General features: G+C 38.8%; 2 protein-coding genes across 2 annotated transcripts in view; one reads left to right on the forward strand and one right to left on the reverse strand.

Moving 5' to 3' along the window:
* Window positions 1-2,076: 2,076 nt before the first annotated feature.
* On the forward strand, window positions 2,077-56,213 carry LOC126480833 (uncharacterized). Its single transcript, XM_050104177.1, has 7 exons — window positions 2,077-2,360; window positions 21,855-23,028; window positions 31,084-31,244; window positions 34,466-34,694; window positions 35,536-35,691; window positions 35,779-35,974; window positions 55,662-56,213. The coding sequence occupies exons 1-7, from the start codon at window positions 2,303-2,305 to the stop codon at window positions 56,037-56,039; spliced, it is 2,352 nt and encodes a 783-aa protein (XP_049960134.1). The 5' UTR covers window positions 2,077-2,302; the 3' UTR covers window positions 56,040-56,213.
* A 7,409-nt stretch (window positions 56,214-63,622) lies between these two features.
* LOC126480671 (LETM1 domain-containing protein 1) overlaps window positions 63,623-72,089 on the reverse strand; it is a 15,758-nt gene continuing 7,291 nt past the window's right edge. Inside the window, exons 4-5 of the mRNA XM_050103894.1 lie at window positions 64,123-64,269; window positions 63,623-64,048 (exon numbers count right to left, since the gene is read on the reverse strand). Of these exons, the coding sequence (XP_049959851.1) occupies window positions 63,872-64,048; window positions 64,123-64,269 (324 nt within the window). The 3' untranslated portion in view covers window positions 63,623-63,871. The remainder of the gene's footprint in view (window positions 64,049-64,122; window positions 64,270-72,089) is intronic.

The following is a 72,089-nucleotide window of genomic DNA, read 5'->3' on the forward strand; positions in this document are numbered from 1 at the left end:
CAAACTTGGGGCTTAACAAAAAGGCAATTCTTCAATTGTTACACACACACACACACACACACACACACACACACACATATATATATATATATATATATATATATATATATATATATATAAAAGAACTCATAATTACATTACTATGATATCATTAATCTACCTCTTCTAATTTTCTGTGGTTTCTGATCATACAGTCCATCCACTAAATCCTGATTATTGGCATATATATATTTCAGGATGTCTTCCAGGATGGAAGAAATTACTGCCTCTTCTTATGATTGGAGGCGAAGGTCACGCTTGTGAACGAATATTAGCGTAATAAATAAGAATATTTTGTGGCTTTGATAACTTTTAACATGTATATTTTCTTTTATACACACACAGAATTTACTACACACATTGTTGGTGCACAAGTAAAAATTACACGTCCATTTTGTGTGGGATGTAAAACGTAACTCTCAAGTAAAATTGAAACAAAGTTGTTAAAAAATTGAATATTCTCTGGCTGTTGTTCTTGTGTTATAAACGTAAATTTAAAATCCTATCTTTGCCATCATCTGTGGCAATGTACAAATTTATTATTACTAACAAGGAAAAGAAAACATTCATATAATTAATAATGAGAGAAAAGAAAAAATAAAAAATATTTGATTCTGGGAGCTAGTTGATTAGTTATTGCACAGAGAGAAACATCTCCAACTGCTGGATCTGTGAGGATAGTGTCTCCAATGACAGTATTTCATATTGTTTTAATCCGCTAATGGTTGGTATTGCAAAGTTTCAGATGTTTCAAGTTCCATAGTAGTATTCTAATCACAATCTGACCCACATACGCTAAATGATAAATAAATCACAATCTGATAAGTCATAAATACAACTCTGCTGTTAAAACTGACTGCATGGAATAAAACAAAACAGTTCAATGTTGTGTATATGTATTTTATTTAAAATTACATGTAAGGAAAAGATCATAAATAAGAGAAACAATTTTTATGATAATTTAAATGTCCTGACATCATAGTTAAAACTTGCTGTGAGGAAGAAAACTAAGCCACATATCTTCACAGCACAGTATCTTCATTTTCACAGAGGAATTGAACTAAAAACTAGTACATTATGGTTTAAAAAATGTATGGGCCCTGTCTGTGTTTCTGAATATTTGTTAGAGTATTGTGCAAAAAGTCAACCAAATCGATCAAAAACTGTTTCAGATTTTCGATGACAACATTTGCCTATTATATATATATATATATATATATATATATATATATATATATAATACTACATTTACTGTTGTGTTATGCAAAGTATGTTTAATTTTGTGGATGTAACTAGTCGACATAACGTTATGCAAATGTCCTCAAAAGAATGAACAGCGCAGTTAAAAAGAAGTCAATAAAGAGGTCAAATTGCATAAGATGAGGCAAAGTGTGTTTATCCACTGATGTGTGATCTTTAAATAAGTTTTCATTTATTGATCCTTATGAGGCATGCACTCTTACTGTGCAAATTGCAGACAGCATTTCTGAAATGCATATCCTGATTAGCCGCAGTTTATTACTTGAAATTAATGAGTGTTGGAAACAGCGACCAGTGGTATTATTCCTAATAGTTATTAAGTTATGAGCAAGTATACCACGTAGCTTCGTGCGAACCGCGCTCCGTGTCGATTCGACCGTGAAAGTCGATAAGCATCCCCGGCGGTCGAAACTGGGTATGCATACGTCATAGAGATGTCAGGAAGAAGTGTCACTGTGTGAATGATTTCATGTCTTAACGTAGTCGTGCTAACCATATCAAAAATAATCCCAAGAGTTCAAAGCGTTATGTTTCTGATATGTAACTTCTGTCGTAATAATGATAAACGAAATGGATAATTTTTCTCAGTTTAAATATCTTGCACAGTATGGTAGTTATTAATTTTTGTTTGACTTTTGACAGCTCTCGGATATACACGTTAATAAATATTTATGCTATCTCCTCAGATTGTAAAATATGATTTGATCGGCTCTTTTTTTTTTTTTTTTAGATGGTGAAGAACTTTGGTCGGAACCAAGAATAACTTTTTTCCCCTCATGTCATTTTGATCTTTGACAGATTGTGGGAGGTGTGTTGGGCAACTTCATGGTATACCATATGGAGTGCATCGAGCGTATGGCCTGTTTGAACAAATGCTAATTAATGGAATTAATTGAAAATCCTGCGGTATTGTGACGCAAAAAATAAGATTTGAGTTCATTCACTAGTGCCTGCGTTTGTAATACAACTGTTGCTGTGTCAAGCTGAGGGAACTGCATAGCGAATGTCGAACCAAAGTATATCGAAATTAAAAATGGAGAACACACACTGTGTAGGCAATAGTAAGTATTTGTACATTATATTGCTTGTTTCTACTGAGTAATTTTTTGTGTTGTTGGATAATTTTTCAATGATTTTATTTTTTCTCATTTTGTCATATTTGAGTAATTACGCGTTGGGTTTTCATTGAGGTAGATCTTCGGTGTTTCAAGATATGTAGCTTCCTGGTCGCATACAAACAGAAATGTCACATTAATTTTCAGCTGTTCAAATACTGCAGTTAATTTGGTGTATTATTTAGAGAGATAGTGTCTATGGTTTTGAAAATCCGTTGGAATTTGTGAGTTACTATTATTTTCAGTTATAGTTGGGGTTGGCATGTAAATCCGATAGCAATTATCAATGTGTAATTTATTAACTAACATTTCATGCTATTGATATTGCAATTTAGAGCATAGTCAAGCTAGTAGTTGAACTAGGTTGAATCCAACTCTCCTATAAAATTCATGATGGTTGTAACCGAATTGACCCGTCACTTAAGTTTCTATTTCTTTTGTTGTTAGTGGATGAAATGGGCTTTATTCGATAGCTGTGAATTTTGCAATCAATCATTGTAATACATAGATGGTTGCTAAACAGAGTAGTTACATTTTCTCACCATGTAATAATAAGACAAACATTTTGGTTTATTCAAGTGTCTGAAGATTTTTTTTTTTACTGTGTTAGTTTCTGGGATATAGATACTGTACAGAAATAACTCAGTAGGCCTAATGGGTTCATCACCTGCAAGTCTCTAAACAGTGCACTAAGTACTTGTTTTCTGATGTTTTGAAACCATTTGTATATAAGTATATTCATCACTGAAAGAGTGCCTTGGGCGAGAGATGAGTATGATATAGATTTACCTAGTTCTGTTACTTGTGTGTGTTCTAAAATCATCAACCACACAATGATATGGGTAGATAATTTTCTGGTAGGATTGTGTTGTATGTTGTTTTGAATGTTTGTCACACATTTCCTGTCACAGTTAACAATGGGCAGGCTAGGCAGTGTTATTTGTGAGGTAACAAATGAGCAAACAGATACACTAGTTACCTGCATCTGTTTGTGGCATGCAAATAGTGTGCAATAAGAGTTCATATATTTTGAAGCTGAATATTGAATTGGTCATTTGATCACTTATGTTAATTTTTGAACCAATTGTCATCGAGTAGTCAGAAGGTCTTGGAGATGATGTTACTGAATAACGTAATTTTCTCAAGCTGGTCGCTGTTTTTGGTATTATTCAACTACACTTTGCCCAAAAACTGAGTTACTATTGGATCTTGATCATATTTAAAATTAGTAAGAAAGTCTCGATTGCACAGTCATTGAGTAAAAGTATAACTGGTTCTATCCTCTAGTAGTAGGCCTCCTTCAGATAATGCACCATCCAGATGATGGTAACAACCTGTGCTGACTCCAGTCGCAAAACTGGTTCTGTGCTTTTTTGGATTCCACAGTGGCCTTTATTCTTATTCCCAGATTTAACATGGTCTAATCTGTCATGGCCAGTCTATAGAGCTATTGTATACGTTGTAAAACAATATAACTTGATTTTTAAAATTGCCTGACTCTGTGGTATAACATGGATATTGTCTGCTTGAAACTTTGGTTTTTGAAGGCTTTGTCAGTTACTTTGCATTTCTATATGGAAAAACTCTCAGTAAATTCTTTAAAAAATGCCTCAAAAATCTGTCAAATATTAATTTATTTACACATCTCTTTCTGTAGGACCAAATTGAGGAGCAAATCTCAAAGGTCATGGAACGTGTCAGCATATGAAATTACAACATAAAACTAATAATAGATAAAATAAAATGTTCATAAACCCAAGAAAGTCATATGTTTAAGTAAATGTAATCGGCAAACATGAGAATCAGCTTAATTTTTCAAGAAACTCCTCAACAGAATAGGAGTGGCTCATGAGGAAATTCATTTTAGATTGGAAAGTGCGTGGATTACCGCTAAGGTTTTTGAATTCTTGTGGTAGCTTATTGAAACTGGACGCAGCAGTATACTGCACACGTTTCTGCGCAAGAGTTAAGGAAGTGCGGTCCAAATGCAGGTTGGATTTCCACCTAGTATGAACTGAGTGATAATTGCTTATTCTTGGGAATAAGCTGATATTAACAAGAAACGACAGTAAAGAATAGATGTATTGAGAGGGCAATGTCAAAATGCCCAGACTAGAGAACAGGGGTCAACAAGAGGTTTGCGAACTTGCACAACCCTACTGCCTGAACTGCCAGTTTCTGAGCCAAAAATATCCTTTTAGACTGGGAAGAGTTACCCCAAAATATAATACCATATGACATAAGTGAATGAAAATAAGCAAAGTAGAGTAATTTTCGTGTTGTTCACTTACTTCAGATACCGTTCAAATAATAAAAATAGCATCATTAAGTCTTTCAACAAGATCCTGAACATTCTATGTCCGATTACTATCTATCTGAACACCTGGAAATTTGAACTGTTCAATTTCACTAATCATATGCCCATTCTGTGAAATTAAAACATCAGATTTTGTTGAATTGTGAGTTAGAAACTGTAAAAACTTAGTCTTACTGTGATTTAGCCTTAGTTAATTTTCTACAAGCCATGAACTTTCGTCACAAACTACAGTAGCCTATCAGAAACAGAGCCAATGTTGCCCATAATGTCCTTCACTACCAAGCTAATGTCATCAGCAAACAGAAATATTGTAGAATTAGAGGGCATATCATTTATATAAATGACATATCATAACATAAAGTGAAATGTCACCATAGCATTAGCCAAACCAATTTTCAGTAAGAGAATGACAAAAGCTGATAATTTTATCCTCAGTGACGCATTTGATAACTTTTGTGACTGGTGTAGTTATATTCTTGATATCAAGAGGGGACCTACTTGTATATTGTAAGGATATAGGATTTTGATCTGCAAATGGGAACACTGTCATCACAATTCTTCTGTAATTTTAAATCCAAAATATTGTCCAGACAGGTGTGGTCTTTGCGGGTCGATTATTGAGAGGGTAAATTGCACTGTCTTAGTAGATTTTTCAATTCAGTGACACTGTATTGGTGTTGTAACAAAATCTGTATTCAGATCTCCACGTACTATAACATAGTGCATCCATGTAGTCTTCTAATACATCTAATGTCGTATCTAGTTTATCTAAAAATGTATTTGTGATAACATTAGTTGATTTATAGAAGGATATTATTACTGACTTAAAATTTTCACTAAATATATCAGCGGTTTCAAAGTTCTGTTCAAAGAAAAAAATCTAAATCCAGTCTCATAATAGAGCAACTGAGTGACTAGTTAACAGATTGCCACAGCACCTCTGTCATCATCTCCACCACAAAGAACCGAAGCAGAAGCAGTACTAACAGCAGCAGCTGTAGTAGTACCACCACAGACTAATGTTCAGTAGCCTAATATTCACTTAAGCAAAAAATATAAAACCTATCCTTTATTTACAATAAATTCTAAAAATTAAAACTCCAGTAATCTTTCTTACTTTGTGATGGCAAATACCGATCTATTATTTCCTTACAGTAAATTCTTTATCTTTTACCACTTTCATATTCAAATTAGCAGTAAATTTTAAGATAAACACTTTTATTCCTTTCAGATTGGACATTTTGGAGTGTGTCTATAGAAGCTTTTACACTACTAATCTTGTGGGCTTCTTCCTCTTGCTGCTTTAGACCAAAAAATCATTTAGGCACAGAGGATTGAAGGTCTGCTTTCCACCTACCCATGACATGTGACACTGCTTCTTCTTCTGTAGCTCCCTTCCCTCCCTTTGATGGTACAGTTGTTACTGTTGATGCTGCTGTTATGAAATGCATAAGTTTGTGATGGTACTGCTACAGCTGCTGTTGTTGGCACTACTTCTGCTACAGTTGTTTGTGCTGGAGATGTTGGTGTTTTTGCTAGAGTTGGTGCAGATGCTGCAAGTTTTGTTGTTGATACCGATGGTGATAGTGATGCTTTAGCCATTGTAATCTCTAGTGTATCCTCAGCTGTTTACATACAGCTATGTATGGATGTGAAACATGGACAATAAATTTGATGCTACAGAAGAATGCTGAAGATTAGATGGATAGACCACATAACTAATGAGGAGGCACTGAAAAGAAATGGGGAGAGGAGAAATTTGTGGCACAACTTGACTAGAAGACAGGATTGGTTGATAGGACACGTTCTGAGGCATCAAGGGATCACCAATTTAGTACAGGAGGGAAGTGTGGAGGGTAAAAATCAGAGGGAGACCAAACGATGAATGCAGTAAGCAGATTCAGAAGGATGTAGGTTGCATTAGTTCTTCGGAGATAGAGGCTTGCACATGATAGAGTAGTATTGAGAGCTGCATCAAACCAGTCTTTGGACTGAAGAAGAAGAAGAAGAAGAAGAAGAAGAAGAAGAAGATGACAACAACAACATGGCCCATATGTGGATGAAGTATCATTTGCAGGATTTTGAAGATTTTCCTCATTTGTTTCCAGTGACGATTATTCTGCTGCTGCAAGTGGTGGTGGTGGTGGTGGTATTGATATTGTTGCTGTCAGTATTGCTATAGCTGCTTTTACTGTTGTTGTAACAAAGTTGGAAATTTGTTTGGCTGTCAGTTGCTGACTCAAATCTGTTAAGATGTAAGCCATGCATAGTATCAAACCTGCGACCAATACAGCTGTCTATAGTTTGGAGATTTCTGAAATGAGTGCAAATATCGGTAACATTTATTAGCCACTGTGATTTCTTTTACACGGGACCATTGTGATAAGTTGTACTTGTGGGCATATTGCAGTGTGTGCCATTTGTGTACATGAATTTGTTCAGGTATCTTTCTAGATTTGGCGTGTTCATTTGAGATTCATTTTTATACGTATTATTTGATCCCTATTAAAACCAAAAATCATTTTGGTTTAAACAGTTGCGGTCAGCAGATTTTACTAGCTTCCATATTTTTAATAATGGCTCCTTAGGGGCTCAGCATTCGTTTGGTGGGTACAGGCTAGGAGACCCTGGTTTCCTGAGCTGGGAACTGGTGTCGCCGGTCCTTTACCGTAAGCTCCAGCTCGCTTCAGTGACCACCATGAGGTGCAGCAATGGGATTTTGTATGTTTCGGAGAATGGGGGCCTTGGCTTCACTGCCTGGACTGCGAGGAATGTACACACACACCTATTAAGAAAAAACCCTCAAAGTATGTTAGGTGCCGGTGAAGTGAATGGCTGTTGAGATAAAATAGTCTGGCAGGCAACCCCTGAGTTACCTGCCACCCCCGATCGTGTAAGGCTTGCTCAGGCATGCAGAGCTCAGTCTGGGTCGATGTTGGTTTCCCTAGCGTCTCTTGGTATCACTATGGAACGGTCTCATCAAACAACTACTCCTGACGGGACAGGTGTACTGTGAGGTAGTACCTACACCCACTCGTCAGAGAGCTGGGTTGGTCAGTCCCCTGGAGTAGTAGTCTCAGAACCACATTAACAGGCCATTAGTTGCGATAACACTGTCATTGCAATAAAGAGAATAGGGGAAATGTTTGAGAATGCCTTCACAAGGCATTGGAAGGTATTGCTGGGTCCCTAAAAAGTGTTAAATGACTTCATAATGGAACTCTTCTAGTTGAAACTGCTATTTCAAACCAAGTATCTAAGCTTCTGGGATATGTAAGGCCTTAGGTGACTATCCAGTCGCGGCTGTTTTGAATGACACCCTTAACTTTTGGAAAGGCGTGGTTACCTGTTCTGATGTATCGAGATGGATCTTGCAGAGTTTTGTGGAGAATGGAAAAGTATGGGCATTATTGAGGTGCAGAAATGTATGAGAAGAACCTCTGGTGCATTGGAAAGATCTGGAACATTTATTCTAATGTTTTGTAGTACAGAATTACGTGAACACATCCTTGCAGGCTATCTCTGTCTTAAGGTTCGTTCATTTGTTCCTAATCTGGTGTGATGCTTCGGATGTAAAAGATTTGGCCATACAACTACGGGATGTAATGGGATGGCTGCATGTGGAAATTGTGGAGGCTCAGCTCATGAATTGGGCAATTCTTGTACACTTTCTCTGAAATGCAAAAACTGCTCTTGGGATCACCCCATATGGAGCAGCAAGTGTGAGGTTTACAATGAGGAAAGGAAAAGGCAGCAGTTGAAAGTCATGAGACACATACTGTGTGGTAAAGCTAAAAAAGCTTTCAAAGCTAAGCAACCTTCAGTTTTTGCTGCTACTTTTGCATTGGCCATTAAGTACCCAGTCACAAAGTGACACCTTCACACAAACTGACCACAGATTCAAGTACGAACACATGTTTTTTTTTTTTGTGTATCTATGGGAAAACTCTACACTTGAACCAGAAATCATTCAAAAGCCATTGGTGATGGCTAAGCCACATACTGCTGCCAACCGTCATAAGCCTACCAAGCTGTCCCCTCAACCCAAGCAACCAACTCCCCCCATAAGTAAGGAAAAAGTCTGTCCCAAAGTAGTTCAAAGTCGAAAGAAAGTGGCAGTTAAACCTTCGGCCCGGTGAGCTCTCTCCCTCTCAGATGGGAGTTTTACTCCTGAGGATATGGATTTCCAATTGGAGGAACTGGATAGCTGGACACCGGCTAACATTACCCCTGACCTGGATAAAATACTGCATCTGAGGGAGAAAGGCAAGACTAACCATCGCTAATCAGTGGCTCCCACAGGGACACCTGTGTTGCAATGGAATTAAAATGGATACAGATCACATTTGGCAGAATTACACCTCCTGGCCAGCAGAAACTGACCTACATCTGATTGCAAGAAACCCATTTCAAAGTCATACACACACCTGCATTAAGGGGTTACTCTCTACAGGAAGGACAATATTACCAGAGACAGGGCTAAAGGTGGAGTGTCTGTTCCCATTGATGACAGATGCCACTCCTCTGATGTCCCTATTAACATGGCCATGCAAGAAGTTGCCATGAAAGTCCTAGCACCATTTAACATCACACTGCGTTATCTGTAGTCAGTGCATCTACATTCCTTGCAGATGCACTGATGGAACTCTTGTGGGCTGTCCCATACCCATTCCTCCCTGTGGGGGGGACTTCAGTGCACACAATATGCTGTGGGGCTCAGTATCTCTTGGTGCAGGATTCAAATTATCTAGCAACTTGTCCATTCTGAGACTGTCTGCCTTTTGAACTCGGGTCAGATGACACTCTCCCACAGCTGAGGCTCTTTTTCAGCCATTGACCTTTGTTTTTGCTCCCCAGCACTCAGTTCAGTGTAAAGTGTCTACAGATTTATATTCTAATGACCATTTCCCAGTGTGAATCCGTCTGCCGACTCTGGTGGTGGTAGACACGAGACCACAAAGATGGATGATTCAGAGGGCAAATTGGTTGCTGCACTATCGACAGGCTATTTTTGAACAAAAGGATTGTGCACAGGATACAGTAGCCCATATCACCCTCAGTATAGCAATCACCTCAGATGACAACCTGTACCTTGGTGTAATGACTACTGTTGGTTCATGTCCTTGGAGTCTGTCATGACAGCATACATGAATAAAACGTTCTCAGTTTTCCAGCTGTGTCAATTTGAATAAAATCCTCGAGCTTTCGATAGCCATCGTCATCGGGAATTCACTGACTGCTGGGGCTGCTACAGTTTCTTGCTTGTATAGGCATGATGACAGCATCAGCAACCAATCAGATTGACCCAATGTGGCACGCGCACAGAAGTCGACCCGGGCAGCTAGCGGAGCTATTGCCCGCGGCAGCACTGGTGAAGTCAGGTGGTACCTGCCCCTGGCTGATGATGCTGTCATCATGCCTATATAAGTGAGAAGCCGTAGCAGCCCTGGCAGTCAGTGAATTTCTGAAGACGATAGCGGAGATGGCCATCGAAAGCTTGAGGATTTTATTCAAATTGATGCAGCTGTAAAACCAAGAATGTTTTATTCACTAGTGTTGGTTGGCATTCAGAGCCAGACAAACAGCTCTACGAAATTTCAAACACCATCCATCTACAGAAAACCTTTATGCAAGAGCACATGTGACCCGACTGATAAAAGAACAGAAGAGAGATTCCTGGAAGGAGTTCACAATATCCATTAATTGGTCCAATTCCACCGCAAAAATTCAGGAATCGGTAAGGTGGGTTTCATGCAAGGGCAGTACACAGCCCCTTATGGCCTTGTTGAAAAGTGGTCTTGGTGAACTCACCTAGACATGGCATGGCTCATGTTTTAGCTGAACACTTAAAGTCCCTGCGTCATCCAGACAAGCTCCTGCATTTCAGGTGTTTCGTAGGACTGCGTAGATGAGGAAGCTCCATTTCTTCTTGTGTAATGAAGTAGTCTACAACCTTCCATTCTCCTTGTGGGAACTAGAATCAGCTCTGTCTGTGGCCAGAGAGACCGCTCCAAGACCTGATGAGACCCATTATGCTGTGCTCCATCATTTGTGTTGTGAAGTGAAAGGACAGCTCCTTTATGGTTTCAGTTGATCTGGTGTGACGGACAGTACCCCTTGACTTGGAAGGGGGAAATATTAATTCCATTAATGAAACCAGGCACAACAGTAGCATCCCTAACAGTTACCAGCACGTAGCCTACCCCTTACGAGTAGTATGGATAAGACTTTTGAACACATGGTCAACCACCACTTCGTCTGGCTGCCTGATCCCGAGGTCACCTGAGCTGCTCACAGTGGAGTTTCAGGTGCTGCTGTTCCAATCCTACTTGTGGTGGCAATACAGGAATCCTCCTTACACCGAAACCATTTGGTTTGTGTGCTTTTTGATCTCGAAAAAGTGTAAAACATTACTTGGTGGCATATCATCTTTTACAAACTTCATGAATAATCCTTGAGGACCGGTGCTTTCAGTATCATGTTGGTGATGCCTTGTCTGATTGCTATTTTCAAGAGAAAGATTAATTATTCATTCCATAGACCCATAAAAGAGGGAATCCTCCTGGGTGTGGAACATATTAGATAAACACATTACAAAAATGTAAGTAGAAAAACTTGAGTTTCATTAATTTTAATGATTCTCAGTCAATAAACAGTAAAATTATGTACATGAATTAAATTTAAACTTCTAATATTTACAGGTTTAATACTCACATCTGCTTTCATTAAATCCATCATTCAGACATTTGCTAGTTTCTTGGCTACTACAACCAAGTATTGTCAAAAATTACAGTAAATTGTTCATTTCAGTGATCCTCAGTTAAGAACAGTCAGATTATGTACAAGATTTAAAATTAAACTTCCACTATTTACAGACTTAAATCTGCTTTCCATACATCCATCATTTACACAGTAGGTAGTTACTTGGCTGTTACAACCAAGTATTGTCAAAAATTAAAGTATGATAAATTTTCATTAAAATTGTCTACTGCACTTGAGAAATTCATGGATAGAATAGGAGTTGACCACCAAAATTCTTTTAAATTATGTTAAATTGTGCCTTGTCTGAAACTAAACTCTTAAGGGTTGCTGGTAACTTATTAAAAATATGCGTTGCTGAATACTGGACCCCTTTCTGGGCAAGAGTAAGTGATTTTAAATCTTCATGTATATTGTTCTTATTCCTAGTATTGATACTGTGTACTAAGCAGTTAGTTGGAAGAAGATGTATTATTTACAACAAACTTCATTTAGGTATAAATATACTGAGAAGCTGTGGTTAACATGCCCAGTTCTTTGAATAGGTTTCGACATGATGGTCTTGGATTTACACTACTCATAACTCTTATTATACGCTTCCGTACTCTAAAAATTTTTTCTCAGTTTGTGGAGTTACCCCAAAATATGTACAATATGACATAATGGAGTGAAAATAAGCAAAATATGCCAGTTTTTTTATATTTATATCTCCTATGCTTGACATCATTCACATTGCAAACACAGACTTGTTTAGGTGCTTTATCAGTTTGTTAGTATGTTGCTCCCAACTGAATTTATCATAAAGTTGCAATCCCAAGAATTTTACACTCTCAACTTCTCCTATTTCCATGTCGTCATATTTTATACACACACCAGAAGGAAATCTGTTGTAAGTTCTGAACTGCATATAGTGGGCCTTTTAAAAGTTTAATGGCAGTGAATTGGCTATGAACCACTTATTAATGTCAGTAAAAAATTTGATTAGCTGCCCTTTCTAAATTTATATTTGATTTACTATTTATTGCAATGTTTGTATCATCTGCAAATAAGACAAACTTGGCATCTGGTAATGTAACAGATGACAGGTCATTAATATACACAAGAAACAATAGTGGGCCTAGTATGGAACCTTGGGGAACACCACATGTAATTTCTTCCCAGTCAGATGTCTGATTTGCTTAGTGCTGAAGTGTTACGTAATGACACCCTTTGTTTTCTATTAGTAAGATATGACTGAAACCACTTTGCAGCACTACTAGTGACACCATAATATTTTAATTTTCTTAAAAGAATGCCGTGATTCACACAAACGCTTTTGACAGGTCACAGAATATGCCAGTTGCCTCTAATTTGTTGTCCAATGAATTAAAGACATTTTCGCTGTAAGTGTAAATAGCTTTCTCAATATCAGAACCCTTAAGAAACCCAAACTGTGACTTTGACAGTATGTTATTTTCATTAAGCTGCTTAAGTAGACACTTCAACATAACCTTTTCAAAGATTTCTGAAAAAGCTGGCAAAAGTGAGAGCGGTCGGTAATTTGACGGCATTTCTTTGTCCCCTTTCTTGTGGAGAGGTACAACTTCAGCATATTTAAGCCAGTCTGGGAATGTTCCTGTGACAAGTGATTGATTACAGAAATAACTTAAGATATGACTAAGCTCACGTGAACACTCTTTTATTAACTTTGTTGATATGTTGTCATAACCACTAGAATGCTTTGATTTCAAGGACTTTATGATGGATTCTATTTCTTTGGGTGAAGTAAGTGTCAATTCCATTTTACTGAGATTGCTTGCGTGCACTGGTCTCAGATATTCCATTGCATTATTTACTGAACTTGGCAACCCCATGCTATCCGTAAGAGAGACAATATACTTGTTTAAATTGTTTGCAAAACATGTTTGTTACCAGGGTTTCATTTATTTTTAGAGCTATTTATTCCTCCTCATTTCTGGTCCTACCTGTCTCTGACTTAACTATATCCCATATTATTTTTATTTTATTGCTGGATGTATTTATCTTCTTATCATAATGCAGGCGTTTAGATTTCTGGACAATCTTCAATATTTTGCAGTAATTTTTGTAATGAGTTATAATGCTAGTGTCAAAGGTGTCCCTATGTACCAGATAGTTTCCTTTTTGTCTCACATGATATCTTTATCCCTTGTGTGATCCATGGTTTCTTATTAGACTTCTGCTTAATTTGAGTTATCTTCAGGGGAAAACAATTTTCAAATAAGGTGCTAACTTTATTAATGAATGTTTTGTGTTTTCCATTTGTGTTTTGGATGCTGTAAACATCCATCCAATTAATTTCTTTGAGCAATCTCCTAAATTTCTCAGTTTTTGACTGTTTTATTGGCCTTCTGTACTCAGTTCTGATAGATCTTTTACCCTGACAATTTTCAAGATTTAATGTTAGGTGTTGCATGTTATGGTCAGATAGCCCATTTACTACTGGAATGAGATTTTCACTCTGCAGCAGAGTGTGCGCTGATATGAAACTTCCTGGCAGATTAAAACTGTGTGCCCGACCGAGACTCGAACTCGGGACCTTTCTGGAAACATCCCCCAGGCTGTGGCTAAGCCATGTCTCCGCAATATCCTTTCTTTCAGGAGTGCTAGTTCTGCAAGGTTCGCAGGAGAGCTTCTGTAAAGTTTGGAGGGCAGGAGACGAGGTACTGGCAGAAGTAAAGCTGTGAGTACCGGGCGTGAGTCGTGCTTCGGTAGCTCAGTTGGTAGAGCACTTGCCCGCGAAAGGCAAGGTCCCGAGTTCGAGTCTCGGTCGGGCACACAGTTTTAATCTGCCAGGAAGTTCCATTTACTATTGTTTTTGTAATGTGGCTTGGTTGCCTAGAATTGTCTATAAATATATTATCAATGGCAGTCTTAGAACATTTGTATACCCTAGTTGGGAAGTTTACAGTAGAAACTAAATTGAATGACAATGTAACTGATTTCAGTAACTGTTTACTGACAGTGTTTTTCAGGACATCTATATTAAAGTCACCAGCAACCACTAGTTCTTTGTTTTTTTTAATTTTAGATGAGATAATAAATCTTCAATGCTGTTTATAAACAGGTTGAAATTTCCTGAAGGTGCTCTGTATATGGCTAGTATTATAAAGGACCTATTATGAAATTCTATCTCTGTTGCACATGCTTCTAAGTGCTGCTCTAAGCAAAATTGATTAATGTCAATATTCTTAAATTTAAAACTGTTTTTAACAAATGTGGCAACTCCTCCTTTCTCCATCTTTTGTCTACAGAAGTAGGAGGCTAACTTGAATTCTGTAAGGTTTAACATATCTATACCAGTGATCACATGATGTTCAGAGAGGCAGATTATATCAACAGAGTTTGATGACTCTAATTCATCAGTGCACATAAGTAGTTCATTAATTTTACTTCTAAGCCCTCTAATATTTTGATGCACTAAAGATAGTTGGCATTTCACATTTACTGAGATGAAATCAGGTGGAAATAAAATTTCTGCTGCTTGCTATAAATTTTTAATCAACAGCTGTGTTCACTTATCCAATGTGCCAGGATTATGCTGTTTGATTTCTTTATCAAACTGAAGGTTTGTTTCAATCTTTACTTTTCTCAGAACTTGACTTGGTTCTGTCCTAAAAAAAGGTACTGCTCCAATACCTATGACCACTGGTATATTACCACACGTGGCAGTGCCTCCCCCCTTACATTTCATGCTATTAGCACAGCCAGTTTACCCTTGCCCTTCCTGTTGAGGTGTAGGCCATGTCTAGTATAATCCCACCTACTGAGAGAATCAAGGCAGTGTACTCAGTGTCACATTATTTGCCATTACCATCAATGGCATTCCTCTGCAGTCAGGAGCCCTGTCAAATGCTCTTTGTTTGTGGATGACTTTGCAACCTTCTATTCTTCCTCCAATTGTACAATAATTGTACAATTGTACAATAATAATCTGATCAGGAGGCTGAAAACCTGAGCCAAGACAACAGGTTTCCGGTTCTCACCGGAGAAGACTACATGTGTCAGTTGTAGCCATGCTCGTTGGAAGTTTTAACCAACCAGTGCTCACAGCGGGGGAAGGGGGGGGGGGGGGATATTTTACGTTTTAAGGAAACACTGTGCTTTTTTAGTTTATTATTTGACTCAAAATTAACTTGGCTCCCACACATGAAAGATGTATGAACAAAGAGCTTCCAATCATTGAATATTTTGAAATGCCTTAGCAGAAAAGTGTGGAGAGCTGACGGGTCCTGCCTCCTGCAGTTTTATAGTGCATTTGTTCCATCACATTTAGATTGAGGCAATGTGGTCTGTGGATCAGTCTGTGTTTTCTACCTCAAGATGTTAGATGCTGCCCACCGTGAGGGCATTTAAGATATCGGCTGGTGCTTTTCAGACTAGTCCAGTTCAGAGTCTGTATGCAGAGACTGATGGCCACCACTTTGGATTCGATGCAGTGTTTTTTTGTTTTGACAGGTACTAAAAATGATGGTCCCCATGCGACCAAGCCATTTGGGATACGTGCTGCTGACTGTCTCTAGTATATAGATCTCAGACCTCTGAATACATGGATGGAACGTGTTGCTGCCTTGGTATCTTCGAAGCCCCAAAGTAATTTTAAGCTTGACACAGTACTCCAGGTTACGTTTTTTACAACTTTTTCTTCCATGTTAAGTACGTACCACAGTTTCATTGTTGCTTATACATATGGATCCCACCAAGAGAATGTCTTTGGTTGTTATGCTGATTTTCTTGATAGGGTTTTCAATGTGTGTCTTCCATAATAATTTACAAATTATGATGCAGAGTTGTATTGGATTATGATGGCACTGGATAGCATTCAGTCATCACCATACAAGGTTCCTTGTCTGTTCTGACTCACTTACTATGCTACAAGCACTTCACCAAATGTATCCAGTAGACCAGTTGGTTCATGATTTCTTACAGTGGCTCCAACACAGTGGCAAAGAGGTGATTTTTTGCTTTGTACCTGGCCACATCAGGATACAGGGAAACATGGCCAACAAAGCAGCCAATCAAGATGGTGTTGCCTGTCAATGTCCCATCCCATTTCACACAGTCATCTCATTCCGACAGATGCATCATGCATCAGTAGGAGACTGTGTGGTTGAAGGTGACAGAAAACAAGCTTTGGTTGCTCAAATCGACCACACAGGCATGGCGGACTTCGTGTCAGCCACACTGCTGGAAGGGGGTCCTGCTTACCAGGCTGTGCGTCGACTTAGCCGTTTAACGCATTGCTCCCTCCTCTGGTGGGAGGATCCATCACTCGGTGGGGTTTGTGGTATGTCACTTTCAATTCAGCATATTTAGACCATGTCTTATATATTAATATCACAAATAACCCTCAGTGTCGATAGAGATCTGCCCACCGTACTCACCAATACTGATTCCAGTGTTACAAGAGTGGTGATATTTTGTGAATTATTAGGCCTCATCCCTAAACTGTTGGGGAAGGAAGGCATCATAAACTGCTCTGCATGTGGAGGACAGCCTTCATCACCATCCATGAGGTTTGTATGCTGAATTTTTGTCAGGGTGCTGATGACCATGATGTTGAGTACCCGTAAGCCAAAATCACAATCACCACCACCACCACCACCGCCACCACCATTTCTGATAATGAGGTATTGGTTTCACAGCCGTGGTTGCTTTGAACTGTGCTGACTGATAGTTGCAACTAGTCAAGATCCATGATTGTCTGATAATACTAATATTTTATGTTACTTGCAGTTTTTGTCCAGTGCTGGTCTGAAGTTTTTCCTAGTTGGTCAACTGACAAAAACTATCACTGTGAACTTGGATTCTGTTCAGGTGTGAAACTAAAACTCTTTCCACATTTTTTATCTTATCACTGTGTGATACGCCGTTGTGATTTCTGTTAGGTTGCTTGTACTCATAATATTTATATTTTTAAGTACGTAAGTCTTTTAAAAGTACTGTAATAATTATGCCCTTGTCGGTGTTTTTCTTTGGGTTTTGGCATTGCTTGTCACATTTAGTGCAATGCCACACTTTCCATTTAGGATTTATGTTAAAACAGTTGAAGTGATATTCTGTGCTACAATTTAAGCACATCATACCCTTAATAGTATGTTACTTGCAAAAGCAGGAATTTGTGTCAGTATTTTCTGTGGTTTGTTGTAAAATGATGTACAGGGTGTAGATGGGTTTCTTTCATTACCTTTCCCAACTGGACTTCTGCTTCTGTCTGCTAATTTTTGGTAATGGACCAGTCTATATGAGATTAACGAATGGTCTGGTTCTTTACATCTCAGATTTTGAAAATTTTTTGTACACTTGTAGTAATGGTTGATGCAGAAATAATCCCAAATTAAAATTTTTTAGACCTTTTTCAGTTTTGAGTTATTAATTTTTAAAACTTCCAAAATTATGCAGTTTGTTAAATTTTGAAACCTTAAAAACCACTACATCTCAAACTATTTTACTTGCAGACCTAAAATTTCTACCATTTTATTAAGTTTCTTAAAGGCTTCAGATGTATGTGCTAATTGACGATATTCATAACAATGCTGAATATCTCCAGATTTAATAATTTTTGAATTTTGAATCTTTCAAGATTGGAATTTTGTTTTATTTTGAAAAAATTGTTACTTGTACATTAGTTAATGTGTGTCAAATTACTTTGTTTTACTGATAAGTGCAGCACCATGTGCCTACTCTGCAAGGATTTGGACTTGTTGCTAAGATGTAATATGTCAAAAACCAAATAAGGCTGTCACCATTTTTTATTTAGTGACAGTCAACTAAGTGTTATTAGAAGCATACACTTCAATTACGTTCAAATTTGCATTTTGCCTGTAAACTTCAAACATATTTTAACAAATACTATTACACCACATGCTCAAAAAATAATTTACATAATTATGCCGCATTTTACTGATATATTAACATTAGTCAGTATGATTAAACAGTGATATATGTATATCACTGTTATTTCTTCACAGTGAGTTATTAGAGTGCATTGTAACGTAATATTTTACTTCAACAAGAACGATATTACAGTGGTCTACAACCAATGTTATTTGAGTATCCCATTCATCAAAACAAAAATAAAATTTGTTGTACATGTTTATTAGTTTCAGAAATGTAGACATCCTAAATCAGATGATTCTTTTTGATGCACCCTGTATTTTACGAGACTGAACACATCAGATTTTGATACATTTAAATATTCTATAATTTTCACACATCTGTTAATTTTGTTGTTTACATTTCTTATTTAATATGTTTACTTTAACATGTGGAATATGACATGTTTGACAATTAACTTTAGTGTTTCACGTGTTGCTTCTGTGATCACTGTTTGTGCTGATTTTATTTATATGCATACTTGGTGTGAATGTGCACATATGGATGTGGGAACTCAGTTTTCATTCCCACCCCTCTTTAATTACTAAAAAGGGATAGACAGTATAAAATGGATTATATAAAAGGCTACATAGAAACACTGATGGAAAGACTTAACAAAAAGCAAAAAGTGTAGTTAGCAAAAGTAAATGTCTCGATCTGAGAAACACCATACAATTAGCTAAAAGCATCAAGCATAGCAGTACATAGGCGATTATTCCAGCTTCTTCCTGTGTCATCTGGAGAGTAATTGGTTCTCTGAAAAACAAATTTTCATTGAATTTGTAACATTCCAACCTTTAATGTATAAACTTGTTCTGATAATTACTGTGTTCAGTCTTACAACCTATTTCATGCTTCAGTTTAATAAGACATGGATTGTTAGAACCCTTGTAGAAGGTGAAGGTAGGACTATTAACTGAGTTAGCCACACTTTGAGTCCAGAAGGTCCTGGCCACTGAGTGTGTCCTCTACTATTTTGCTGACTGTATCAAAATATCTGAATGATGAAATTTCACCTACTCTCATGTTATATGATCTAAGACCTTTGACTAAGCAAATTGAAACACGCTTGTGGCAAAAATTGAGAGTTATGGTTTTTGTGGTGTAATAAATGGTTCACTCTATATTTTACTGATAGAAAACAGAGGATCATGTAAGATAATTCTTTCAACACAGAATATCCATTGCATGCTGTAAGGATATCATCTGGTGTCCTTCCTTGAATTTCATGTAGGGAAATGTTTAAAAAATTAAATATGCTAACAGCCTCAAAATAGATTTACTCATTAAGTTTATTCTGAAGAAATGGACACAGTATTGCCATGAAATGGACAAAATCAAATTAGTGGAAGTGTGTGTGGTTCTCCTTGACTGCATTCCACATGGGGGGGGACTTGGTAAGGAAACAAGAAATTGGACTTTCTGGGTCCATTCTTTTTTTAGCAAGTGAACTGCCTTTGTGACCTTAAAACTTGTTAACTGATGTTGGCTACATACTTCTAAATTGCACCGGAACATAGACTGAGTTTTTCATCAGTGCTTGGCAGAACATATTAATAGGAAATGCTTTCTAACGTTCTACAAATTGTTTGTATGGTCTCAAACTGGCTTTTAGCTCTTTAAGGGCACCACCGTTATCAATCATACTTGTTTATTCTCTGATTTCCAACAAAGTTTGTAAATTTAACCTTATTTTTGAAGCAGATGCTGTTTGTGTTGAAGTATATTGGCACTAGTGGAATGGGTGCAAACAAAGCATTTCTTGCATTGACTAGCATTGTGTTAAAGAAGAAAATGGAAACAAGATTCTGGGCAAGGGAATGGTTGAAACAGAGAAAAAATATGCCCATGAAAACATGACGATGGTAATTACATTCGGAACTTGCTGATAACATAAACTTTCCCCAAATGGACAGTCAGAGTTTAAATAATTTTAGTTACTTCGCATTCACATTGTAAAAGAAGACAGTTATATGAATGTGTTCTCTTCTCCTTGGTTCTGTAATGAAAATTCATAGACGTACCACAGTGCGGTAACATAAAAATCACCTGTGGAAGAACCAGAGAGCTTAGAATTTTTCTATTGTACTGTACTCCTGCATGTAAGTTATGTGTAAAATATTGATTTTCTTTTTGAGATCTTCCTGCATAATACATGACTGGTAGAGATACAGCACTGCCACAATTTTGATAATTGGCAGTACTGTTTTGATACAGGAGGTAAATTATAAGTCTTTTTCACAAAATGTCAACACAGACGTCTTCCACTGGTCAATATTTCTCTGAAACACTTGAAGCAAGCTCATGTTTGACAAACATGTCAGACAAAACACATTGTCAAATATTTGATAAGACGAGTAAAGTTTCACAAATGGTTTACAGGGACACTTAGGCCATCTTCAGGTCACAGCTGTCACACTGAACTGAACTGTCACCTGAAGATGGCCTAAGAAGCCGAAAGCTAGTTGGTGACAAATGACGCAGGTGTTTACGAGGACATTTGGTAACTGATGGGAGTGTGTTAAATATCCTAATTCTGGAGGATCAAGACCTCAGTGTGTAGATTTCTTTTTAATTCTTGTGCTGTAGTTACATTTGCTACTTTCTTTGTAGAGAAAAATTATTACAGACAAGTTGGCAGGAGGGGGAAATACTGCGAGGCGGTTGAAAGTTTCTGCATGTTTTGAAATAAGTACTGGCAGTAGTGCTTATGATGGACGCTACTTGTTGTTATGGTGGCCTCTTTTGTACAGTGACTTCTTTAAAGGAGGTTCGTTCTCCAGAATGACATTAATAAATGAAAGTGGCCAAAGTATGGAGTCTCAATGGTATCTACTTTGGACACTGAAGCAGTAACTCCTTTGAGCAAATATTAGCTGAGCTAAGTTTTAAAAAGATGAATAATGTTGCTTAACCAGTTACATTTACTATCTCTATAAGTACCCAGAAATTTTGTATCATAAACACTCCGTATTGGTTGACCTGAGTGAGAGACAGCTTGAAGAAAACCATTTAAGATTTCAGTGAAGATTTTGCATTTCTTTCCCTCAAGATTGTCAATTTGCCAATGGGAATTGTAGTATTCTGTAATACATACTATATTTAGCCGTTGATGGTGACACTTAAAATGGTCAAATCAACACTAAAAGAAAGGTCTGCATTTCAAAAAATACACCGGTGTGTGAAAGTTTTAAAGTATTTACCTGTATGTGCAATGGCGATAAATATAGAGCACCAGAAATACAGATAGTGCGAAGGATGATAATTTGTGTAAAATATTTGAAGCCAATGAGTTAAAAATGTTTACTTTTATTCAGATCTATCAGTTTACCTACCACTGTAGTAATCATTCTTTCACTTTGTGTGATTATCCATATGAAGAGCTCTTGACTTTGTGAAATAGCTTTTGAGAAGTCTTATTTTATTGCATTTTTGTGGCATTTTTTATAACTACTACTATTATTTTTCAGCTTTCCGTGCCTCAAAGATTCTAATCGACAGAGACAGGCTTTGGAAGAACACTATATATGTTAACCCACGAATTTTGAAAACATCAGGAGCTTTAATGCATCATAAAATGGATATTGCAAGTGTTCCACTTGGATACACAGGAAACTGCTCAAGTTCTGATGCCAGCAAACATAATAAATGTTACAATATCCAGAGTGTTCAGCAAAAAGTTACTCAATCTTCTGAAGGTAGTGGATCATTTCCTGCTGCTAGAAAATGTGTGTATCTGAACCCACATTTTCAGAGAACTGCTTCTACTAGTGTTCATATTAATCCAAAAAAGTTTTCTCATGTTGTGGAACGCTCAAATCATTTATTGGTAAACACGCAGCCTGACAGGACTAAGCAAGAAAGCAAAGTCACTGAAATCTCAAAGTCAAATTTGTCTGTGTCTGGGGAGAAAAGTCTTGTTTCAAACACACACAATACGAATTCTAGTTCTCACAGTAGTACGTACCCCATAGGCAGCAATAATCATTGCACTTTAGCAGCACAAAATAAAAAATGGAATAGGTGTGGTGCTGACAAGATACAAAGTTCAAAACAAGTGGAAAACTGTTCGCTAATGAAAAAGATTTCTCACAACAAACTGGTCAGAGTGAGTGATACAAAACTTGTGCGAATACCAGACAAAACTAAATCATGGTGTGTAAACAGAGCACTGCAAAAGGCTTTAATCCACAAACAGTATCAAACACTTAAGAAAAATCCAGAAATAAAAGATGGCAGAACTATCAAAAAGAAGTCAGAAAAGCAAAAGAAGTCTTCCTATTCCCAGATGCATTTCCCAGTGAACTCTCCTCCAGCTTCGAATAGACCAGAAAAATACAACCTTAGTCAAAAACTTTTACCAACAGTTGTGCGGAAAGGTAAACCAGATTTACCTACAAGCCCCTCCTGTGGTGCTTCGAAATACAAAATAGACAGGCGGCTTGCCAAATCCAGACTGTTGAGAAATTACAAGAAAGTTTCATGCAGATATGAAAATGGCGGAAATAAGTTTCAGAGAAAGAACATATCACCAAAAGGTTGTGTGTTTCCAGTGTTGTACAGAGGTCGTAATTCTTCAACAATGAATTCAAAATTTAATGATGGAAAGAAGATTGTCATATCTTCAAGAAAACTGTTAAGAATGTAAGTACTGCAATATGTATATGTGTAGTATTTATTCTCAATTTTTATATTTAAACACTAAATGAGACCCTCTGAGGTGATACATGCACATTACAATGAACATGGTGAATCATTAGCTATCATAACTGAAATTGTTAGTGCCCTTAATTTTTGTATTCTATTATTTAAGCCTGTGGAATTGTGCGCTTTCTATTTTCATATAACCACATTATTAATAACAAAGTGTTACACAGAGAATGTTGCTACAGCACTTGTTTTGGTTTTAAGTTCAAAACTGAGAATTGTGAGGAAAACCTCGTACATAGAGAAAGCTGATGACACAGTTTTTAGTTCCATCAAAATTTTTTGTTGTAATCACTACTAGTGTTCCAGAATGAAATTTTTACTCTGCAGCAGTGTGTGCACTGATACGGACTGGACACACATCCAGGATCATTGCTTGTTATGGACAAGTACTCTACTGACTGAGATATCAAACACGACTTGCACGAAAGACAGAGGTCCCAATTTTGAGTCCTGGCCTGTCGCACAGTTTTAATCTGCCATGAAGTTTAGTTTCATCATGAAAGGGTACTGAATAAATGTTCAGCTTTCCTATTTTCTCCTGTTTGTAGATCACTTCTAGCTAATTTTTTAAAATTGGTATTAATATTTATCAACAGGCGAATGAAATTTATCATCCAGGATAAGACTGACCCCTTTTTTGATGTTTTTGTAGAATCTCTGTTACCCCTTGATGTGGGGTTAGATTGACCTCTCAAATTTCTTTTGTATAAAAATGTGCAGAATAATCCTGGAATCGTAGTGATCCCTATTGAAAACTGGGTGTTTTGTAAAATGTTGGTAAGCTTAGTATTGGTGTTACACACATTTCTATGAATATAATTATCAACCCTTTATTTAAAATATGCTACAAAATTTTTATTGACAAAAAATATTAAACTTCTTTTATTAAAATCCTCCCTGTAAATTTATACAGAATTCTAGGCTCATCAGCCTGTAGCTATGGTGGAGGCAGCTTGCCAAGCGCGTCACAGAATAGAGCAGTGAATATATCATGTTGTTTTGGTCCTAATGTAGTTTTCATTGAGTAAGTGGAGTGAGGCCCCATTATTTCACCTGCCTTCTTCTTTGTTGCAATTATTCTGAATAATACAAACATAGTGAAAAGTTTTCTTTCCCCTTTTACCCCCAGCTACTTTTACCATAACAAAGCGATTTGGAAAAATATCTTGAACAAGTGGAGACTAAGATGTTGGTATCACAGGTTTGCTTCAAACTTTGTACACCTTTAGGCCATAAAAACAACATAATGTGCAAGTAGTGAGGTGCACTACTCTGGCAATTCTGAGAAAATCGCAACCAAAGATTTCACATCTATTTCCTATCTGGTGTGTCTATGCATAGGTCCCAGGCATAAGAGTTCATGGTGGTAAAATGGTTAATGTTTGAGATTTATAAGACGAACGTGTATGAAGCGACACTTACATTCCCACACACTCTTAATTTTTAATCTATTTTCTTTTCATCACTGGTAATATTATTTAATTTGACATTTGAGAGGTAACTAAAAAAACATGTAGTTGCCTGAAGTTTTAGTGAATTTCATGTTATTTGACTCCATACTATTTTTAATTAAATTTAATTATTAGAACAGACACATTTATAACTATTGACATGTAAATGGAAAAACCACACGGTTTTCCTGAAAATGTATGCTTGTCGTGATTTATGAAATCCCTTATATATGTAATCTGGTAAGGTACCCGGAACTACTTTGCACCTCAACGCCTCTAGCTGCAGACACAGAGGCAGACCCCATTTGGCAGTTAACCTGCATAGTGGCGAGATATTGCTAATGTAACAAGAACTAATAGTGTAGATGCAAATTTTTGACTATCACAGAATTAATACTTGTACAAAAATAAAGGTTTGAACGGCAGTCGAACCATTGCCTCATACATGCTCGACTTAAAAAGCTCAAAAATGAACAACTTGACCACCATGAACACTAATGTCCAGCACCTTATGCACAGATACATTGGTACATAATAGATGCTTAAAAGTTCTCGTGATTTTCTCAGAATTGCCATAGTAAAGTTTGAAGTAAATCAATGATCCCAATGTTGTGGCTTCCCCTTCTTAGTAAACAGCACATCTTCAACAGCAGGTTCATCTGAAGAATCAAAACCACTTTCATCACTTTCCAGAATCTGGTAACTTCATTACACCATGCTTATCTTCTTATGAACAATTATCACACTTTTTGAAAAGATTTTTCTTGGCTTTTGATAGTTTGTTATTAGCTGTGGATGACTTGGAACAGCTAGGCTGAGGATTGTTTGTAACATTTGTACCTGCAGACAATTTGAACTTTTTGTATAGTGCAGACATTGTCTTTTGAATGATTTTGGACTAGTGTTCAATGCATGAACAGCTAAAACAGCTTTACAAGGGCTTACATCAATTTTATTTCTTTTTGTATTTGAAAGGGCTATTGTTTTTTTTTTTTATGTAGAGGCTTTGAATAAGAAAGCAAAGATTCAGCTTCCTTTTTCTCTTCTATGTACTGTTAACTTGGAAGTTAGTGTACAGCCTCTTTTTTGAATGGGAACATTCCACATGCCTTGAACATGTTTTGGAGATTTGTCTTAATCTTGTCCTGTAGACTATATATGAGTCCATCAAGAAGGGCATTGCTTTTGGTACATTTGAGAACTTTGGATTGCTTACTTTGAACTCAAGTTAGTAGTTTTGTCCAGCAAGTCTTAAGGGGGTGAAATAACCCACAGCCAAAGGTAGTGCCAAATGAGCTGTGTTGACTGTCATTCTCTTCACATGAAGAACTTCACTTGTGAAATGTGAAGTTAGGTTGCCTCCTATCATTATCTTTGTTTCAGGCAGGTTTTTACTATGAAGAAGCAGCACTTTTTTTAACCAATCTGTAAACACTACACTGTCAAACCAACCATGTTGAGTTCTGTTGTAGAGTGTTCCATCTGTACATCACCTTTTTTGCAACAGGCAAAATATTAGTTTCTTCATTCCTGGGTGATCTGAGAGATTACTTTCATAGTTATTGAATACATTACATTTTATCTTTTTTTCCCAAATTGATTAAATATTTGCCTTGCTGCAACTAAGATTGTTTGCAAGCCTTGATTTGAGGATAACTTCATTTCATTTGGTAAATGTGTAGCCCCAATCATTTCCTGGATAGTTATTCTGGAATTGCCTGTCACTGTGTCCAACTACATCTAGGAATGTTTTTGGTACAACTTTAATATCTGTAATATGCAGTGGACACCAACAGTCAGCAGTAATGGCAATAGAATTTGCTAATATAGGTTCTTCTTGTGATGTAGTAAACTTTTTATGCCTTAATTGGTCTATTTTTCCTGAAGTACTTTTCCACTGTTTTTCAAAGTTATATATATATATATATAGTGGCACACTTTCTCTCTTGATTATTTTTAATTAACAAGATAACTTCTTCTAATGTTTCCTTATCCACATGTAGATACCATCTTGTGCCTGGAGACGTTTGCTAAGTTCTAAGCATTGCAGTTCAATTTTTTAGTTGTTTCTTTACTTTATTCAAAGTAACACTTTATATTCTGTAACTTCACTGTCTAATGAAGGTACAGCATATTGTGTCCATTCTTTACAGTTAAAACAAAACACCAATCTCAATCTGAAACTTCTGCAATAAACAGAACACGTCTAACAGTATACAGACTGTCAAACGAAGAATTTAAATTCATTGTTGCCCATTCTTAATTTGTAAACAGTAATTACAAATTACACTTCAGTTTTACACTGTATTTGGGCAAATATGTGTGGATTAGTGGAAATTCAGTGGTATTTTGGTGGTCAATGTGACCCCTGTGGGGGAAAAAGGTTAGGGGGCAGTGTTACCTTGTCTTAAAGAAATGTGAATTTTTAATGTTAAAATTGTTTGCACTGTTAAGAGTCAGACAACTTCATTAAAATGTGTGAATTTGAACATGTAAGAACTGATGATAGGATTAACCATTTCTTCTGGGCCATTAAAGTTTTTCCCAGTTGAATCTGTAGAACTTCGGTACATACTGATAGCGATTGATAGATGACACAGTGGTATTGAGTGCGCAACACACTTGATGTTGTAGTAACTGTATACATACAAGAATACACCACGTAAGGCACTCGAGTCACAAAGCAACACCTGCGGGTGGAAGAGCCGAAAACCTGGTGGAACCAACATATACATGTGGCGCTTGTTGGAAGATTGGTGTCCACCTCACGACAAGTTGTTTTGTGCCTGATAGCTGCTGTAGCGAAGTGTAATCCTCTCGCGAGGCAGTGTTTGGGCTGAGTCACATAGTCTAGGTGCCGTTTGGATGGAGGTGTGATGTAATGGCTGACTGCTATGGCAGGGAGGGGACGCTGGTTTCGTCAGCAACAGATGGGCAAAGTTGTGATACCTCGGTCAACTGGGATTGCATGGAGACAAGAGAGTTGTGCATGGTGATAGTTGCTTGAATTCATGCGAGTTCTGGTTCCTGCCATCATGAGGCAATTGGAGACTGCAAGGTTAATATTGTTGATTGACAAAATAGTAGGGCGGAAAACAATGTCAGAGCACTGTTCAACCAGTTGAAAGGCACAATCGTGAAAATGTTTACTGCCTAAACGCAGTGCAGTCAAAACAGTAACGTTGGCGTGAGCATGTTTTCTAATTAGTTGGTTATTGTCTGTCGGGCACTGTAGTGATGGTTTGTATCTCAATTGAAATCCCTTGGAGATTATTGGATGCGATATTGCGGAGCACCAGACATGTGATTGTATTTTCAAAGTTCAAACGGCCCATCTCTTGCACACTGATAGAGGCAGAACACCGTAGATGCACTGGACAGTCCATACAGTACACAGATGCGTCAATGTTTCAGGTTCAAACACAGTTTGATGCATTGCACATGAATGTTTTGTGTTGTAGCGTGGCACGTAAAAAAAGATGCAGGGAAATTATTCTGTTCACACGAAATATAGTGTCAGAGTGCGATAATGGCTGAATTTTTTTTGCGTGGTAACTGGTTCAGTAGTAAAGTGAGAAAATACAGCGTGATGCCACAATTTGTGGGGTCACCAAGCGGAACTCTGCTACTTAGTGATAGTGAATGATTGAAGACACAGTGGTACTGAGTACGCGGTACACTATTTTATAGTAACTCAATACATACAAGAATACATGACATAACACACTAGAATCAGAGAACAAACTGAAGTGCTACCATAGAAGGTCGGAGATAAGACTGAGTTGTTTTCTCTAGTCAACGATGCTAACATTCCTGCAACTTTATAAGCAGATATAGAGTTTGCTTAAACAGTTTCCTGGAACTATAATATTTTTTAAATTTTTAAAGTGTGTGAATTCAAATCAACAAATTCCATTGTAGTACATGATAATTTTTATTTTCAACATGATTTAAAAGTTTATCCAGAAATGGAAAGAAAGGGGTGAAACTGACCTGGGGGTCAGAATTACCCCACTACTGCTGTTTATTATGTTGCTCAGTGGTGCTGACACGGGTCCAAATCTCATTCAGTACTAATATTTTTTGTCACTTTTCACTTCGTTCACCTGTGGAATTGTATGTGAAAAATGCCATGTTTTACAGTGTTCACAGTCTATAGTAAATGGTAGGTCCCAGTGTAATTTCCTGGGCACACAATGCTTAGCATACATTCCGTGGTAGTCAAACCAACCTTAAAAAAGTTGAGTAAGGCTTTACCTTGTCTCATCACTAATTCGAATTCGAAAACTCAGTTGAGTACTTAAACCATTGTGGTACAAAATTAGACACGCATGCTGTGTCCAACATAACAGCACTCATGACATTGCCAGTATAAAAGCCTATCATATGATGGACAATTTTTAAATATTAATAACTGGTAAATACTTTGGGATTGTTAAATTTGTAGAGACTCGTTAAGTTGCATTCACACTGAACACATTTAATGAAGTTCATTGGCTAGTACTGCGCTAAACAGACATGTTGCTCTTTAAACCACCATAAAATGAGCAGCCATTGTACTTGCTCTGCTGAGCACTTTCTGAATCTATAACATATTGCATCATCCTCCTATAGAGTGTGCATTCACTAAATTACTGCAACTTATATCTAGGCATGTGTACCCAACTACTGATGATATGTAGAGGCTGTGATTCATCACAATAGTAGATTCATAACATACGAATTTACTTTCAGTCAGTCTGATATTAGCGCCATTTATATCCTTGAAATGTTTAATGTAATTCTTATTTGATCTGTAGGAGACCCTCTCAGGAATGTGTAGTACTGACTGGAACTACAGTGTGATGTTTCGCGCACAAAGCAGGCAGCTATTTCCTCAGTTGCTGTCACTGCTTCCCTCATTGTTTAGAAGGCTCTGCAAAAATCAAGAATTCCATACATGTGCCCCTAAGTTTAATAAGCCACTGCTGCAAAATACTAGCACAAATTCTTTACAGATGAATGAAAAAACTGGTAGAAGCCGACCTCGGGGAAGATCAGTTTGGATTCTGTAGAAATGTTGGAACACATGAGGCAATACTGACACTATGACTTATCTTAGAAAATAGATTAAGGAAAGGCAAACCTACATTTCTAGCATTTGTAGACCTAGAGAAAGCTTCTGGCAGTGTTGACTGGAATACTCTTTCATATTCTGAAGGTGGCAGGGGTAAAATACAGGGAGCAAAAGGCTATTTACAATTTATACAGAAGCCAGATGGCAGTTATAAGAGTCGAGGAGTATGAAAAGGAAGCAGTGGTTGGGAAGGGAGTAAGACAGGGTTTTAGCCTCTGCCTGATGTTATTCAATCTGTATATTGAGCAAGCAGTAAAGGAAACAAAAGACAAATTTAGAGTAGGAATTAAAATCCATGGAGAAGAAATAAAAACTTTGAGGTTCGCCCATGACATTGTAATTTTGTCAGACAGCAAAGGACCTGGAAGAGCAGCTGAACGGAATGGACATGGTCTTGAAAGGAGGATATAAGATGAACATCAACAAAAGTAAAACGAGGATAGTGGAATGTAGTCGAGTTAAGTCGGGTGATGCTGAGGGTATTAGATTAGGAAATGAGACACTTAAAATAGTAAAGGAGTTTTGCTATTTGGGGAGCAAAATAACTGATGATGGTTGAAGTAGAGAGGATATAAAATGTAAACTGGCAATGGCAAGGAAAGTGTTACTGAAGAAGAGAAATTTGTTAACATCAAATATAGATTTAAGTGTCAGGAAGTCGTTTCTGAAAGTATTTGTATGGAGTGTAGCCATGTATGGAAGTGAAACATGGACAATAAATAGTTTAGACAAGAAGAGAATAGAAGCTTTCGAAATTTGGTGCTACAGAAGAATGCTGAAGATTAGATGGGTAGATCACATAACTAATGAGGAAGTATTGAATAGGATTGGGGAGAAGAGAAATTTGTAGCACAACTTAACTAGAAGAAGGGATCATTGGTAGGGCATATTCTGAAGCATCAAGGATCACCAATTTAGTATTGGAGGGCAGGGTGGAGGGTAAAAATCGCAGAGGGAGACAAAGAGATGAATACACTAGACAGATTCAGAAGGATGTAGTTTGCAGTAGGTACTGGGAGATGAAGAACCTTGCACAGGATAGAGTAGCATGGAGCCCTGCATCAAGCCAGTCTCTGGACTGAAGACAACAACAACTACTACTACAACAACAACATGCCCCTAAGCCCACACTTTTAATAACAAAGGAACAGGCCTCACTGCTTTGATGTTTTGGAGCAGTATGTGGTGAACACACAGTCTATTGAGTCAAAAGTTGCTGCCACCCCCCACCCTTTCCTGCCACATTTTTTTTTGCACATTTTTCTTTTAATTTCTCTTCGGATTACATAAATTCTGTAAACTACTTCATGAAATTTGTGGGTAATGTTTTGCATTCAGCATATTTTAAGAAATCTGGTGTTTGTACTTATGCAAATAAATTATTTAAATTTAACCTTGTCAAATTTATTTTTCATAAATTAGAGGATCTACCATGAAGTCGAAGGAGTCAGCAAGAAAGAAAGGTGAATCTTCAGATTCAACCAGGCTTATAAGAATAGGGGGTGTTCTGTATAAAACCTCTCGCACCAGACTGACAAGAAGTAGAACCCAGATAACAAGTGCAAAACAACTAGTTGTGAAACGTGAGTTATTCAAAAGTGTACTACAATATTAATATATGTACTACAGTAGTTGCAAAGGTTGTGATACAATTTTTAAATCTAATTCACTCGTAAGCTTTAAAAAGTTTTGTTTTTGTAAGAAAATTGTTACATTAGAATTATTGTAGATGTCTTGTTTACTATCTCAGGGATTTGTCTTGTGAGCCTGCTTTTATTCATCCTGCTGATATGCCCATATATATAAAAAATTGGTTCCTTATTGCCTCAGGATGTCCTATCAGCCAAGCCTGTCCTTTAGTCAAGTTGTGCCATAAATTTTTTACCCAGTGTGATTCAATATTTGATCATTAGTAAAATAGATTCACCTATCCAACCTTCAGCATTCTTTTGTAGCACCACATCCTCAAAGCTGCAAACCCTTCTTGTTCTTTCTGTAGAATGCACAGATGGCAGATACTTTCAAAAAATAATTCCTTACACTTAAATTTATATTTGGTATTAAGATATCCCCCCCCCCTCCTCCCCTTTCCTCATTATCAGCCATTTTGCTGCCCAAATATCAGAATTAATCTACTGTATTCAGAGTCACTTTCTAGTTTAATTCCCTCTGTATCATCTTATTTAACGGGACTTAAGTCCATTACCCTTGTCCTGCTTCTGTTGTTCGTCTTTTAACACTTCTTTTCCCACCAAGGTACTACAAATTTTATTCAACTGAATTTGGAGGCATTCGCTGCCTCTAACAATTACAATCTCATTGGCAGACCTGAAAGCATTTATATCTTTCTAACCGTACATTTCTTTTCAAAGTTTTTCCATGGTTTTTTTTCTGCTTGCTCCGTGTACAGATAGTTACATTGGGTACAGGTTATAACCCAGTCACGCTCCATTCACAACTGCTGCTTCTGTTTCGTACGTTAGACTCTTACATCTGTCCTCAGATTTCTGTGCAAGTTACAGATGACTTTTCCACTCTCGTGTTTTATACCAGCTACATTCAGAATGTCAGACTGTATTCCAGTCAATAGTGGCAGAAGCTCTCTAATTGTACAAATGCTATGAATGTGGGTTTGCCATTCTGCAGTCTTGTAAAACAGTGTGATCAGTATTGCTTGACATGTTCCTACATATGAAATATGAACCCAACCTGATTCCCTGCCTTCGGCTTGATATTTTGCAAACCTGACGTATTAGACTGGTGATTCAGTAATGTTCACAGCTGTCAGCACTTGGCGTTTTTTGGAATTGAATCAAATGACATTCTTCTTGTAGTCTCTGGATACTTTGCCTGTACCTGTTTTGCATACTGGAAGGAATAGTTCTTTTCGTAGTTGGCTCACAAAAGAATCTCATTAATGCTGGGGGAATATTGTCTTCTCCAGGTGTTTTGTTTAGATTTTGTTCTTTCAGTGCTATGTCATTCTTCTCGCATTATTAGATCTTCCGTGTCTCTACTACTGTCTCCTTCCCATAATATTGTCTTAGTTTGTTTTCTTTCTGTATCCCTTTCATACAATCCTTTCAGCTTTCCCATCTTACTACTGGCCTGCCCTCTGAGCTCTTGATATTCATACAGTTGCTTCTGTTTTCTCCAAAGTTTTCCTTAATTTTTTTTGTATGAGACTTCTGTTCTTCCTAAAGTTGTGCATTCTTCTACAGTTTTGCCTTTCTCCTCTAATCATTCGTGATTTGCCACTTTGCACTTTGTCAGCTTTTTAGGTGCCTGTATTCCCTTTCTCAAGCCTCGCCCCCCCTCCCCACCAAACCTTGTGATCTTGGAACTTTTTGTGGTTATCTCTGTGGTGAGCATAGGATGCTGATCAACGGATGCTCAGTTTGATGTCAACGTAGACATGGGGACTCCATGCCATACTCTCCATTCCAGGTTTCCATTGCTTAGGCTGTGTGACTTCCATGGGATAGCCTCAGTTGAAGTGGGCAGCCAATCACAACCAGGAGAATTAAGATTAATGGCACTGATGGCCCTATGGCTCTGGCTGTCTCATCAGATTGATTCACTTATTTTAACACAGGATACATTCACAACATTTCTCAGTCACGAACTAAGAATCAAGATAATGGACCTGTCCAGCAGGGAGACTATGCCTCAATTCCCACCTGCATCAGGACTGATGGCGTCAGAAGGATCCATGGGTTTGCTGGGGTCTTGGAAGCACCATTAGGCTGGTAATGGAGCTCCTCAGGCAAATAGGAGGCCGGTTGGGAAAGAATGCCAGTGTGCAGCCTGTATGCTTGCCAGTAGGTCTTCTCCAAGATTTGGAGGAGACCAAGCTGGTAGTGAACCCACAGGGTGCAACTAGCTGCAGGTAGCAGTAATGTCGGCATGTATGAAACTTGCCACATGGATTCCTAGAGATGGTTGGTGAAACAGTTGAAGACTAGAAATGATGATGGTTGTGTGGTTTGAAGATGAGTGGAAGAGCTCAACCATTGTCGTGGATCATTCTGCATCTATTTTGGATGCGAAGTTTCTTGGCATCCGCTGTTGTGTGGAAAATTGTAGGGCCTCCCTCAGTAGGTTGGCATGCACTATCCACAGAAAGTGGCTACTAGGATAGCAGACTGTGTGTGATGTGCACATGGAAGTATTTCAGCTAGAGGAGCCCCTCCTTAGGGATAGTGTGTGGGTGCATGTACACCTGTCAACAGTGAAGAGAGATCAACTGCAATACTCTGAGAAGACCTTTGAGCTTCATCAGTTTAGTTTTTCTTTGGGCAGACTATTTTTGGCTTCTGAGATATGAGGATGAAAAAGAGTAGAATTCAAACAGTGTTAAAAGTTCCTAATTTAGGTCTTCGAAAGTTTCCTGAATCATTTTTTTGATCCTGAAGTGGTCGCTTAGATAAAGTCAAGGTTAATGGCTGACTGATCTCCCTGTCCTGTGCCAGCAGAGTTCCATCCCCCCTCCCCCCCCCCCCCCCTTCGTCCTCTCTCTCTCTCTCTCTCTCTCTCTCTCTCTCTCTCTCTCTCTCTCTCTCTCTCTTTCTCTTTCTCATCCTTTTAAATAAATAAAAATGGGCACGTAAGAAGTAATCAGTTTCAGATATAGATGTAAAATTGTTGCTGCTTTAAATTGTGTATTCAAGTTACAGAATGACCTCGGATTTTGAATAACTGCGTAGTTGCCTTATATCACCAATTTCCATTGTGTTAATGTGTATGTTCATGATGTTATGTGATACCTCTGTATTCATCAGAGAATTTGAAAAATTGTCTGCAGGTCATAAGACAGATAAATCACGAACAATTTACATTAGAGGAAACAAGTTTATTATGGATGCAAAGGGAAAAACATTGAGGCAAGTTCCTCAAAATACGAATAATAATTGTCCGAAAGATGGAAAACCTTTGCCATTGAAGAGAGTTTACATTGGTGGAGTAACGTTTGTACAAAAATCATCCAGCCTTTTGGTGAGAACAAATACACATACAGCAAGGAGTATTGTGAAGTAAGTTTTATTTGCATTAATTATAGCCTTTGTAGTATTTGGTGCACCATTGATACTGCACCATAGGTACATTATAACTTATGTTCTTAATAATATTAGTGTTAGTTTTATAGTGATATGGTTCATTTTATGTTCTTTGTTGCATGCTAGCTATGAGAAAGGAAGAAGAATTTGCTGAATAATCTTAAAAATCTACACACATCTTCTTTAACACATCATTTACTGCAGCTGTACTGTTTCAAAGAGTGGATATTTTCAAAATCATGGGAAGCTTTATTTGCTCTGATTTTTTTTCATAGCAAGTGTTTATATAACATATAAAGGAAAAGAGGAAAATTCATTAGGCAGAAGGGCTTCTTACATTCAGACCACGTGCCTGCCAGTAGGCTACATTCAATAGAAAAACATGTAAAGTAAACGTAACTCCTAGCTTGCAGAACTACAGGTACTTTCTTCCAAATGAGAAGAAGGGTTCGAGGAATTGGGGGGGGGGAGACAGAGTAGAGGCAGGTCACTCAGAACCAAGATGAAGACAGTTCCTCCCTTCTTCACATACCTTGGACCAATTTTAATCTGGATTAGTTATATAATTATAATTTTTCTACTCACATTCCATGTTTGGTAGCCTCTTGTCTAGTTTCACATTTGCTGCTAGAATGGTTTCAACTTTGAACTGTAATCATTGTTCTTCATTGTGCAGACCTTTGTATCAAAAGGGCAGTAAAATGCCGAGTAGTGTTGTCTCTGTTATTTGGTTCATAATTATTGCAATTATCTAAAGAAACATAGCTTTGTTAACAAACTAAATACAAAAATGTTATTGACACTATCTTGATTTCAGCCATGCCAAAAATAAAAGCATTGCAATGCTTACTAACAAACTGAGAAAAATTAATCAACCTTGTGCGTTTTATCGTCGATTCGGTAAATGTCCCAGAAAAGACAAAGGAATGTGTCAACTTGTCCATGATCCAAAACAGATTGCTGTCTGCAAGAGGTAAATTGTCATTCTTACTTCTGCAGAATTTAAGTAATGATGCTTCAGCAAGAACAAAAGAAAGGATTTCATGCTTTTTCTTAATAGGTTTCTTCAGGGAGAATGTAGCATAGACAACTGCCCCCTGTCACATCAGATTGTGCCAGAAAAAATGCCAACTTGCAAATATTTTTTAGAACGGTGTTGCACTCGTGAAAATTGCCCATACCTACATGTAAAACTTAATTCCAAAGCAGTTATATGTGAGAGTTTTCTGCAAGGTTATTGTGCAGAAGGATCAAAGGTGAGTGTTAATAACCACTATATTTTAAAACTTATTCATACTGTTAAATCTCTAGTTTCTGTGGATTTTGCACTTAATTTCAGATTTTTTTTGTTTTGTTTATAATTTGCTGTGAGGGTTCGTGAAAGCTTTTTAAAGCATGCTGATCTCTAAAAATATTTCTGTGCTGTGATAATTTGACTGTTTGTGCCAGGCCTTTATATTTAATAAATATTCAAACTGCAACATACTTGATGGACAGGAGTAAATTTTTGTATGAATACTGCTATAGTTTGTTTCCACTGATTAGGATTCTTCATACTTGAGTGAATTGTGAAAAATGCTTTCCATGTAACATAGGGGTTGTACAGGAAGTAATTTTCCATACTACAAGAAAGACTGCATGTCGATTATTATGAAATGCGGAAATGCATTTCTGAAAGCAGGGCATGTTACAAGCAACAATTGGCACATCTCAATTATACATAATGTCATTGTTGTATTGGCTGAAAATAATTTTGCCGATCCTATCTTTCTTAAACTGAAAAAATAGGTATGCTGTCTTTTTCATTCAACAAAACACAGCAAAAATTGAAATTAAAGTGAACCCTTGTAGGCTGAATGCCACAAACAAGCTGATAAGGTTGTGGTGCTTGCTATTATCAAACATTGCCAAAATGTCCACTGTGAGGAGCTCTCTGGGCAACTGCCTCTCATCAACCATTCAAGATAAAACATTTTTTCATACATGGTTTGCCAGTCTTTCTCTCAGCAGTCTCAATGTACCTCGTAGCATTCTCATTGAGTGTTTGACTGATGGGCTCAGCAGAGATTACACTTTTAAGTTGTGTGTTTCACATTACATTACCACTGAATATGTGGCAATGACAAATTGGGGTCTGATAACACAGCCTGTGACTCTCTTTGAATACATTACAATAAACTATACAAGGAGACTGCCTACACTATGCTTGTCTGTCCTCTTTTAGAATACTGCTGCCTGGTGTGATATCCTTACCAGATAGGATTGACTGAGTACATCGAAAAAGTTCAGAAAAGGGCAGCATCTTTTGTATTATCGTGAAATAGGGGAGATAGTGTCACTGAAATGATACGTGATTTGGGATGGACACCATTAAAACAAAGGCTTTTCCATTGCAGAGCAATCTTCTCACGAAATTCCAGTCACTTTCTATTTTGTTGATGCCGACCTGCATAGGGAGAAATGATCACCATGATAAAATAAGGGGAAATCAGAGCTCGTACAGAAAGATATAGGTGTTCTGTTCTTTCCACACGCTATGCAAGATTGGAATAATAGAGAATTATGAAGGTGGTTTGGTGAACCCTCTGCCGGACACTTAAATGTGATTTGCAGAGTATTCATGTAGATGAAAATCTAATTAGTGGCTTAATTAGTGAGGGGAGTCATTGGATTCATTAATACATGGGTAGCAAAAATAGTGTCAAATCTTGGAATTTAATAGAGCTATGGCATGAAAGCCAATAGTGTATCTATTCTTGAAGTTTAGTTACAAACATCTTAAAAGTTAATTAGTTTTCAAGAAATCTAGACATGTTTCCAGAAAGAGAGAAGATTTCAGTTATCTGGAAATGTTTTATCCACTACATGTCATTACTGTAACTTCAGTTAGCAACGTCTTTTAATTAATGATGCTCTAATAAAAACTATGTATCCTATTGAATCAACGCATTCAAATTATAAGGATAACAAATTTGTGTGAGATAGTACAGTTAATCATTTGAAATATTTGTGTGTCACATACCACACAGGTAACTGAATTGAAACTAGAATAAAAATTAGAAGAAAAAGTTAATTGTTAATGGGAGTAGAAAATACAAGATAGGATGATTTCATAGTGTTATGTCACATAGTGTGTTGGGTTAAACTGAATTTGTCAGGGAGTGAGGTGTCCAATCCAGACACACAATGCAATTATATTGTAGGTATTCAACCAGGTCTGCAGCTCCAGTCATTATTATGCATCTTCTGGTGACCCAGTTCCAAATACACATGAAACAAATTCATATTCCATTGCAAGATTGCCACTGGTGTAGACCAGACATTTATATTGTGTAAAAGCGAACATAACATTGTCTTAAGAAGCAAGGTATCAGGCTGTGTTGACATTGCCCGTACTGTTGTGGTACTGTATCTGTGGCCATGAAGTGATTGTGTGTGTAACATTTAAACACTTGGCCCTCCTCCTACTAATTGTGACCAACCTCAAATATGCAAGTGATCAGGCTATGTATAATATCCAAATATTTACTGTGACTAAAATATTGTGCACCAAAAACAAACAACAAATAATCATTGGCACTTCCTAAGACTTTACCCTCACAGGCTGTTGCATTCAAACTAAGTGATCTTGTACTGTCGGTCCACCCAGGTCTCATCTTGCCCAGCCATAGTTAGTTCCACATAAAGTTGCCATGTTTTTTAATGGAAGATTATCTTAATTTATGGACGTTGGTGTTCTTCTGTGTTATGTGATAAACATTAACAGCTTCTTTGGGGTTTCCTTTTCAATTTCTGAATGCTCTTCCTTTGGCCCATCTCTCTCTCTCCCTCCCTTTCATGTTCCAATGGTTTTATTAGTGTAGACTCTTAGTATTAATGCTGATCGGTTCTTTGTAATTTTTATATACCGACCTTTTAGTTGCAGGATGTCTACCACAGGGATGGGTACTGTGAAGATTTTTATCTAGAGTATGTCATGACAACACAGGGACCTGTTATGATGCAATTAGGTGTAACTGATGTCATTATACAGTGGTAATAGTTCTCTTAATTTAAAAAAGAAATGTGCACTACCACCCATCTCCACAGAATTAGCTACCAGATGGCGGTTAAAAGCTGTATGATGTCATTCTGTCCTACATTACGATCCTGTTGAATATTAGACTAACTGCTATGTGGACAGCAGGTTTAGAGGAATTTGAGAATAATAGTAATTTTTTAGAAAGTGATGCTACATGAGCTTCTGTGGTAGATTAAATTTTTGTGGACTGTTGCTTATTCCAGTCATTTAGGTATTGCTGTTCTGTTTCAGAATGTGTCGTGGATTGATAGGTAGTGAGCAGCTATGCTCATCATTGCTGCCCTCAACCCCATTCAGAATAGCTTTTGGGGAAACTGATATTAATAGTCAGAAAGGACCAAGTTAACAGTATAACTTAGCAAACAAATTAAAGTTCCTTTGTGGGGGAGTTAAAAAGAAATTAGTTTTATGACAGCAATGGTTGGGTTTACAATATTAACAAGACTGAAAAGTTTACAGAAGATAAAACAGAGGTCCGTTAAAATTTGTGGTTCCTGAGTAAGAAAAAAATTACTTATGATTGAACACTGATATTAATGCTTTGTTTTTCAACAATTTCGTAATATAGTTGATAGTCATGAGTATTATCACTACAGTAAACTCCCTCTTCCAAATTTTTAGCTCTTTTTGGAATCCACAGTTCAGTGTCAGTTTTTAACTAAGGGGGATCAGATCAAAACCTGTCTTTGAATATGGATAAGTCTTCCTCTTACTGGCTAGTTGGACCAATTTATGCTCTTGCTGGTCATATGTAAATATACCTATACAAGGAAGAAATAGTATTGTTCACACAAGTGGTGCATTAGTGTGACACATCAAAATCATTCCTTTACTGCTTAAAACATATTCATATTGTTTTCTATGAGACAGTTAAAAACTAGGCATTTCTTGTCTTGTGGTGGAGCACAATGGACAACCAGCTTTTCTCCCTCACGGAGTTAGTTTGCATTGTCAGTAGCTCGTCATACTGTGCCCAGTCGTACAGCATGTCAAAACAGTTGATCAACTCTTTAGTGATATTTGGATGAAGGAGACTTTCCCAACTTGTGGGAAGAATCTATAATTATGATTTTTTAAAACTACGGAAGGAATTGGACTAACCCCAATAATTAACACTGCATCAGTCTCTGAATCTGTGTAGGAAGGACTGGAGAATATGGTAAATTAGCACCTAGTGTGGGTTCTTGAAACTACGTCACTACTGTCACTCCCATTGAGAGTTCAGGCGGCTTCACTCCACACTCGATAACCAGACTGCTTGAAATGGTCATTCAGCAAGCTTTCCTGCATAAGTAACTCCTTGTTTGTGTATTCCTAGAGTTTAAGACAGGCATAATATTTTGTTGCAGCTTTATGCATGGGCTTTCTGTGGATGTCTTCGAGCATTCATACAGTCCTTCCTATTAGAAAGATATCTTATCCCTCAAGGGAGTGTTTAAAGTGTAATAGCATCAACAGTATTATGTCCACAGTAATGAGTCCTGTACCATGTTCCTTGTATGTGGATGACTTCTACATCTTCTGTGTCGCCTCCAGCTTTGCAATGACTCTTTGGCAATTGTAGTTGGCGATTAGACAGTTGGAGGAATAAACAAAACCACTGGTTTTAAATTCTATTTGGAGATCACTGAAAGTCTTGTTTTTATTTACTCCTGCTCTTTTTATCTTTTTAGAACTGGGAGATACCATTCCTGCTTTTAGGGAAATGGTGAAATATCTGTGCCTCACTTTTAATGAGAGGCTAATATTGCTGCCTCACCTTAAGAAACTGAAAATGAGGTGCCTCAAGGTTTTAAACATCATTAAATGCATCAGTCATAGGTCTTGGAGCCAATAGGGCATATCTTCTCCAACTTCATTAAGCCTTTGAGTTACCCTGGCTTGAATATGGATGACAACTATATGGATCAGGAAAGCCTTTCTATCTCAAAATGCTGTATGTGTTTCACCATTAGGGTATTAGGCTGTCAACAGGAATTTATCACATGAGACGAGTTGATAGCTTGTGTGCTGAGGCTGGTGGGCCTCCACAGTTAACTGCCGCCACCCCACGCGGGCATGCAGGACTCGCTATGTTCCAGAATGGACAGCATCCATCTCAGCTGTAATGTTCCGTAACTGTACATGGGTGACAAGACCACTCAGGATATCTGAGGGAGAGCCTTGAGTTGGTATAGGTGGGAAGGAAGTCAGGTCCAAAGTCAGAGGTAGAGTAGGGAACCCTTGGGTACTAAAGAGGCCTAATACAATAAGAATTATACCCCCAGGATATATTCTTAATTTTAAGTTTAATGAGATTTTAAATTGCTTTTCAGATTTTATTAGTGTTTACACAGATGGATGGAGGATTTTATATCTGCTCTATCGTGTTCTCGGGCATTATCATTAGGATGAGACTTCCAGAACAGCTTACAGCTTACTGTGTGGAAGAGTTAGCTATGCTGAGGGCATTGGAGCAGATGAGATTCCATTGTGGCAAGAAATTCATTGATTCGGATTTCCAAAGTGTCCTCTTTGCTTTTGGTCAGATGTACCCAACAGATTGAATATTGCAGAAAGTGCAGGATGCTCTCCTTCTCTTGTAAAGGTAGGAAAAAGAAATAATTTTATGCTGGATTTCAGGGCACTTAGAGATCCTGGGAAATGAACTTCAAGATGCAGCTGCCAAGGAGGTTTGTTCCCTTCCACATCCTGCTTGTCCTGTTTAGTCCTCCTGCAGGCTGTTACCATACATGTCACTCAGAAGACCATCTGTTGGTAGGAGATTTAATGGCTGGAAGTAAATAAATAATAAGTTGTGGTCAGTGAAACCCTGAGTGCAACTATGGCTTACCTCCTTCCAACCACAATAAGCTGAAGAAGTAGCTTCACAAGGCTTAAAAGTGGGACATTGCCCATTGACACATGGCTTTCTGTTATGTCAAGAGATGTCAGATGTGGAACAATTTTCAATACAACATGCGTTCGAGTGTGTTTTATCGTGATCGAAGAACAGACGTGGATCTCCTGTATGGCTTACCCTCTATTTTAACTGATAAATAGGCAAGGGTGAGTCATATTTTAAGATTCTGTGTGATTTTTGGGACTACTTCCCAAAATGTTGGGTGCAAGATTTCAGTGGCTTTTGTCACCCATTATTTCTACGAAGTCATCCAGCCACAGTAATCTGTCTGCTTCCTAACAGTGTATGTGTAGTTATTTTGTCTTATATTTTATCTAATTATTCTAGTTTGTCTGACTTTTATGGCTGATTTTTTTTTTAATGGATCTTGCAATATCACAATTGTATTTTGAGTTCTTGTGTTGATGCAATTGAGTTTTCAAATCTCTCTATTCGATGCAAGGGCACACATGACCTCACCATTTAGGGTCCTAAACCACTAATAATAATAATAATAATAATAATAATAACCATTGCGCACAAGGACATATCTGTAGTAAACTTTTAGGTCACTGCCACTGAACAGATAGTTTAATGAAACATGTCGTAGCATAAACACATAGTTTTAGATGTAAAATTTTGTTGCACTCACATGTCACAAGAAGTAAATACTCTAGTTTATTTTGTGCTCTGCTTAGGAAGGGTTTGAGGAGGATAACTGCTTATCTGTTTCATTGCTGTTGAGAATTTTGGAGTATGGTATTTGGACTAGCTGGTATTATTTGAACATTATTATTCTCATACTGTATTGAAATGAGTAAGGTGGGACAGGGAAGGACAGAAATTCAAATCCTTGTGTAAACATTCAGATTTCAGTTTTCTGTGATTGCTCCAAATCATTTGAAATGAATGCTGAGGCGGTTAATTTGAGAGGACTAAGTTGATATCCTTTCCCAGTTTGAGCTTCATGCTCCCACTGATGACTTCATTGTCAACAGTCAAGTAAAAATTGAGAGAATGATGCTCATGATTGCAGTATGTGTTTGAATAGATGCTATTTTTCACTCTTGAGGAATTAGTTCCCTTTGAAGAATCCTATTCTAGATTTCTGAAGTCCTTGAAATTATTAACTTTCTGTATTAAATCTTTTTGAGGCACAGTTCAATGTCAATGAATCACAGCTACAAAACACGTAATAAAGAACTGAATGTTGTTTCTTGTGGAAGAGTTGTGTAGTATAAGTTTGGGGAGCTGGAGGGCTTGTCCAAAATGAGATTTCACAGGGACCTTCTTTTGCAGTCTGACGATGAGCTGTGCGTCAATTTAGAACGGCGAGGTGTAAAATTCATTCGGCGTGTCCACCGGGATCTGAGGGATAATCAGTTTGCCACCAGTGCCTTCATCTTGGCCTTAGAGGGTGATACATTACACGAGAAGGTCAATGTGATGGTCTACCGCTGTGATGTAAAACCCTATATCCCTTCCCCGATGCGGTGCTTTAAATGTTGGAAGTTTGGTCATATGTCTTCCTGCTGTACTTCCAGTGTCACATTTCAAGATTGCAGATGCCCATCACATCCCAATACTCCATGTGCCCTGCCTCCCATCTGTGTCAACTGTGGAGAACACCATTCGCCTTGCTCGCCAGACTGCAGGATTCCCCAGAAAGAAAGGAAAATCATGGAGTACAAGACCCTGGACAGACTGACCTACACTGAGGCTAAGAGGAAATTTGAAAATCTACATCCTGTATGCATGACAGCATGTTACGCCCCTTACACTGCCGCTAAAACAGTTGTAGCCCCCATCAGTTCTGTCAACCCCATTCACCTCTTGGAGCCAGAAGACTACACCTGCCCCCTTGATGGTGGGGGACACTACCCTCCCTGTAACTCCTGCACCACCTATTTCAGGAGCAACACACCTCCCCCCCCCCCCCCCCCCCCCAAACCATCAGGGATGTTTATCCCCACTTCTAAGCCGGAAAAGCGTACAACTTCTTTGGCTGCTCTCGCTAGGAAGGGATCCCTTGGGTCACTACATTCCCAGGTTTCTGCTAGCTGGTCACAGGGCTTGATGCTGATCCTCAGTCCCGGAGACTGAAGTCCTCCCAGCCAGGGAAACCCAAGGAAAAGTGAGAGAAATCCAAAAAGAAAGTCTCAAAGACCAAGGGAATTGCAGTGGCACCCACACCACCGCTACCTCCAAGCTCTGCATCTACGGATGAGGTGGCAGATTCTGGCATCTGCTAGGACCTAGATCACGATGGACCCTCATACAAAATGGGTATAGGCTGCTCAGGCAAAAAGTCAGTGACAGCAGGTGACCATTAGGTGTAAACCGCCTCATTGAATGTTCCATGCCTCCCCAGTCACATGATGACGTCATCCTCCAGTGGAATTGCCGGCGGTTTTTTCCACTGCCTGGCTGAGCTACAACTACTGTAAGTTTTACACCTGCTTTCTGCATTGCCCTCCAGGAAATCTGGGCCCTTGAGGGTGGCACTGTGCTTACTGGCAGATGCAGAAATGTCGAAACTTTACTGTCTCAGTTCGACCTCTGCCTCTTAAATACCGTGGCCGCCACACATTTCATTGTGGTTCGAGGTAGTTACTCGGCCATTGATTTATCAATTTGCAGTCCAGGACTTCTCCCATCTATCCACTGGAGAGCACATGACAACCTGTGGGGTAGTGACCACTTCCCCATCTTCCTGTCACTGCCCAGCATCAAGCTCATGGGCACCTGCCCAGATGGGCTTTAAACAAGGTGGACTGAGAAACTTTCACCTCTGCTGTCACCATTGAATCTCCCTTGTATGGGAACATCAATGTCATGGTTGAGCAGGTGACTATAACAATCGTTTCTGTGGCAGAAAACACGATCCCTCGCTCTTTGGGTTGCCCCGGAAAAAGGCAGTCCTTTGGCAGTCGCTGGAAGTTGCTGAAGCAATTAAGGAGTGTCAGTGAGCTCTACAGCAGCATAAGCAGCACCCTTCCCTGGGGCACCTCATAGCCTTAAAACAGCTCAGTGCTCGCGTTCACCAAATTATTGAACAACGGAAGCAGGAGTGTTGGTGGAGATATGTCTCGACCATTGGGTGCCATAATTCACCTTCCCAAGTCTATGCAAAGATCATACGTGTTTTTGGGTGCCAGACCCCCAACAGGTGTTCCCAATGTTAACATAAATGGCGTGTTATCTACCGATGCAAATGTGATTGCCGAGCATTTTCTGAGCACTATGCTAGAGTCTACGTCGGAGAATTACCCCCAGCCTTTCGCACTTTCAAACGGCATCTGGAAGGGAAAGTCCTCTCATTTACTACACGCCACAGTGAATTCTATAATTCCCCATTTACAGAGTGGGAGCTTCCCAGTGCCCTTGCACATTGCCCCGACACAGCTCCTGGACCAGATCGGATCCACAGTCAGATGATTACACATCTCCTCGTCGTCCTCAACCAGATCTGGTACGACGGTGTCTTTCCATCGCAATGGTGGTAGAGCACCATCATTCCGGTGCTCAAATTCAGTAAAAACTCACTTGATGTGGATAGCTATCGGCCGATCAGCCTGACCAATATTGTTTGTAAGGTGCTGGAACATATGGTTTGTCAGCGGTTGGGTTGGGTCAGGTCCTGAAGTCACGTGGCCTAGTGGCTCCATGTCAGGGCCGCTTCCACCAGGGTCGCTCTACCACTAGGACCTTTCACATGGCCCTAAAGACTCGTTTAACCCGCGGATCTCCGCTGCCACTTCCTCTCGATTCTTGACAAGTACAGAGGCCACGAAGTGGTTTACACCGAGGGCTCGATGGCTGATGCTCATGTCGGCTTCGCGCATGTTCATGGAGGAGATATTGAACAGCATTCCTTGCCCGATGGCTGCAGTGTTTTCACTGCCGAGCTCGTGGCTACATCTCATGCCCTTGAGCACATGTGTTCATGCCCTGGGGAGGTGTTTCTTCTGTGTACTGACTCCTTGAGCGGCCTACAAGATCTTGATCAGTGCTACCCTTGTCATCCTTCGATAGCAACCATCCAGGAGTCCATCTATGCCCTGGAACAGTCTGGTCGTTCAGTGTTGTTTGTCTTGACCCCAGGTCACGTTGGAATCCCAGGCAACGAACTTACTGACAGGCTGGCCAAACACGCTATGCGGAAACTGCTAATGGAGATCGGCTTCTCTGCAACTGACCTGCGTTCAGTACTACACCACAAGGTTTTGCTGCTTTGGAAGACGAAATGGCATAACCTCAGCATGCACAACAAGCTGGGTGCAATTAAGGAGTCTACGAATGTGTGGCAGTCCTCCATGCGGCCTCTCTCAGGGCCACATTGGTTCTCTGCCGGCTCCACATTGGCCATGCTTGGGTGACACATGGCTACCTCCTGTGCCGTGATGACCCACCTCAGTGTTGGTGCGGTGCCAGGCTGACAATGGCCCATATCTGGGTGAGCTGTCCTCCTTTGGCTGCCCTGCGATGGACTTTTCAGTTACCAGACTCGTTGCCATTAATTTTAGCTGACAACACCTCATCGGCTAATTTAATTTTAACGCATGTCCTTTGTCCCTTTGTGTTCTCCACTCCAATGCTTTTAGGAGGGATGTTTTAATGTGTCACAGAGTGGCTGGCTTTTCCTTTTTATTCTCGTGGTCGGCCAGCCACAATCATGTGCTTTCTTGTTTTTACTCCTTCTACCTGTTTCTTGCTTCTCAGTGTGGTTTTCTTTTTCCTGTTTTTGTTCATAGTAGCATTGGTTGTCCTGGTGCCGTTCTACCTGGTTCTTCCTTCCTCTTCTTGTGCTGTACGTCTCCTTTCTTTTCTTCTTTCCATTGTGTAATTATTTTACAGGGAACAAGGGACTGATGACCTCGCAGTTGGATCCCTTCTCCCCCCACCCCCCCCCCATTTTTGAACCAACCAACCCAAAAGCATGCCAAAAAAGGGGTGCCATTCCTATTGGTGTTGATTGGATTGATTTGATTTTGACAGGGAAGCTAAAACAGCTTAGGTCTAACCGCCACTGCCAGCACAGAAACAGAGTTTATTGTGTGGTATTGCTCCTTGTATATCTAGTAAAGCCAACCAATGCCCTTAAATAGAGCAAGGAGTCCCTGTACCAGTTTTTTGTTTAACACAATTTCTTCGGGTCTAGTTGTCGTGAAGATTCTGTAACTTTTGCTCTCAATTCCATGCATTCGAAGATTACGTGTGATGCTGTTTCTTCACACTCATCAAAGATCCTACATTTAGGGTCTTCTTCTGTTATACGCATTATGTGTAGGTGTTTTTTGAAATTCCCATGGCCTGTCATCAGTCCAGTCCTGTTTGATCTCTTTCCTGTTCAATCCCAGGATTACAGACCTTTTTTAAAACGTGCATTGGGCATCATTACCTTCCCATGTTTTTGTTTATGGACCTTGGTCCAATATTATACATGCTGTTTCCCAAGCCAGTTGTGTAGTTCTAGTTTGATCATAGCCTTGGTGATCGTCAAGACACGTTCCAGTCCAATAAATGGAGTCGCTGCCCCATCCTGGCCAATCTGTCGGTTTGTTCATTGCCACAGATCCCTGAGTGGCCAGGGACTCACTAGTTTACCCTATTTCTTCCCCCTAGCTCCACCAGAGCCCTGTGGCATTCTGCAACAATCTTAGATCTCATTGCAGGAGCTGCCAGTGATTTCAAGGCTTTCTGAATAGATATAGATGCTACGGTCCTTGTAGCATGTACACGTGTTCTCCACACATGCCATGATTGCAGTAATTTCAGCTTTGAATACAGAGGCCAGTTTTCCTGGAGAGATGATGCCCTCCAGTCTTGGCAGAACCCTGTACACCCCTGCCCCAATGCCTTGGTCTGTTTTTGGTAAGGTGTCAAATTGTTTTTTCCCACTACTCCCTGTTTCCAAGTATTATATTGTAAGGCTTGTTGAAGCAGTTTGGAGTTGTTATATAGGTGGCAGGCATTTCCCCAGCCATTCCTATATTTACCTCACTCACTATGTTAGTGTGTGCTTCTGGATACCCCGATGAGATCCAGTTTTTGCCAGTTTTAAGTCTATGCTGCAGCTACTGCCTCCATCTTGACCCAAAGGTGTAGTGGAGGCATGTCCAGCATGGCTTCCATCCCAGTGGTTGGTGTGTTGCTAATTCCACCTGTTATGGCTAAGCAGGCCAGTCTCTGCACCTTAGCAAGCTCCTTAGTTGGAGCCCGCTGTTCTACCTTCTTGCACCACACTATGGCCCCGTAGGAAATCCTAGGTCTAACCACTGTGGTGTATATCCATTGCATACCCCTGGGGCTTAGGCCCCAGTTTTTGCCACAAGCCCTCCTAGTACTCACTAAAGTACTTTTTGCCTTGGAGCAGATACTCTTAATATGAGAGGTCCAAGTTAGCTTCTCATCCAAGGTTACACCCCTAGATGTTTCACTGTCCCCTTCACAGGTAGAGTTTCATCGAAGAGCTTTAGATTCCAACTTGCATGCTGAATATGTCTCTTCGCAAATGGTACCACAACAGTCTTCTTAGGATTAACTCTCAGATTCTGTTTAATGCACCATTTTTTGCACAATGTCCAACTGTCCTTGTCCCATATTCCTGACTGTGTCAGTGAATTTACCAAGTATGATTATGACAGTGTCATCTGCGTATCCTTGACAGAAGCATTGTCTGGAATTTAGTGCCTCAATGAGATCGTTCACCACTAGATTCCACAATAAACGGGACAGAATTCCTCCCTGTGAGCAACCTCTAGGGGTGTTAATTACCATCTTTCCATTCTTCATGGTAGCCTCTACCTTCCTTCCACTAAGCATGGCCCTGGTCCACCTACATATAGTGGTCCCTAGGTCATGCACCTCTGCTGCCCTTATCCTGGGATGAAAAGTCGTTACTGAAGGCCCCCTCGATATCCAGGAAGATGCAGAGGGCCATTTCTTGGAAGTGAAGTGCTTTCTCTACCCTCCCAATGAGTTGGAGAGCTGTCTCACATGATTTACCTGGTTGATATGTGTGTTGGTTTGAATGTAGAGGAGCCCTAATTATCCTCCTCTCCCAATGTATACATTAACCAGTTTTTTGAATGTTGTGAGGCTGCAGGAGGACAGACTGATTGGTCTCGTATCTTTGGCCTGGGTATGATCAATTCTCCCTGGCTTTGGAATGAAGAAAACCTTCACTGCCCTCCAAGCATTGGGAGTGATTCCTACTGCTAGGCTAACCCTAGATAACCTGCATAGGACTCTTATGAGATTCTCTCCTGCCAGGGGCCAGGTGACTTGAAAGGTTGGAATGTTCCCACCACCAATTGGATTTTATTGAAGTCCACACACTCTTTGGCCAATTCACAGTCCTCTCTTTGAGTGCCTGAGAACAATTCTCTCTCTGGGATCACATTCTGGTCTGTGTTGTCCGGCAGAGCATATTGAGGAAAGTGAGTTTTGAGGAGCAGTTCCACCATCTCATGTGCTGTCTTTGTATATTCCCCATCCTCCTTCCTCAATGTACCTCCTGGATTGGTTGGTACTCTAGTGAGGATTCTGTGAAGTCTGACTTGAGCAGCCGTGCTCTCCACTTCCTCACAGAATGCCTTCTTCACTTGTCTGATTGCAAGGCTGTAGTTGACAAGGGCCTCACGATATTTTGCCCATTGTCCTTTACATCTCACAAGGCTAAACAGTTGTTATTCCAAGACACACTCCTATTTGTGCACTTCTTGATTGTGCAGTTGTCCTGCAGCCTCTGGTACTGCCTCAAACTCTACTGGATTCCTTATCAAAGTCCCACCTATATGTCTTCCAGTCCCCACACCCGCCGACAGCAAGCCTCTAACAGTCTCCTCACCTCCGGAGGAGGAGGAGGAGGAGGAGAGAGCTGTCTTCGTAAGGAAGATATGCTGAGGGCAATAAAATTTCCCTCGTGATACTATCCTCACATTAATGGCCACTAGGTCCCTGGAACAGAAATCGATCATTGGCATTAAAGAAATTGGATGCATATTCTGGTGTTTCTTTGATTTCTAGTATAAGTAAGCTGACCTCCAGTGCCACCGAGGCCCAATACGCCCCTTTTATATAAGTAGGGTTCTTGTATCAGGGCCACGTCAACTTCCTGCCTCTCCAGGCAGCAGCTCAGGGCAGCAGAGGCCCCTTTACTGTGCTGCAGATTAATCTGCAGTACCTCTAGTCTCTCACCTGTGAGAACCGTAAAAACAATTTCAATTCTTGCTCTTGCATTGCCTTCAGGGACTTCTCTCCAACCTTCACTACCAGGGTTCGTCCTTCTGATAAAACCTTCTGGTTGATCACTCTCCCGTCCTCAGTCGACACTTTTGAGTTCTGGGCACCTATTTTCTCGAACAGTCTTAGGAGAGACATCCTTAAGGATCTCTGGTACCCATATTGATATCTTTGCGGTCTTAAGAACCTCCACTGCCGTCTTGACCAGCAGCTTTGCATCTTCACATGGGGATGTCACGGGCACCTTGTCCTTCAGACAAACATGAGGGCACCACACTCTAGATAGAACTGAGGTGGCGACCACCAGTAGATAGCCTTCCTGGATAACTGCCATCTTAAAAACAGAGACTGCAGTACTATCGGTCTGTTTCCCTATTTCTTGCCTCGGTTTTTTCTGGGCTCACTTATCCAGGGAGGAGGGAGTCTAGATTCCTCCCTTATCCTCTTGCTGCCTGTCTTCGACATTGTGGGGGTCTGTGTATCGCCTTCAACCTGAGACAGTTTTTTCTTGGGGTCTTAGGTTCAAGTCCCTTTAATTCACTCCACTTGTCTTTAGGAAGCCATTCCCTTTTTTTCTCTTTTTCCCGAGTAGTTTCCTCCTCTGGGCCCCAGACAAGGCTTTAATCTTGATCTGGTCCAACTTCTTGGTTACTGTTCCCACTTTTGGCTCAGGTCTGGACCCTAATTCAGTAGTGGGAATGCCTGCCTTCAGTCATTACCCTGATGTTTGTGTGTCTGAGGTCTCAGTTAGTCCCTCAGTTTGTTTTAATTTATTTTCTTTAGTCGTGTCCATCTTGGTCCCACGAGATTTGGGGATCTACATGGTCCACACCACAAATACCCCAAGTGGTGTAAGGCTACTTACTCAGGGAGGTAATCAGGTATCCCTGAGTCTCCATTTGTGACACATCTTCCCATGTGCCACGCAGCCCTCGGCACGGATTGCATCACACCTTTGGATTGGGAATGGGAATTGGGTAAGGGCTAGGATTGGATAGGGAAGATGGGACGTTGTGGGAAACTCTTAGTCTGATCCATCAGCTGTGACCGTTCTGACAGTAGGTCCTCTACCTTCGGCATAGCTCTCACCTTCACGCAGAGATGCAAGACTCTCCACCCATAGGGACAGTGCTTTGTCTAGCTGGTGTCCCATGGTGAGGTTCCTATTGGTGTTATCACATAAACATTAACATCTCAGATGCTATACTCTATAGTTCTGACTTCATGTGCTAGCTGCCCGACTATCACATTGTGTGACACTACGGACTGTGAGCTTAAGCATGTGTATCAGGTCCCCAAAGTTGCCACATGCCATAGCCACAGTTGTTATAGTTGAGGTATTCCTTTTTGAATATATAGTCTTCCATGTCGATTCTTGATGTTACCTATTCATATGGAATCCTTCTGTAGTTCGTGCAGTGTTGGAAACTCATCATTGAGTCATCTGCTGACCAACTTCAATTGCTGTACATTGTCCAAGAAGTACCTCAAACAACATAATAAAAAAATACAACCTCTCTGTCTGTCTGTCTTGTGTGTGTGTGTGTGTGGGGGGCGGGGGGGGGGGGGTGTACTAGGTCCTATAGCTGGATAATTATTTAGTCAGAATACTTTTCTTTTGTGAAGAAAGAGAGGCATTTCTGGACTATGCTGTGACAAAATATGGGTCCATCACTATACCACCAGAGAACAAAAAGAAGAGTATGGAGTGGGAGAGAGTTGGAGAGGGGACACCAATCAAGGCATATGCTGTCAGCTGAAAAGTTGAGGCAACATGTTTTGGGACTGAAAACATGTATTTTTGTTTGACTATTTGCATGGGTGAAGGATGATGAATGCAGTCACTAGTGCAAACTGCTGGATGATGGAAAGGTTGCTTATCACAACAGTCTGCAGCCAATTAACATTATCATCATCCTCCTCCTCAGCAATGCATGGCCCTATGCAACAGTTGTTGCTTGTGAAAAACTCTCAGAACTACTTTAGCAACCTCATCAAATTGCACCCTATAGTTCGCACATCCCCTTGTGACCACCCTGTTTGGTCCACGGAAGAGGGCACTAGGAAGGGAACATTTTTATGATGATGATGATGATGATGCAGTCAAACAGAACTCTCACAATTGGCTACTGGGACAGCCAATTTGCTTTCTACGTGAAAGGATGAGAAAGCTGCTTATCAGAAGCAGAAAATGGATTTCTGTTATGGAAACTATGTTGAGAAAATAAGTCAGTAATTATTGGTATATATCGCAAGTAAAACTGTGTTAAGATATTCTGGTTTATACTTGTGTCCCTCACATATTGAAACATATCTCTGAGAAGTTGGAAGTTCCTATTAATATTGACTGCCAGATCATTAGCATACGACATGAGCAGAAGGGTCCTAGCAAACTTCTCCATAGCACATCTGAAGTCACATCTACTTCTGTCAGGACTCCATCAAAGGGTAACATGCTGCACTCACCGTGCCAAGTAATGTGCAATCCAGTCACAAATCTTGTTTGATACCCTATATAATGGTACATTTTGAATAAATGTTAATGGGGTGCCAAGTCAAAGACTTCTACATTCTCCTAATCTTTGCTTCATGGCTTTCAGGATGTCGGAGTGCAAGTTGGGTTTCTCATGATCAGTGTTTTGGACTCCACAATGGTTACCATGAATGTCATTTACTTCAAGATACTCCATTGTGTTTGAGCTCAGAGTATGTTCTAGGATTCTGCAACTGATGGATGTGACTAAGATTGGATGGTATTTTATGGATCACTTCCGGTATCTTCCTTATAGAAAGATGGGACATGTACTTTGTTTCAATCACTGGGCACAGTTGGATTTATGGTATCTTTAAAATGGGAGTGAACTACATTGCAGATTCTGTAGTGTGTCTGACAGGGGTCACAGTGATATTAGCAGTTTCTCAATGCTGCATCTATATCACTGATATTTGCAGTAACGTGGGAGGTAAACTGGGGCAATATTTTCTATTAAAATAAATAAATCAATCTTCCGTGTTGGAAGTAATTTATCGACTACTATAAAATGGAGATACACGAAAATGTTTAATTTCAGCTGATTGAAAAAACATTTCTTGTTAACTTTATGAAATTCTGGTAGTAGCTGTTAATACAAGCTTTCAAAAACTAACAACTCTGAAGCCACAAGAAACATCATCTTCAGAAAATGTTTTGGTGTCATTTTGTTAAAATTTAAATTATTGTAAAATTATCATAGGACATTGTTAGCAATTTCAAACTTTCCATAAAGCATTTCAATAAATAGTTAAAAATAATTGTGGATTCTCATAAACAATTCATGTAACCTATAAGAGAATCTGTTGCGTAACTGTTCTGCAACTGCAAAGGAAATAACTCTCACTCCCTTGTTCACTGGAATGATTTAATTCACAACAAATTATTTTTCTGCTGAATAGGTTCACAATATTAAATTTATAGATAAATTGATAGTGCACTTTCATATTGGCCTCAGAATACAGTTTAGACTTGGATCATGACCCCTTTAATGTTGGGACACCAGTTTTCCTGTACCACTACACACAGCCACCTGAATGAATGGAATTGCTTAAGATCCAATTGGATGAGGAAAAAACTTGGTTGTAGTCTACAGTCAGACTAGTATTTTCTCAAATGGCTACTGGTTTCATTACAGAGTACCATTGGGCTGTCCCATAGCACACAGTTGTCAAAATCATTTACAGAAGTTAATGTGTAATTACACTACCTTAGTGTACTGGGATAAGAGATTTTGATGACTGTGTTGATAGTCATTTGACAAAATGTTATAGTCGGATTAAAATTGACTGACGTCTGTCATTTGCTGCTAGTGTTGCCACATCAGCTGCTGGCTGCCGCTCAATTTATAAGCAACACACACAACATGGTGAGTCACTTCACAAATGCTGTTAACATGTTACATGGAGCAATGTTGGAAGTGGCCACTGTGTGGTATGACGGAAATGCAATCGACAGCTGATATTAAGAGGCTAATTATTGATGTGCTTCTGACTACATGTTTTGTAGCCCTGAATTCAAACGTGTGTCCTAATGTAACACATCCGGAGATGTTCAATATATCTGACAAAATGGCAGTCAACAATAAGCAGCAGAACTAAAATCACAATCACTTTGTGGTTAAAGCTATCCTGCCAGAGCATACTCGACACAAAAAACAAAAAAAATCAGTTTCAGTACTAGAATTGAATTGTAATTTCTCACTATTGCTAGTTACTTGAAACTATTCTCACACTGGTGACGTGCTGCTGCATTACCAACCGATGAGTAGTCCTGCAGATTATATGTGACACAGGCAGATTCCAAACAAAAGCAGGATAATAGGAAGAAAAATTAGAGCAAATAGAAAAGTCAGTACAACGATGAAAAAGATGTGACAAAGTATTAGAAATAAAAAAAAATAAAGTGAAACAAATGAATTGAATAAAAAGTAGGCTTTTGATCAGATTTATAAATAATAAAATTACACAGCATTTGACAATATTTGAATCTACGACCTTCAACACACCAGATTTATATGCCAACCGCTCCACTACGCCACTACCCAGTATTAGATTGCCGTATTTATGACTTTGGTGTGGTGCCAGAGTTGCTATGATGAGTTGAGTCATAGCCCTAAAAAAATTCAGCTTCATGCAACGTCATACATGTGTGTTTGTGTCTTATGTGTGATGAAATATGAAAGGGCCAGACCCAGGATTTGAGATCCAACCACACAAAGAGAGAAAGATGAACAAGGAATTGGTAGTGAAATGAACAATTGTTGTCGCAATTTGGCAACAGGGAATGGTTTGGGTGTGACATTGAGTGCTCCAATGGATGGAAACCAACTCGTGCGTGAAGTGTCCACTATTAAGTAATTTTAATCAGACTGTAGTATGACTGTAGGCCAAATCAGATAACAGGAATCCTAATGTCAGGTACTTTATATGGAATGTATTTTGGCCAGTCTGATACATCTCATCTGTTCTAAGTTAGAACTGTGAACAGAGTTGGTGTCAATCTCAGGAAGGCTGACAAAGCTTAATTTCAAAGTGGAGAAATCACCCAGCTCAAAATTGTGTAACTGGTTTGAATACAGATACAGTAAGGAAAGTTCTGGCAGAATATAAATAATTTTGGACCAAAGGAGACCATTCACTGGATAGCAGAAGTGCTGAGTCATTGACAGGCGCACATACAAGAGTGAAAACTTGGTAGCTTTCAGAAAAAAATCCCTTTTACAAGTGTGTGTCCAGCCAGCACAGCACAACACAGCATAACATACAGACAGGTGTGTGTGCGTGCGCGCGCGCGCTTGTTGGTGATTCTGCATCTGCTGTTTGACGAGTGATCCCATTTATTCCTAAATTATTTATGTTGATTTGAATATATTCTTCCAAAGGAAAGTAAAATTACAGAATCTGATGGAATGTTGCTGACATAAATGTCATATTTAGGCACATTCAGTTCAAACTTACTGCAGCCAATACCTGTTGTAAGTGTATAGTTGTTGTGTTATCGGGAATGAGGTCAATTATTTCTTTTGTAAATTGCAGAATTGTAATAGTACTAATAGCATCAGCAGTATTATATTATTTAGGTGCTGCTGAAAGTTCGTTCCTCTTGTAAAGTAATGGATATGGAATGTTTGCATTGTTTTTCCTTTAAATTTCTCTCTTATAACCCATTGGGTTTTTTTTCTTTCACAATTTTCGTAAGCAGTGCAAGAAGAGGCATTCTTATGTATGCCCCGAGTATGAGAAGCATGGAACCTGTAAGAAAGGTAAGTACTGCCCCTACCCCCACAACGCAGGTTCAAAGTTAAACAAGAAAACTGTTTCAAACCAAGCTAAACAGGTGAAGGCTGAACACACACCTGGAGACCCAGCCAGGAAGAGATATTACCAAGAAGAAAAAACTGAAAATAAAGACTCATCTGTAACTGAAGAAGAAAATTTCAAAAAGTCAGAGATAAGTCCACATAAAGAAGCAGAGGATAGTCACCGTGATTTGAAAGGATCTGGACCTGACAAAGACGAGCCAGTATTGAAGAGACCAAGAATAGGACGTCTGCCATCATTCATTGCTCTTAGCCATTAGTGCTTACAAAGAATGGACTTGTCGAAACCATTGGGTTCCAGACATGAATCAACTATCAGTGATTTGACGGTGATGATTATGGTTGATTGTCGTAAAAATTTGTGTGAAAACTGTGTATTATTACTATATTTTACTATAAATCAATAAATATTTTATTATATTTTCTGAATTTTATATATTTTTTCTTTCTTATTAAATTTGATTGTCATTACCATCCTAACATAGTCTTCCTAATGGCCTGTTGTCAAAAATATGATCATAAGGTCATCCAGAAAGACTAAAGTGTACTTTGACAATGGATTAAAACAATATGCAACTGTTTTGTTTCTTAATTGATGTGGATTTTAGCTGCAAATTGTTGCTATATGGCAATATTGTTGTGCAAATATTCTCTGGAGGGACAAAATAAACACAAGGAATAAACACCCATCATAGCTGCTGACAAAAGTGAAAGTTACCTTGGTGCACCAATATGGCGTGGACATCATTCCCCACCACCCCTTCTTTCTATGAATGGTCACATATGGTGATGTACGGAGCAGGAAGAGTTTATTAGTCAAATGGATTCACAACACACACATTGTCACATATGGGGTAGAAATTGCAAAAAATGATGTTAATGAAAATACGTATTTTCAATATTTCAAAAATAAACTAGCAGATCAGGTTCAATAAGTGGGCTTCCCACAAAGCATGTCATGCATATGGAATGGTTCGGTGTACACTTGGTGTGGTGTGGGCCACCACAACTGCATCAGATACCAATTATATCCAGTGAAGATCTGGGGGTCCTACTGATAACAGCTAAATGCAACATCGTATGTTCAAATAATGAACACATTCCTGTGCCATCACTGCAAGATGTTGGGCCCTCAGACAAAAGATTCAGCTGGCGGGCTATGTGACAAGAGGTATCAACTTGATACTACGTTGTATGAAATTGCAGTGCATTTTCACAGCATGAACTGAATGGTTTGGTTTGTGATCATGAATAACACATTTGCTGTTGCTGATACTTAATGGCTAACAAGCCAGTGTGGCATACACTTATAAATATGCATATTCTCAGGTATAATTTACTGACAATTACTGAGCATACAAGATTATATCTCTGTGCTCATAATCACTAATTTGAGGACTAGTGCACAAACTTTAGTAGTGGTGGTGGTGTAGAGCACAACTTGTAAAACATATTTCATTGCAATGCGGGATTGGAAGACACGCTTTGGTGAGGAAATTGATTGTAATAAGAATTTACACTTGCAGAAGTTAATAGTCAGGTGAGATTTTGTATCATTAACCATGTGACATGCAGTACCTAGTATATTTACAAAACAAGAATATTTACCTACAAAAGTCATGAGATATCTCCTCTCACATGACATAGTGCACCAACTCAACACAGTAGGGAGTCAACAAATTGTTGTAAGACCCCTGCAGAAAAATTGATTTCGTACATGAATTGACGTCTCAATTACATCCCATAAATTGCCAGTGGGATTCATGTCAGGTGACGTGAGTGACCTACCGGTAATCATTCACTCGAATTGTCCAGAATGATCTGACACGGTGCACTGTCATCCATAAATATTCCATCGTTGTTTGGAAACGTGAAGCCTGTGGATGACTACAAATTCTCTCCAAGTAGCTGAACACAAACATTTAGTCACTGATCAGCTCAGTTGGACCAGAGGACCCAGTCCATTCCAGGTAAACACAACCCACACCACTATGGAGCTACCATCAGCTTGCATAGTGCCTTTTTGACAACTTGGGTCCATGATTTCATGGGGTCTGCACCACACTTGAAACCTGCCATCAACTCTTCCCAACTGAAATTGGGACTTGTCTGACCAGGCCAGTTTTCCAGTTGCCTAGGATGCAACCGATATGGTCACAAGGCCACGAGAGGCACTGCAGGCGCTGTCTTGCTTGTTAGCAAAGTCACTTGTATTGGTTGCCTGCTGCCATAGCCCATTAACACCAAATTATCCTAACAGATACATTTGTCGTACGCCCCATATTGATTTCATGCAGTGTCGCTTATCTCTTAGCAAACTCCACGCAAATGCTGCTGCCCTGGATTGTCAAGTGAAGGCTCTCGGCCACTGTATTGTGCTTGGTGAGCGGTAAACAATTTCCAAAATGGAATATGTTATGTGTCTAGCTCTAACTACCATTCCATGTTAGAAGCCTGTTAATTCCTATTGTGTGGCCATAACCACGTCTGAAACCTTTCCACATGAATCACCTGAGTACCAAAGACAGCTCCGCCAATGCACAATCCTTTTATAATTTGTGTACGCGATACTACCATCATCTGTATGTGGTGTCACCGCCAGACACCACACTTGCTAGGTGGTAGCCTTTAAATCGGCCGCGGTCCGTTAGTATACGTCGGACCTGCGTGTCGCCACTATCAGTGATTGCAGACCGAGCGCTGCCACACGGCAGGTCTAGAGAGACTTCCTAGCACTCGCCCCAGTTGTACAGCCGACTTTGCTAGCGATGGTTCACTGACAAGTTACGCTCTCATTTGCCGAGACGATAGTTAGCATAGCCTTCAGCTACGTCATTTGCTATGACCTAGCAAGGCGCCATTACCAGTTACTATTGATACTGAGTCATGTACAGTCAAGAGCGATGTTCACCAGTTATGGATTAAAGTTAAGTATTCCAGCAGCTACGTACGTTTTTTGTTAGTCTCATTTCCTTGATCTGTTCCAGACCTCACGCCAGCCTGCGTGAGCTAAAACGCGTGCCTTTCGGCTTCCTCTCATAGTGGGTTGGCTGTCTTGCCAATCCACAACACTGTATATGTGCATATCGCTGTCCTATGACTTTTGTCATCATCCTACTAGCTTTCTATAGGCTGTTAAATACAAATGATGTATTTCAGTTTATAGTTGAGGAAATGAATGATAGCACTGAATATTTTTCTTAGCATAAATAGAGAATGGGTCTAGGATTAGTGAGTGGTCATATGTAAATATAGAAAAATATTTTTTTGATAATTTCATGTAAATTTGGTAGTTTGAAATCTGTTCAGTCATGAGACTACAGAATTGAAGATATTGCTACAAAATATAGGAATAGTGATTTTGCTAAAATGCAATATCCACTACACCTGAAATCTGATGATTGCTATACCAAATAGGACCTATTGTCAGATACTGTAGTTTTATTATTGCAGCTACAACAAATGTTGCACTATTTGTTAATATTCTTGGTCCTGTATGGTTTGAAAATTGTGGTATCTGATACCCCCTGTTGAACTATATTATCATAGCTGGTTAAAAATAGTTTCCTAAGGAGCCTAGAGTGATAATTACTATGAGATATTAAGATCTTTATTATGTCTTTTATGAGATACACTAGGTCCAATGCATTCTTGTTAAAACTCTGAATTGTAACAGATTATAATTTAACTTCAACAATGTATAATTGGACTTTTAGTGATAATTTTTAGTGTGCTAGTGTTGTAAAATTCCCGGTAATTTGAAAGCGAAGAAATATTCCCAGGGAATATTGCTGGTAATATTCCCAAAGTCCATAAATTCGTAGGAATTTGATTAATTAGCAAAATAGCTCAAAAAGCTGTTAACAGGTAAAAATAGGTAAAAGCAGTAATTATATGGTTAAATCAATTTAATATGGATCTGGACTTAATCTCCTTGTTGGAAACACACACATTTTTTGGTTTTCAATGTTTTACATATCAAAGAATTAGCCATAGAATTGCCAAGCATCTACATTTACGTATGTTACCTACAACTGCCAAAATCAAAATAATCAACCTTTAGAAAAACTGAGTTTATAATATTGATGTGCCTTCTATTAAGTAACTAAAGTTACTAAAATACACCGGGAAGTTTGTTTATTCAATTTGTTAAGTTTCTTGTTGATGTTAGAGGTATTTTAGGCCATAAAGTTTAAAATAAACTTGTGCGAATTTTGTAAACATTAGTCATTGAAAATGGCATTTCAGGGAAAAATTATGTGAATAAAATGGCAAAGATTTATGATTTACTTGAATATACAAGTGATTTTATTGACACCGACCATGGTAAAATATTAACATTCAAAAAGTCAAAGTGGAAGCAATATTTCGGAAAATAGATTTATAAATCATAATTAATCACAGGAAATGAGGAGTCTTTGAATTCTGAAAGTGAAACACCTCTAGTCATTCATTTGGAAAAATTAAAAACTACTACAGATAATGGGTGGTTGAGAATTACACCTCCAAAGAAATAGTTTGTAAGTTTAAATTTTGTTCAGAGAAATGTGGGGTTTTGACTTGCCTAAAAATAGCAGGCCTAGTGAATACTTTAATAAATTTCATGAGAAGACTGTACTGTAGTCTTATACAAATTTCTCCTGGTGCATACACAAAGAAGAAAATATAAGAATATAGTATTATCACATACTTTGAGGTAGTGTTTCGTGTCCAGTCTGATGAATCTGTTCAAATTTACAAAGAGAGTTGTGAAAGCACAGTGGATGTTTGATGTCAGTGTGTCAAAAGATAGAAACTGCACAGGTCAGTTTCTTTTGCTGGAGGTATATCTGTATACTGGGACATTCTGACAATTGTGACACATATTAATCCAATTCAGGACAGTGGAGGTTTTTCAGAAAAGGTACCAAATATAGTTTAAATTGTTGTATGTAACAACCATCCATTTTGTGACTTTCAATAAGACATGAAAACAATGTTCTGCTGTGTGTATTGTATAAGCCTCATGTACTCTGTGTGTGGTATGAAGGTGACTGGAATATTACTCAGCCAATAAGCAAGTAGCATCAAATTTTCTTTCTTGCATATATAAACTAGAACTAAAGTCTTTTTGGAAGCAGTGACAAAAGAAGTTCCACTTCTATGTGTAAAACTGGGCTTCATGAAGAAATTTGTGACAGCTATACAGCAGGTATAGAATATGTATCTGGAAAAAGAATTAATTATGGTATTTTTATAGAAATAGAATAATTAATAGGGACATAATTTTAAAGAGACTGCGAGCTGGTGAAATTATGAGCATGGAGTCAACTATGAAATGTTTTAAATGTCATTTTCTGCTTTTGGCTGTAAATCTGCATTACAATAAGATAACTAGGAAATTTGGTACAAAAAATAATTAGGTATGTACTAGCTGCAAATTACACACTTTTTATCTCTCCAACCTTCCAAATTTACTAGCACTCCTAGAAGAAAGGATAATAGAGAAATGGCTTAGCCACAGCCTAAAGGATTGTTCCCAGAATGAGTTCTCACTCTGGAACAATATATGCTAATCTGAGACTTCCTGGGTTCTGAAATGGGGCTTGAACCTTGGACTTTTGCCTTTCCTGGGCAGGTATCTACCAAGTCATGCTTGGGTGGCTCATACGGAGCATTTGATCGCAAGAGGTAAAGATCTTAGTCTATTCCTGATCTGGCACACAGTTTTATTATGCCAGGAAATTTAAAATAGGTGCAATCTCTGCTGCAGAGTGAAAATTCAATGAAATTATTGAAACTGCCTCATGCAACATGTATGTAGAAGTTTACTTTCTTCACCTAAATTATTTTTCTAACAATAAGTTGTTTTATGGGAGGAAATGAGTACTTCCATCACGATATAAGTAACAGCAAAGATATACCGAGGAAAGTATACAATTGACTATTGTTGGATGTTGAGAAGACGCTGTACTCACAAATGTGAAAGATACTTGGAGAAGAGGAAGTCTCAAAAGGAACATAGCACGGCATATTAGGCAAGCTTGATTTTAAAACTAGTACAAAACTGCTTAATGCACCTGACCCCTCCAGAGAAAATTTTCATGTTATTGAAACTGCCTTAAAGAAATGTCAAGTTGTAAAGCAAACTTTTGTAATTTATGGAAATACCCACACTATGGAATTCTGAACCTTATTTTCAGAATGTGCAGACTAAATCCATACTGGAACACCATTTCAAAATGACACCACATTCCATATTAGCTATTTCCTCATCTTTAACCTGAATTGTATATATTTGCACACCTAGTACCAGCAATTCAAATGTGATTCATACATTTGAATGGGACCGGATGACAGCAACCTGGTTGAAAATAATGAAGATTGTCCCATATGCACCAGACAGGAGGCAGTGATGATCAGCACATCTACCCAACAACAGGTGCCGTAGAAAATCTTTTTCTAATATCACCCTGTGGTATCAGAAGAAATACTTTCTGCAGTTTGACAGTGTCACAGAAATAACCATTTTATTTAGCAGAAATCAAAATTGAATGTGGCAGTATTTTTGTTACATTTAACGGAAAATCATTTTTTTTTTTTTTTTTTAAACCAGCAATCAATTAGCTTGTCGATAGCAACAACCGAGTCCCAACTGTGTGTGTTTTCAAAGCTGGTGGATTGTTAAGGCACTACACTTATACTAGAAAGCAGGCAGTTAGGGTGTGCTAAATCACTTCAGACTAACACTTTCGCTGTGGCTGACGCTTATAAGCACACAAGAAGCCACGAGCCAGTGCGGCTGACACTTATAAGCATCCGCGCTCACTGTCAGATTACGCAGTGTAGTTGCAGCGTCTAAGCTAGCATAAAACCGTGTACACCTTTGTGTGGTCAGTTATCGAACTTATATTGTTTGTAATGGAGACTAACGAACAGACACCTGGACCTTCCAATGTGAAAAGAAGCAGGAAAAGTGCTAAATTGACAGGAACAGTTACTTAGTGTATTAGACGACAGTGATTTTCTGTGTAGTGAGGACGAGGCATACCACGGAGATTATCATTTAGAGGCTGCAGAAGAACTGCAGAGTGATGATAGCGTGGAAGCAAAGCTTTCAAATCTGTTTCATGGCAGTACCTGCCTTTTCAGAGTGTTGTTTGCGCGCCTGCACCGATGCCGCAGCGAAAGTGTTAGTCAGAATGGTACATTCAACCAGGCTGCAGTCAATTTTTTCTGTCTGCACTCAACTTGAGACAGTGATAAGTCTTCATTGACCACAGTCACTTGAAGCTCCAGTCTATGCAACCTTCTAATGATACTTCCAATACAGACAAACTCATTTACACACTCTATAAGTAGTTATAACTTTATACATTGTCACTTTGTTTGGTGCCAAGTGCAGAAACAAGGAAAATAAAAACTTCATTTTCATTAAACTGTATCAGTATACAACAATTCAGACAGTTTTATTTGGGGAGGGGTACATTTTTTTTGTCTTAAGAACTTTTTTAAGAAAAGAACACTGCCTCTTTGAATGTAATTCTGTTTTGAAGAGCTGGCTGTATCTGTGCATCAAAAAACTTAAATTATAGAACTAAGCGACACACATGCCTAATTAAAATATGAAAAATGTGTTACTATTATGTGCAGCATATTGTCAAAACCAAAGCTTGAAAGTCAACCTGCTGCTCACAAGGTTAAAGCTGTGGTTTCCACGACTATGGAATACACACTGTTTGTTTATACATATATTTCAAATCTCATACCAACAAGCTTTTTTTAACTGTTTTCATAATGTCATTTTCATTTTATCGTGGCAATTTATACCACTTTGGAAGAGTAAAATAAATTTCAGTGAGCAGAAATTTCAAAATTCTTTATTAGTTTCGATAATACAGTATGGTGAAAAAATAAACATAGATTGTTCAAGCTTTTCCATAATATTATTAGTGTTAGAATGATCATTGTAATAAATCCCACATGGCATCAGCTACCTTGCCTGGGCTCTGTCTCAGCATTCACTTATCAGAAGGTGGAAATTTGAAGAAATGCCTGTCAATTTACATACCAAATTTAAGAGAGGGTACAGAGCCAAATTTCAAATGGAGACTCAATATATAAGTGCCCAGTTACCGGGCTGATTGTATGCCAGCAGAATAGGGCAATGTAGCAAAAGTGACAAACTGTTTTCATCCACGTGCTTTGAGACTACAATCCAGTTATTTATCCATTCTATCAAATCATCTTCCTTCACATTAACAGGATTTAATCCACGGAGGAAACAAGCCTGTTGAAAGTCAACTCAGTAAGATGCTTGATACAAAACACAGTATGTTACACCTTTAAATACAAGTATCATACCCATCTCAGCTGGTCATGGCTCATTGCTTTCACTCCACCTTCCCTCAAAATTGCCATATCCATTTCGTGTATGATTCGAGCTCGATCAGATAACCGGTACCTGCGTCGCCATCCAACATGCATGCCATGCATTTTAAGAAGATGTCTCTGGAACAAAACAGTGAACTGAATCTATCTTCTGCCTTTTTTTTAAGACACTCAACAAATGAAACAATTATAATAATTATGATAAGCACCCTCCCCCCAAAAATGCACACGGATGTGTGTGGTAAAGAATTAGTTTCTTGTCTCGAACATTATGGAAATCTGTTTAGAAGCTACCCTCTTCTTAATTTTCTGCTTGATTCAGTGAGTGTAATAAAAAAAATTGTAAAACAGCACTGGCTGCTCTTTTCAAGGAATGTGTGGTAAAAAATGTCAGGCTATAGTGGGTCCATGGTGAGTCCTAACAATTACTACTTTCACTTTTGGCAACTTTTAGAACTTTTTACCATGAGTCAGACATTTAACTATAGGTTACCCAACAGGCAAATTAGTTTGCCCACTGGTTCAGTCCACTCAGAAACAGGTGTAGCTGATGTGGAGTAGTAGTTGGATTGGAGACTGTTAGAGAATGAATCCATAAATAAAGATCTTCTGACCAGCATGTAGAGGTAGTACATTATTGCAAATTTGTAATCTATTAAATGTTACACTGTTGTTTTAATCTTCAGGCTGAACATAATTTTGATGCAGCTCTCCATGCTGTTCTATCCTGTGCACGGCTCTTCATCTTCAAATAACTATTGCAACCTACATCATTCTGAATCTGCTTACTGTGTTTTCATCTCTTGGTATCCCTTGAAAGATTTTTTACCACCCTCCCCCTTCCCACTCCACACTTTCCTCTAATAATAAATTAGTGATTCCTTGACATCTCAGAATGTGTCCTATCAACAAATCCCTTCTTTTAGTCAAGTTGTGCCAAAAAATTTTCTCCAATTTTATTGAACTTTCTCATTAATTACAGGCTAGCTATCTACAGGATTCCTCTGTAGCACCACATCTCAAAAGCTTCTATCCTCTTCTTGTCTGAACAGTTAATTGTCCACTTTTCACCTCCATATAAGGCTATGCGCCTTCAGGAAAGGCTTCCTAACACTCAAATTTATATTTGACATTAAGAAAATTTTCTGCTTCAGAAATACTTTTCTTGCCATTGCCAGTCTACATTTTATATCCTCTCTACTTCAGCCATCGTGTTACTTTGTTGCCCAAGTCACAAAACTCATCTGCTACTTTAAGAGTTTTATTTCCTAATCTAATTCCCTCAGCATCACCTGGTTTAATTCTACTACATTCCATTATCTTTGTTTTACTTTTGTTGATATTCATCTTATATCCTCCTTTCAAGACACTCTCCAAGTCTTTTGCTGTTCCTGACAAAATTACAATGTCCTCACAAAACCTCAAAGTTTTTATTTGCCCTGCATTTTACTCCTACTGCCTTCAAAATTTCAGAAAGAGTATTCCACTCAACACCGTCAAAAGCTTTCTCTTTAATTCTACAAATGTTATAAATGTAAGGTCTGCCTTTCCTTAGCCTATCTTCTAATAGAGATCACAGGGTCAGTATTGCCTCGTGTGGTCCAACATTATCCCAGAATCCAAACCAATCTTCCCAGAGGCCAGCTTCTACCAGTTTTTCTATTTTTCTGTAGAGAATTTGTGTTAGTATTTTGCAACCATGGCTTATGAAACTGATGGTCTGGTAATATTCACACCTGTCTACACCTGCTTTCTTTTACATTCTTCTTGGAGTCTGAGGATATTTTGCCTGGCTCATACATCGTGCAAACCAGATGGAATAGTTTTGCCATGGATGGCTCTCCCAAGGTAATCAGAATGTCGTCTACTCCATAAGGCTTCTTTCAACTTAAGTCTTTCACTGCTCTATCAAATTGTCCTTGCATATCGTATCTACCATCTCATCTATGTCCTCTTGCTTTTCTATAATGCTGCCTCATGTTCATCTCCTTGTATAGAAGCTCTGTATACTCCCATCTTTAAGCTTTCCCTTCATAGTTTAGTAATAGTTTTCCATCTGAGCTCTTGCAGCTGCTTCTGTTTTCTTCTTTAATTTTCCTATAGCTAGTATAGGTCTTTTCTCAAGTCATACATGCTTCTAATTCCTTACACATGTCATATGGCCATTCATGCTTAGCCATTTTTTTAATGTTTGTATTTATTTTCAACTTCTTCCTCCTGTCATCGATTAAATTCAATATGTCCTGTGATATCCAATGGTTTCTACAAGGCCTTGTCTTTTTACCTATTTAATCCTCCACTACCTTCACTAATTTCATCTCTTGAAGCTACCCATTGGTCTTCAACTGTAGCAATTATACCACATTTTGCTATTGATAACTGAATAATCTCAGCGGCAAGGATTTTGCTATTGATAACTGAATAATCTCAGCGGCAAGGAGGAAGATAAGGAAACAGCCGGGCAGTCAACTGGATGATGCATTCACGAATATGAACTCAATATGGAGGGTTCTGTACACATGCATGTGTAATCAAAGGATTTGTTGTTAATAACCAGTACACTAATTTAAAGGTACAAGAGGACTCACTGTAGTATGTTCTAAATCCGGTATGTATCTCTAAAATACTACCACACAATTTCAACAGATCTCTGGCAGCACTCCAAAGTATATGTTTGTAGATGCTGCTACCCATCAGCTAAGACTACATAAAGATGCATATTCCCAGTCTGGAAAATCCTGGTACTCCCAAATGTTTGCAGGAATCGTCTTGCATGTTGCTGCTCTTCAAGTAGCCCCATACAGAATTACTGGATAGTTGGTTTGAGCACCACGATGCTTTAATATGCACTGAGATTGTTTGCCCATATCTCCATGACTACACAACAAATCACAAAGGGTCAAGGCCTGCTTTTACACACAGATTTTCCATTCAATTAGGAACATACAGACAGCCTGTTCCTACAAATAACATACAAATTTGATAGAGTTATTGCAGGTAATTACTGTTATGTTTGAAACACACACCAATGAAGCATCATTCAGACATATACTTCTGGGTTATATGGCCATGGTCCATGGAATTCTTCTATTCCTAATGTTTCGTTCAATACTAAGTTGGACATCTTCAGAGGTGTGGCTGGTCCTGCTGAGTCCTGCCGACTGTCAGCAGGACCAGCCATACCTCTGAAGATGTCCAACGTAGTATTGGACGAAACGTTAGGAATAGAAGAATTCCATGGACCACGGCCATATAACCCTGAAGAATTATCAACAACAGCACCATCCAGTTGTGAAAGCCTTCATTGTATGATTCAGATATATAGTTCCAAAACAACAGAAACAAACTTCTCCTAACATGACTGCTATACTTTCATATCATAGCCGTGGTGGCTAGAAACTGAATGTGCACGGGCTTCTGTAAACAGTCCATCTGCCTAATTTATCTCATCATACATTCTTTTATTTTGTTCATCACTTGCGGAGCAAATAGAAATATCAACTTGTACTGCTTGGGCAGATATTAGACAAAAAGCTACCCTGGCTATGAGAATGCATTCACAATGCTGTTCATAGTAACTTACTTGCATTCCTATTTTCTTACTCACTGTTAAGACTTACTTCTGTATTATTCCTATTTGCTTCAGTATAGATAATCCTGGCCTCACCTGCTGCTCCTGCCACCAAGCTTCACTAATTCCCTGTGTATGCAACTTCCATTAATTCCATTCTCTATCCTACGTTCCTGATCGAGCGAGGTAACACCGCACATACTGACCATTAAGGCACGTAGTCAAAAGTTTTAATTATCACACCAAAAAAATAAAGCTATGAAATAATTTTCTTTGTTTGTTCAGAGGTGTGTACATAGTCCAGGTACACAGTGAAATCCACAGGCCACAGTAACACAGCACACCATTAGACGAGCCAAAAGATAATGGCAGAGCCCATCGATCAAGTACAGTATCACATGATAATATGTTTTCTTCATTTGAAGAGCAACAAAGCTAAAATAATCCATGCTGAATTAGTGGAAGTGTACAACAACAATGCATCACTATGACACAGTGGACAGGTGGCACAGATGCATCCAGTGAGATTGAACAATTCTGAATTATAAAGACCAAACTAGCAGGCCACATTTCTGTGAAGAACCGGGAATTGTTACGATGCGGACGCCCCAGTGCTCAAAGACTGGTGTATCACAATCGAAGTGATAGTGGAAAAACTGTCATGGACTGGTTTTCAAAATCTTGCACGACATTTTAAATACAGCCTGCCAGAATCTGTTCACACAGATTCAAAACAGACAACTCAATCAAAGCAGCAGTGGAAATTCTGTTGTCTCAGGCCAATCTTCTTTAGCTATCTAATCACCAAGCACGCGAGCTAGATGTATCACAATGACTCCAAGATGAAGCGAAACAAAAACTTAAGACACGAATTCATCACTGCAAAAAAAAGGCAAAGACCAGATCATCATTGGGCACGGTGAAGATAATTGATTTTTGAGATTTTTTAAGGTGTGGTGATAACCAATTACACTCTTAAGAGGGCAAACTGTCAGAGGATAGGATGGCTACTCAAATTTTGACACCAGAAGGTGTAAAAGGGTGGGTCAAATCTAAAAACTGGAAAAACAAAGGGATAAAAGAGCGGTCTTTGCCCAGGGAAGTGGCCATGGGTCCCAGACACAGAAAACGCGGAGAGAGGCCCCAACCACGCCCACCGTGACCCTGCTCCAGGAGGAATGCAAAATATTATAACGGAAAATAAAAACCACTTTCGCGAAAGAAACTGAGGACCAGTTTCAACCATCTGCGAATCATCTGCTAATATTAAGACAAGGAATTGGGAAGGCTATACTAGTATCAAAAGATGGGGACATTCCACCAATATTTGGGAGATCAACAGTCTGGATCCAAAACCACATTGTGAGGGTGGCTAGTTACACAAAGGAGAACAATGGATGGACCTAGCATGACCGACAAGTAGATGGCATACGACAGAAACAAAAATAACTACTAATAATGCTGCTGAGTTCAGTCACACAGCATGTACTCTGCATTTTTACTGTAAGCTGATTTTAAGCCTTAGATGCATTGTCTTATGAGTCAAAGGCATTGTTAATATTTAAACACATGTGCATTATGTGGAAGATCTGTAAAGATAGTTAATAAAATGTACTGATTTCTGGTCAATTAAACAGCATCAACCATTTCGTTCCTTTTGATCTCTCCCCTCACCATACCTGCCATTGAAAAGAAGAATTCCTTGAAACCTCCCAACACAGTGACAGAATATTTTATGTATCTTATTGTTTCATCCTCCTCAAGTTCCATTTGCAAATAGTACACAAGATGAACAACTGTTGGCAGATCTTTTAATACAGGTAATTTTCGCCTCACAAACATTAGTACATGCTCAATAGTAAGTGCCTGATGGCCTGAAGTTATTAACAATTGTAATGTAAAAGGAATGAACCATTGCATAGCAGCAACAGAATCTATCATTCTTTACCTTTGCCACTCCTGCATGGCGGCTGTAAATCTCTATGTACACATATCGATTAATGATATAAAAAGAATCTCAAGGCAAACGAGGCCTTGAGCACTTCACCTATTACTGTTTCTATTCCATGAAAGGGACGCGGACTTGCTGCATTCCACAATCTGTGTTTGATAATTTGTGCAAAATAGTCTGTAAATGTGCAAATTGTCTTCTCTATCAGAAAACATATATTTTTATATAATTAATTACAAGCAGGCACCATCAAGAGGACATTAATCTCAAGTATTGCCTGTGATGTGCAAAGCTTTTGTTAATATGCACCAGCTATTGTAACTGTAATATAAAAAGGTATGTAGCATTAAAAAATGTGTTATATATGAAGTGTGCTTATTTACACAAATAATCCTTAAGTATCTCCATCTCCTCATTATTTGAATGTTAATCATTTTATCTCTAGAAATTATGATCATGCTGATGGACCAAACGCAGCATTGATGCAGGTGGAACATAATTTTTCCTATCATTTCTGAAACAATCATTTTCAAATTTGTAGTGTTGATTTCTTTTAAAGTCAATAAATCTTTTTGTCCGTTAATGTCGATCCTGATATGACTGCATCGCGGTCATGAAAACGTGCAGAAATGACAATGTTCCTTCCAACCAATCTCAAATAAATTAATTTGCTGCTCCATGTCCAAAGAATGTCAGGTATTTAGTGACTTGTTACTATAAGATAATTCAATCAATCTCTGATTCCATCGCCAAGTTACACACAAAACATCTTTATATCTTCAACATACAATCTCTGTCTAGGGCTAAATTTCTCCGATTTTATTGTCATCGTCATTTCACAACAGAAAATAACATTTTGTTCATAATACTCTTAAGTTCGGCAGTAGGCTTCTCTGTGTATACCACTGGAGTTACCATACTAATTTCAAACATATCTAAGCTGCCTGACTGTAAAGGTCAAGAGAAACTTCAATCAACTATATTTAGTAATTTTTTACTGCATTGGTTTATATTTTTTACTTAACTTATCTCATCCTCTACTACCATTATAACATGAATTCTAATTTGATAATTTCTTGCATTTAAGCTTTACTAATGCATCCTTAACCGGTACCCACAAACATGAAATTTAACATAATTAATCTTACAAATGTAAAATTGTTGATAATATAATTTAAACAGATAGATAAAAAATCTACGCACCAAGTGGCGTTAGGGGAAAACACACACACACACACACACACACACACACACACACACACACACAACAGGATTTAACTATTACAAGCTTTCAGTGCCAATGGGCCCTCCTTCTGGCAGAAGAGTTAAAGGGGAAGGAAGAGGGATCAAGGAAAAGGACTGGAGAGCTGTATAGACAGAGGTACAGTTCAAAAAAGTCTGAACTTCAGACCAGGGAAGACTTACTGGACGGGATGAGAAGGAAAGACCAATTGTTGGGGACTGCACTGGACGGGATTTGAAACCTGAGAGCTTAAAGGTGGAAGACACGGTAATACGCCAAACAGAATACTACTAAAACTTCGTGCATGAGTTAATAAGAGTGGGTATGGCAAAAAATAGACGAGTCAGAAAATGAAAGATGTAGGAAACTAAAATGGAGTGAAGAAAGAAGTAGCTACTGTGAATAAATGCTGAAACGCAAGGAGTTAACGCAAAATAACGCCAGGCAGGTGGCGAGAACCAAGGACATGTAGTGCTAGTTTTCACCTGCGGAGTTCTGAGAAACTGGTGTCTGGGGGAAGAATCCAGATGGCGTGAGTGGTGAAACAAGCACTGTGGTCATGGCTTTTGTGTACAGCATGCTCCGCAACAAGATATTGTGTGTTGGCTGTATACCCCTTCTGCATACGCCCATTCATCCTGACTGACAACTGGGTGGTAGTCATGCCAATGTAAAAGCCCGAACAGTGTTTACGTAACAGCTGGTATGTAACGTGTTGTTCCGCAGGTGGCTCTCCCTTTCATAGTATATGTTATGCCAGTTACAGGGCTGGAACAGATGGTGGTAGGGGGGGTGCATAGGGCAAATCTTGCAGTGGGGATGGTCAGAGGGGTACAAAGCCATAGGGTAGGGAGATGGGTGCAAAAGAAACATAGGGTCTGACAAGAATGTTGCAGAGATTGGGAGAGCAACGAAAAGCTATTCCAGACGTGGTGGGCAAAATCTCAGACAGAACGCATCTCATTTCAGGGCACAATTTTAGGAAGTCATGGCCTTGTCAAAGTAGCTAATTGATACATTAAAGACCAGAATAATACCGGGTGACAAGTGGTGCGCTCCGAAGTTGTTTTCTGGAGGGATCAGCAGTACCAGGATTGGATGCAATGGCCTGGGAAATCTGCTTTTGAACTAGGCTGCTGGGATAATTATGTCCAGTGAAGGCTGAATTGAGGGTG

Source organism: Schistocerca serialis, chromosome 5 (assembly GCF_023864345.2).
Source record: "Schistocerca serialis cubense isolate TAMUIC-IGC-003099 chromosome 5, iqSchSeri2.2, whole genome shotgun sequence".
Taxonomy (NCBI): domain Eukaryota; kingdom Metazoa; phylum Arthropoda; class Insecta; order Orthoptera; family Acrididae; genus Schistocerca; species Schistocerca serialis.

What these genes read in the sequence shown, in the direction of transcription:
- LOC126480833 (XM_050104177.1), top strand. Translation starts at nt 2,303, where the DNA reads ATGTCGAACCAAAGTATATCGAAATTAAAAATGGAGAACACACACTGT. An exon ending in ACAGCAAGGAGTATTGTGAA is followed by an intron (nt 34,695 to 35,535) that starts GTAAGTTTTATT and finishes TCTTGATTTCAG; the next exon opens with CCATGCCAAAAATAAAAGCA. An exon ending in CAGATTGCTGTCTGCAAGAG is followed by an intron (nt 35,692 to 35,778) that starts GTAAATTGTCAT and finishes TTTTCTTAATAG; the next exon opens with GTTTCTTCAGGGAGAATGTA.